Consider the following 61,516-nt stretch of genomic DNA (forward strand, 5'->3'; position numbering starts at 1 on the left):
AAAACAGACTCAAATTGGAATGTTATAAGATGGAGGTAGGGATCAAGGAAAATGCAGCAAACATGGATCATGGAATCTTAAACAGATAGATGAGAATGTTGATAAATCAAGGCTTAGGTGGATTATCTCTAGCAGCAGAGATATAGTAACGAGTTATAAAAAAAAAATGTTGGATGCTAAACGAACTGAAGAAAACAAAATTTGCAATGCAGGAAAAAGATGTTGGAATTTAGGATTCCATTGATATAGCACATAGGTAGATCACTGTTGCTATAGACAACACGATCTTACCTATGGTGCTTTCAAAAGGGGCGACGCATGAGAAGATTAATGAAATCAGAGACAACATAAAAAGAGAAAGAAAAAGGGGAAGGAAGAAAAGGAAAAAAAAAAACGATGAAAAGAGAATATTACTATCAGACGAAATTAAAATAGAGGAAACAACCGATGTTTACCTGGTTCGCTGATCGAAGCATGAGCTTTGTCTTGCTTGTGATTCTCGGCTTATGAGATCAAACTTCAGTTGACAGGGAAGAAATTTGTGGCTTATGATTCAGGATTAAGACTCCCGATTGTGAGATTTCAACTGAAGCGGGAGTGGCGTCCCTCTGTAGGCTGTAACTTTCAGGATTGGTCAACTCCTCTTAGATGCAGAGGCTCTCGATGAAAGGGGAGCTACCGAATTTCTTTTGGATAAGGTCGAAGGAATGAATGTTGGAGAAGCCCTCATCAGATCGCTTGAGATTTCTGAAGCAGAGTCGACTTCCTCCAGTTGACGGGGAAAATAAACCAAGGGAAGGAGAAGAAGCAAAAAAGACGACTGAAGGGATAGGAGATGGGTCTGCTGTCAGACTCCCTTCAAAACGAAAGAGGAAGAAGATGCGAATGAGGAGGTGAAGAAGCGGTGGATCTTAGGGTTTCCTTGAATCCCCTTTTAAGGAGGAGCAGGGAAGATTCAGGAAGAGGAGGTTAGAGATGAAGGGTGAAGATGGCGGTTTCGTGATGGAGGGTGGAGAGAGACCCAGCGGTTCCGTGATGGAGGGTGGAGAGAGACCCAACGGTTTCGTGATGGAGGGTGGAGGGAGGTCGGCCATGGAGGGCTTGGGCGACGAAGAGGGTTTCGGGAGAGGCGGCTGCGCTCTTCTCCCATCTCCTTCCTTACGAAGGGTAAAAAAAAAACCCTAAAAAAAAACCTGTTTTGCAGAAGGGGCCCCTTGTTATTTCGAAAATTTACAAAGAGGGGGCTCCTGAGGCTTTTAGCAAAATATCGATTTTTAAAAGTCTCAAACTCATTCGTTTTTCTTGAAATTTTCCCAATTTTTGGTTTTTGGTGTTATTTTTCCATTTTTTTTGTATTTTTAAGTAAAAGTCCTAAGATTTGAGAAAATAAAAGATTAAAACTAATTTTTTGTGTTTTTGCAAAAATATTTACAAAAGGGAGTTTTTCTGAGAAATTAAAAGCTATTTTGAGAAAATTTCCTCAGAAATGGGTTTTTGATCCGGATTTTGAGGAAATATGGATTTAAAGTACTGGATTCGGATCCGAAGTTGATTTTGAATATATCAATATGGAATTCAATCCAGAAAATCTGAAGAATGATTGAATTTTAGCTTTGATTTTCTCAGAAGATGGAGTCAGGGGCAAAAAAGGTCATTTTTGGATTTTTTTGGAAAATTTGGGGTGTTCACAGCTGAGAAGTAAATACTAGGTCGAGTTCTCTTCTTCCTTTCTTTGATCCAAGATCTGATCTTATCAGATCAGATTCTATTCTCCTTCTGTCCTGAAAATTGATCTTATCATATTGGGTTAAAAATCTCTTTCTTAAAAATTTTAAACATCTTTCTTCCTCTCTAAGTTTTCGATCTCTTAAAACTGAATCTGTTCACGTCAAACAGTCTGGTCACGTCAAACCAGATCTGTTTTCTTAAATCTTGATTATTTTTTTTCCTCTTTGATGCTGGATCGGATCGTTCCAGATCTAGTGTTTTCGTTCCAAGCCAGACTAAATTAGATCTGGCCATGGCATATTGATTCTTCCCTTCAGCAGCGTTAAATCAAATCTGATCGTATCAGATCAGATTTGTGTTTCCATTTAAACCTAGATCTCTCTTTTGTCTTTCAAGTCAAATCTTATTCTCCAAAACCAAATCAAAGTTTCGGTCCATACAAAAAAAAAAATTCAGATCATTAATTTGTCGTGTTCTACTGATTATTTGTTTCCCTGCAATATTATTTTCGTAGCAAAAAGAAAAAAAAACAGATTTACATTGCTGGTAAATCAAACTGCTGGTCAGAGTGTTCTTTTGTTGTCCTTTCACATGGATTCTCCCTTCCAGTTTCCTTGGACAACTCATATAACTACTTAACCTGGAAGTGACAAAGTTTTCCTTTTATTAAGAGTCTGGATCTCTCTGGATATCTTGATGGAACGATCCATGCACCACTAGAATTCATTCTGCAAGAAGAGCGAGATGATAAAGGGGAGGTTTCCAACAAATTGATTCATAATTCAAAATTTGTAACATGAAGAAGAAAAGATCAGGCAGTTGTGGCTTACATTACCTCTATGCTTTCCCATGAGATATTAGTGGCCATCCTAGATGAATGTTCAGCCAGAGAGTTGTGGCAAATATTGGCGCAGACTTATTCACAGATTTCATAAGCTAGGATTTTGCATTTAAAGAGAGAATTTCAGCTTTTAAAGAAATAGAGTTTATCAGTGACATAATACATGAACAAAATCAAGAGTATTACATATCAACTAGCCATGGTGGGTTGCGTAATTCTTAACAAAGAAAAGGTTCAACAGGCACTGAATGGTCTGGGTTCTGACTACCACATGTTAGTCACCTCTCTTCTATGCCTCCCTTCATTGCCCAGTTTTGAAGATCTACGGACTAAGCTACTACAATATGAAGTTACCATTAGGGGCGAGAAGATGACCCTGAATTCCAACAACCATGAGGTACTTGTCACATGAGTAGTATTAGGGCGAGGACATGGGGGCTTTTGAGGCGGGCGTGGACATAGAAGAGGTAATCAAGGAGGCCGTGGGCTTTTTCCCATACCCTACATGTCACCTAACTTGTATCCAGGGAACCCTATAAACATCCCGACATGTTTTCAGTGTAATAAAATGGAGCACATTAAAGCAAATTGCTGGCATAATCCGCAAAACAAAGGCAAGTTTAATAGTGCTGGGCCTTCTACTAGGGGACAAGCAGGAGACGACCGTAAAGGAGATGAAAAGAAAAATGTGAAGAATCTTTTGATTTTCGCTCTTTCAGAATTGAGCTTCAAGCAAACTGAGTAGGAGACTTGGTACATTAACTCCGGGCTGCTGCACATGTGACATGTGATATTGGTAAGATTTATTAAAACCGGAGATGGTGTTCTTCATCCTATCTCTCATGTTGGAAATATTTTCCTTCTACTCCCCAATTCCTCATTACCTTTATCTGATGTTTACCATTCTCCTAGTATTGTTAAAAACATTGTTTCTGTTTCTAAACTTGTCGATGATACTAATTCTTTTGTCGAATTTACTCTTTCTGTATGTGTCAAGGATCTTCTCACGAAGAAGACACTCGTTGAAGGAGAACGACAAGGAAACATGTATGTCTTCAAGGAGTCTCTTCTAGTTCATGATGCATCAATAAATTCACAACCAGTTCGTCCAGTGTCATTCAAAGTTTGTTTTAGTCTATCTCAATGTAATAAGCCAGAGATTTGGCATCGTCGTCTTAGTCATTGTAATCATTCATTTATTGAGAAGCTTGTGTCTAGTGGACTTGTTCCGCAGTCTAGTTTGAATGTCGAGGCTGATTTTCTTCTTTGTTTCCGTTGTCAATTATGTAAAAGTCATGTTCTTCCATTTCATTCAATAAATCAAAGAGATTTTATGCTTTTTGAAATTGTCTATTCTGATGTCTGGAGACATGCCCCACAGTCTTCTTTATTGGGCAATCATTATTACATTACTTTCATTGATAGTTACTCTAGATACACCTGTATTTATTTTATCAAATATAAATCTGAAGTTTTCAAGCTTTTCTGCTCATTCTGTGCTTTAGTTTGTAATCAATTTTCAACTAAAATTCAATATTTTCATTGTGACGGTGGATGAGAGTACTTATCAAAGGAATTTACTGAATTTCTCTAAGATAATGGAATAGGTCGTCAAATATCTTGTCCACACACACCACAACAAAATGGTGCGGCTGAAAGAAAATACTGGCACATTGTAGAGAGTGCGCTGAGTATGTTGCATAACACTCACATTCCTTTAAACTTGTGGATGAAAGTTTTTCATTCAGCTGTCTATGTCATAAATCGACTGCCAATGAAATTGTTAGCAGATCAATCCCCTTATTTTACGCTATTTACACTATTGGGGGTTCATCCTGACTATAATAAGTTGCGAGTGTTTGGCTGCATATGCTATGTTCATATTGACAGTTCTTAACGTGATAAGTTTCAGAAAAAGGCATGCAGGTGTAGGTTTGTTGGATATGTTGATCAATATAGAGGATATCACTGCTATGACTCCACTACCAGTCGCATCAGAGTTTCATGGAATGTCGTGTTTCACGAGACTCATACTGATGATTCAGGAAGTACAGAGGGACACTGTAAGGATGCTAAAAGTTATCAGCCATGGCTTGTTGCTGAGGTGCTTGATCAAATGGTGATGCATGACGTACCCTCATGTCATACACTATCTGCAGAACAAAATAGTACAGTTGTACACCCAGAAAAGGAAATGTCGACAAACACACAAGATATTACTATGCCTGTCATTTCAGATGTTACAAAGTTTTAAGGGATTACCTATGTGCAGTGAAACAAAGACAAAGTTCAACGACCTATTGTGCAACCCAGGAGGCTTGAGAGGATTCACCATCCTATTGAAAGATGGGTAAGTTATGACAACTTCTCTACAGACTTACAACTGTTCATCTCCCAGATTGAAAAGCATGATGAACCTATCAGTTTCTCACAAGCATCTATGTCAATCAAATGGGTTGAGGTCATGAATGAGGAAATGAAAGCTTTACATGAGTGTGGGACTTGGGAGATTGTTCCTAGACCATCGAACAAGAATGTTGTAGGATCTAAATAGGTCTATAAAATCAAGTATAAACTCGATGAATCCATTGAACGCTATAAGGTGAGGCTAGTAGCGAAAGGGTTCACTCAAGAATACGGGCAAGATTATGCCGAAACATTTAGTTCTGTGATCAAGATGGAAACTATTCGATTAGTTCTGTCCTTGTCAGTTCAGTATGGATGGACTCTAAGTCAACTTGATGTCAAAAATGTATTTTTTGCATGGCACTCTCAAGGAAGAGGTGTATATGGAGCAACCCTCTAGTTATACCAAACATAGCCCCAACACGCATGTTTGCAAGCTACGAAGAGCCATCTATGGGCTAAAGCAGGCCTCCCGCTCATGGTTTGATAGTTTCTCTATTGAAGTTCAGAGACATGGGTTCGATCTCATCTTGATCATTCGCTTTTTATTTTTCGAGATTGTCAGGTACGCACCTTAATTCTTATATATGTGGATGATATTATTATTACTGGGAACTCCGATGAACACATAGAAGCTACCAAGATCTTATTGAGTCGACAGTTTAAGATGAAAGATTTGGGGGTTTTGCGTTATTTCTTAGGGGTTGAGGTGGATCGACAGGATGAAACACTTCACTAACCCAACACAAATATACTTTGGATTTGTTGGATAAGGCAGGCATGAAGGATTATAAACCTCTATCCACCCCTAGTGTCCTTAATCATAAACTCGGATCCCGGGATGGGGAAGCATATGAAGATTCCAAGAAATATCGGAGTCTTGTGGGTATGTTCCAATATCTCACCTTCACTAGACTAGACATTGTGTATGCAGTGAATCAAGTTTCACAATTCATGCATGACCCACGAACAAAGCATATGAATGTTGTCAAGAGAATCCTTCGATATTTAAAAGGAACTCTTGGAGATGGTCTAGTTTATCATCAATCCAAGACTAAAGGGGAGCAACATCGACTGGATGTATACACAAATGCAGATTGGGCTGGAGTTCCAGATGACAGGCAGTCGGTTTCTGGATATTGTGCTTTTCTTGATGGGAACTTGATGGCGTAGAGTAACAAGAAACAACGTGCATTTGCACGATCTAGTATTGAAGCTGAGTATCGATCTATGGTGGCTGCTACAATAAAGGCCACATGGCTGAGACATCTTTTGACTGAAGTTGGAGAATCTATGCTACCCACCACTCTCTTGCGCGATAATCAAGGTGTCATACAAATTGCTTTTAATCCTATTCACCATAGTCGCACAAAGCATATAGAGATTGATCAATACTTCATTCGGCAAAAGATTGAAGATAGAGAAGTTGCACCTGCTTATGTTCCTACGGCTGACCAAGTGGCAGATTTGTTCACTAAGGGTCGTACCAATATGCGTTTTTGGTTCTTGAAGAACAAGTTGTCCATGTTGCAAAACCATGCACAACTTGAAGGAGGGTATTGAGAATGTAGTGTACAGGTCTAGTTCTAGACCCAAAATGATTCTTTTGTATTGTATTTACATGGTTGGTATTATCGGGTCTGGGTTGACAGACCCAATCCAACTTGTATCATATATATAACATTGAATATAGGGCACAACCTCTCATTGAGAATCGTGTCAGTCATTGCCGCCTCTCCTTCTTGCAAATCCCTTTCTCTTCTGCTGTGGATGAAGATCTGGTCGAAGGTGCTTGACTTCTAACAATTTCTACATATTCTAATTTCAAAAGAAGACATTCATTTTTAATATAACCCTTTTAAAACACCTACCATACATATGAAGATAGAAAAGCTAAAGATACATACCGGAATGCAAAATCCTCGAATCCATGCTATTCATTAATACGAATCTTTTTCAAGACCATGATGCCTTGCTCTGATACCATGTCACAAAATGGCATGGACCTCAATGCACTCTATAATGAACTCCAAGAATAAAAACACAATGCATTTGGATAAAAACATAATAACTAAAATAAAACACAATAGAATGTGAATGAATAACTTCATTAATAAAGAACATTAAAAATACAAAGAAAAATACATTTTAATCATCATTACAATACACTCAAAAACACACAAGAAGCTTAAAACTACCCATCACTCTCTTACCTTACAAAGGCACCCATATTTATAGAGAAACGGAGGAAGAAAAGAGATTAATGGAGAGAAAAAGGGAGTCCACATTAGTTTGACTAGCTGTTGGACCTAGTCCAATGGCTAGATTTCTAGCCGTTGGACCAGCAGTCCAACAACTAGTCTAAGTCAACCACAGTTGACTTAACTTTAAAGTATATAATATATATACAAGTATATATATATATGTATATATATATATCTTAACAATATTTGGGTTATATCATTTGAACATCTAAGACAAGTAGTTTGCATTGTATGCTGTATCTTAATAGCCTTTAGTTTGCAAACTTAATCTGTTGAAGTGATTATGTCACTATGAGAAATAGAGATGGTGAAAAGCCCTTCATTTTCCTTGTTAGCTTCGAATCACATCGGCTACTGCTGGATTTCTGGTTTTGACTGAATTGCCTGTTGCAATTTTACAGGTGGATTAAAGTGTTAATGCAATATTTGATACATTGTTTTTTCTTATTTTTAGGTCTTCAAAGAGAATGCACTTGCTGATTATGATTTTTTCTTTTGGTGTGACTCAACAGAAAGATACCTATTCATTCTTTGTTTTATATATTTATTTCTCTAGTAGCCAACTCTCATATCTTACTGCGAAAGCTTATCTTGCTGTTTCAGGTGCTAACAGTGTCTGCAGATAAAACTGCAAAAGTGTGGGAGATTGATGAAAATGGAAATGGTAAGGTGAAGAAGACACTTACTTCATCTGATTCTGGACTGGATGGAATGCTAGTTGGTTGCCTGTGGCAGAATAATCATCTTGTCACTGTTTCCCTTGGTGGCACTATTAGTATATATTCAGCCAATGACCTAGAAAAGATGCCAGTATCATTTTCTGGGCACATGAAGAGCGTCACTGGTTTGGCAGTCACCTCTGAAGGCAGCCAGAATATTATTCTATCTAGCAGTTATGATGGGGTGATTGTCCGATGGATGCAAGGAGTTGGATGTGCAGGAAGGTTACAGAGAAGGGAGAACTCTCAAATTAAATGTTTTGCAGTGGTGGAAGGAGAGCTCACCACATTTGCCTTTGATAACAAGGTAGCACCATTTCTTCATGTACATGTAGTAGTTGCCTTTATTTTTATATCTTGTGGTTTGTGTGCTTGCACCATCTTTTTGAAGCTGATTTTCTTGATGACTTATGATTGCAACTAGGCTGGAGAACATGATGATGTGTCTTCCTATTATCCAATATGATCACTGAAATGAATATATTTCAATTCAATCTTGCACCTTGATGGGGTAGGAAATTTACACACTAGCTAAAATTACTACTCAATGTTGAGTCAGGCATAGTAAGCCAACAAGATCTTGTGTTCTAAATAAAACATGTCTTGAGGGAAAAGACTGACTAGATGTTCATTGCAATTGAATAACAAGAAAATGAAATCTTGCGTTGATGGAGAAATGTTAGATCCCTCAATATAGAAATGGTACAAGAATGTGCTTCACAAAAATGCCCTTATGTGATATTACAGAAGTAATTTTGGCATTTTAGAGAACAATGGAGTGAAAAATATAAAATATATAAAGAATATGAAAAGTGAAGTTATTGATGACTAGTATAGTTTTGTGAACTCCATGTATAGTGAACTGTGATAGTGTTAATAATTTTCTCCGGTGGTAAAGGAGCTTGATTGTAAATTATATTTTTATCAATAAAAAATGTCACTGCCTTTAAAAGTAGAACTACAAACTGCAAAGATTTTGTCATAAAATATGACAAATATTGAGATTAGGGGTGGCAAAACCTGACACGACCTCCCAACCCGACCCGCCAACCCGCCTTTTAGGCGGGTTCAGGTTGGGCTTAAACTAACCCGTTTAATAAACGGGTCGACCCGCCTTGATAGAAATCATGGGTTCCTTTCTTCATCTACAAGCAACAACACAACATGGGGAGAGAGAACGTGGCTGTAGCAAAAATCCCTAATCAGGGTATTCATTTTTGCTTCTCTGATTAAATACACACAAATACAATAGCTAGGGTATGAAAATACCCATTACATGTTATGATAAAATTATAGCATGCCATTAATGAAACATTAATGAGCATGTGTTTAAAATGAAAGGAATTGGGTCTGGATTCTGAGTTCCAGACCTTATACTAAATGACAGTATCTTTTCACCCCCCTCCAGTTGTACATGGTTTTGGACCATGAACATCCAAAATCTGTCCTTGATAAGTCCTTTTGTAAACAAGTCAACAACTTGATCAGCAGTCCGCACGTATTCTGGTTCAATTTCCTTCTCTTCAACCTTTTGTCTTACAAAATGTTGATCAATTTCAATATGTTTGGCACGACTGTGGTAGATAGTATTGAATGACATGTTGATAGCACTTTGATTGTCACACAAGAGAATACTTTTAGAAATCGATTCTCTTCTGTCAACAGGTGTCTGATCCATGTTACTTCGGCTGTAGTAGCTGACATTGATCTATATTCATCTTCTGTGCTCGACCTGGCTATGGCTTTTTGTTTTCTACTGCTCTAGGAGACAAGATTTAGCCCAATGAAATGCAGTATCCTAAGACAGACCTACGTTCATCTGGATCTCCTGCCCAATCTACATCTGTGTAAGTAAGGAGTTCATGCATGTGATGACCAGGCATACTCTTTCTGTACAGAAGACCATCTCCAATAGTACCCTTCAAATATTGAAGAATGCATTTAACGGTTTTCATATGCCCAATATGTGGTTCATGCATGAACTGAGATACCTGATTGACAGAATAGACAATGTCAGGCCGAGTGAAGGTAAGATATTGAAGCATTCCTACTATCCTGCGATATCCTGTAGGATCCTCGTACAAATCTCCATCTTAGCAACTGAGTTTCTGATGAAGTACATTGGGTGTGCTGAGGGGCTTACAATCTGTCATACCTGCCTTGCTAAGAACATCAATGGTATACTTATGCTGAGTAAGCGTCATGCCTTAAGGAGTCCTGTCAACTTCTACTCCAAGAAAGTATCGCAGTTTACCAAGATCCTTCATCTTGAATTTATGATTCAAAAGTTCTTTAACCTGTTCAATATGTTCATTAGAGTTACCTGTAATGATAATGTCATCAACATATATCAATAACAGGGTAATTATATCTTTGCATTTAAATATGAAAAGAGAATGGTCAAGAAGAGACCGACTAAACCCATATTTTTCTACTTCAAGAGCGAAACTGTCAAACCAAGATCGAGATGCCTGCTTTAGACCATATATAGCTATCTTTAACCTGCACACGTATTCTTTAGAGTTCCCTTTTGCATACCCAGTGGGCTGCTCTATGTATACTTCTTCCTTCGGAGTTCCATGTAGAAACACATTCTTCACATCCAATTGGTTGAGAGTCCACTGGTGCTCAACAGCCAATGATACTATGATGTGGATAGTTCCCATTTTCACAACTAGAATAAAGGTCTCATCATAGTCTTGTCCTTGCTCCTGTGTGAATCCTTTGGCAACCAGCCTTGCCTTATATCGCTCAATAGCACCATCTAGCTTATACTTTATCTTATAGACCCATTTTGACCCAACCACATTCCGATTATGTGGTCTGGGAACAATATCCCAAGTGCCAGACTCATGAAGAGCCGCCATTTCGTTGTTCATAGCTTCAATTCATCTCTTAGAATTTATTGCTTGATAAAATGTTGTCGGTTGATCTTCCTTGCCCAAAGAGGTTAAGAAAAGTTGAAAATCCATCGTGAAGTTATCATAACTGACCCACCTATCAATAGGATGCCGAGGTCGGGTAGACCTTCTGTGAGCAAGTGATTGAGTGGAAACATAAGGAGAATTATGCTCCTGATTAAAGCTGGGAGGTATCTCCTTCTCACGTCGAGAGTAACCAATGCCTTTATACCTTTCGGGGGCCAATAGTGATTCAGACGTTACACTTTCTTGAGTTCTTTGCGCAACAGTAGATACGTTTCCCTAGTCTCTTTGATTACATTAAGAAGAACATACATTATCAATACTAGAAAAGAGATCTGAGTTCAACCAAGGGTGATAAACTTCAATTTCAGGAGGAGTGCTAGCATTATGACCAAAATTTGATTCGTCAAACACAACATTTCTGGATATTTTTATGCGCTTGCTCACGGGATCATAGCATTTGTAGCCTTTGTAATCATCAGCATACCCCACAAATCTACACTTTAAGGCCTTATCCTGAAACTTGTGCCGCATTGAACTGTCAACATGAACATAACATACACCCGAATACACGCAAATCGTGATAATTTGGATGCACACCATGCAAAGAGAAATAGGGTGATTTGTTCTCTAAGATGTTCATAGGCAATCAATTTATGACATAGACAGTTGTGTGAAAAGCCTCTGCCCAGAAGGTAACTGGAAGGTTACTATCATGCATCATGCTCATTGCACTCTTGACAATATGACAATGCTTCCGTTGAGTAATCCCATTCTGTTGAGGTGTGTGAGGGCAAGACACATATCTACTTATTCCATTTGTTTGGAGGAAATTTATGAAGTCATTTGAAGAGAATTCACCCCCTCCATCACATTGGAAACAAATAATATTCTGAGAGAATTGGTTTTGAACAAAAGAATGAAAATTCTGAAATAACTTGAAGGTTTTAGATTTACTTTTCATAAAGAAGATCCATGTATATCGAGAATAACTGTCAACAAATATGAGATAATATCTAGTGCCATACATGGAAGGAACTGGAGCCGGGCCCCAAACATCAGAACATATAATTTCAAATGGTCTTGAAGCTCTTTTATTAATGGAATGAAAAGGAAGAACATGACTCTTACACTGAAGACAACTAGAACACTTTTTATTATCGACACTTAAGTCTAGACTTGACTTGGGAATAAGACTACTTGAAACAAGCTTATCAATAAAGCGACTACTACAATGACCCAGATGACCATGCCAAAGATTCGACTCAATACATTCAGAAAGATTAAAAACACTCTCAGTAGAAACTGAAGATGATGATGTGAGCTTCAAGATGGAATCAACAGGTTGAACACGAGAGGAAGGATTCTCTTGGAACACGTACATATTTCCTTGACGTTTTCCTTCAGTGAATGTTTCTCTCGTTTGAAGGTCCTTAACACAAACAGAAAAAGGAGTAAACTCAACTGAAGCATTAATGCCATCTACAAGTTTAGAGATAGAAACAATATTTTTCTTGATATTAGGAGCATGAATGACATTTGAAAGTGCAAGAGAATAGTTGGACAATGGGATTACAAAATTTTCAATGTGCGAAATATGGTGGTGAGACCCATCTCCAGTGACTATACTATTTCTACCAACATAAGAAACAAGATTTAGGAGCTTACCAGCATCACCAGTGACATGAGTGGCTGCACCCGAATCAACATACCAAGTACCTTGATTATTCTGTTTGATATTCAATTCAGCCAAGGCGAATAATAGTAACTCTTTGACTTCTCCACTATTTTTCAATGTATCTATTCCCTTTCTTGTCTCCAATTGCTTTCCTCTATTTTGCGGGTTAAACCAACAATTTGCCTTTATGTGTCCCTTTTTGTTGCAGAGAAAGCAGGTAGGTATTGTCCTTTGCCTTTGCCCATTGGGAGGAACATTGGGTGTAGGTAGTATTCCACAACTTCCTTGTCCATTTCTTTCTTGACCCCATTTGTCTCGAAAATCATACCTACCACGTCCTCGCCCATAGGCAACTCCTGTGGCAAGAACATTGTGTGCTCCAACATGAGCATGAGTATCTTCAGAAAATCCTTTCAACGTCATCTCATACTGTAAAAGCTTGACACGAAGATCTTCAAATGTAGGTAAATCTGGCAAACACAATAAGGAAGTAACCATCATATGATAGTCCAACCCCAACCTACTCAAAGTTTGTCGCACCATATCTTTGTCACTAACAGGGCATCCCACAATGGCCAATTGATCTGTAATAGTCTTCATTTTGTTCAAATACTCCATAATAGTCATGGAGTCCTTTCTTAGCATTTGAAACTCTTTCTTTAAAAATAATACTCTGGCCTGAGAAACTTGAGAATATGTTTGAACCAGTCGATGCCATAATTGCATTGTTGAGCATGAAATGAAATGGGGATCTTCGAAACACGAGCTTAGATTAACAAGGGCAAGTGTCAAGAATGACACTAAAGCATAACCCTTAAAAAGGGTATAACCGGAAACAAAATAAAAACAAAAATGTATTATTTATTGATATGAAAAACCAATTGCTTAAGAAGCATTGGAATGAAATACAAGAGGGGCTGCACCCCTTTATATACACAGCTGAAAGAGGACTCAATAGAGCTGTTGGACACAGTCCAACAGCTCTATTTAGAGCTGTTGGAATGTGTCAGTCCAACAGCTCTATTAAGAGCTGTTGGAATGTGTCAGTCCAACAGCTCTATTGCTAGTCAAGTCTGGACAGGACTTGACTAGCAACAGTCATTCTAGTTCAAACTGAACTAGATGACATAAAGACAAAAAATAAAAATAAAGGAAAAAAAATACAGAAAAGAAAGAAATGAAAAATGTATTTATATATATATATATATAATAATAATATAATATTATTATATATACATATGTGTACAGTTTTACATTTTAACACTCCCCCTCAAACTTACGGTACAATGAGCGAAAGTTTGTCTAAGAGAAAGTGAAATCGGGGAGCAGCGAGAGGCTTTGTAAAGAAGTCTGTTAACTGATATTCTGAAGTGACATATGGCAGATCAATTATCCCGTGTAGATATTCCTCTCTGACGTAGTGACAATCCATTTCGATGTGTTTGGTGCGTTCGTGGAATGTTCTGTTACTGGCAATGTAGATCGCACTTTTGTTGTCACAACACATTTGTGAAGCCTTTGTTGCTTCAGCTCCCATGTCAGCAAGCAGTCGTCGGAGCCAAACTACTTTCATGGTCGTGGTTGCCATGGCTCTGTATTCAGCTTCGGTGGATGAGAGAGATACCTTCTGCTGCTTTTTACACCTCCACGAGATCAATGATTCCCCTAAAAAGACACAAAAGCCAGTGGTTGAGTGTCTGTTATTGGGATCACCTCCCCAATCAGCATCAGTATATGCAATTAAATCAAGAGAAGAGGAGGAAGATAAGAAAAGTCCTTGTGAAAGAGAGGACTTGATGTATATGATAATACGCATGACTGCTCCCATATGAACAGAAGTAGGAGCATGTTGAAATTGACTTGCTGTATGAACAGCATGTGCTATATCTGGTCTGGTAATGGATAGATAGGAAAGTGCCCCGACAAGCTGTCTATAAGGAGTAGGGTCTGCAAGAAGTTCTCCATCATCAATCTTCATTTTAACATTAACAACTTCTGGAGTGTCAACTTTCTTATCATCAGTAATACCAGACCTGAAAACAATATCAAAAGCAAATTTAGTCTGAGATAATAAATATCCTCTAGGAGAATAAGCAACTTCAATGCCTAAAAAGTATCTCAACAAGCCCAAATCAGTCATTTCAAAATGAGATTTAAGAAGTGTTTTGATTGTTTCAACTCCCTGTTTATCGCTTCCGGTGATGATCATATCATCCACATAGAGAAGAAGCACAATGATCCCTGCATCAGAATTCTTAATAAACAAAGCAGTGTCAGTTAAACAGAATTGAAAACCAATATCAATCATAACACGACTAAACCTATCATACCAAGCTTTTGGTGCTTGTTTAAGTCCGTAAAGAGTTTTTTCTAAGCGAAGGACTTTACCCTTAGGAATACTTAGACCAGGAGGGGGTTCCATGTATACTTCTTCAACTAGCTTTCCATTTAAAAAAACATTTTTGACATCCATTTGAAAAATAGACCATTTTTTGATAGAAGCTAAGGCAATTAAGGTTCGGACAGTAGTCATACGAGCCATCGGAGCAAAGGTTTCTTCATAATCAATCCCATATTCTTGGGCATAACCTTTGGCTACTAAACGGGCTTTATATCTTTCAAGAGTACCATCACTCTTGGTTTTAATTTTATAAACCCATCGACATCCTATAGTTTTCTTCCCTGAAGGAAGATCTTGAATATTCCATGTAGAAGCCTTTTCAAGTGCATCTAATTCAGCTTTCATGGCTTCTATCCATTTGATATCATTTTTTGCTTGAAAATATGTGGATGGTTCTTCATATGAGCGAATTAATGCAATAACTGCCCTATATGTGGGTGAGAAAGACTCGTATGATACAAACCAGTGGCGTAGCTAGGATTGACGTGGGGGATGGGCAAACAGGGGTGTAGCAAAAAAAAAAAATGGCGTGATAGTCGGGGGCTCGGGGGCAGCGCTTCCGAAAAAAAAAAATTGAGATAAAATAAAAAATGGCTACAATTATTAATAAAAATCTATTTTATATGGACAAATCAAACTATCTGCTGCAGTCAGGGCTGAGCTGGGCTAGGACTGGGCTTTTTAAAAAAAAAAAATTTAACTGTTTCGAGAGGCAGGACTGGGCTACAGCCCATTCCTGCCCCCGCCCCCCCCAACTCCGCCTCTGACCACCAAGATTGGCCGTAGAACCCCGAAAAAGCTTTAAGCTAAAAAATGAATACATTTTTTATGACACCGATGATGACCAACATGCACCATATGCAGAATTCAAGCAAAAAGAGTATAAAAATGCCTGTTAGACAAAAAATACAGACGCCCAAATATTAAAATCTGTCAATGGCCACAGTTACTCACTACAAGAATCCTAGACAATCGAGAACAAGCAATTCACTCACCAACTATCTGGTAGATAAAGATACGCTATCCATTGCCTTCGTTACATTGATAGACATCCATACCTTTTTTTAGCAGCAGGCACAAAAGGAGAGTCCTATGCACGCACGATGACCAAGAAAGGATAGCAAGATTGACTCTTCCAATGAGGTTGCGCCCAAAAAGGAGGAAAGAAACTAGACCCACGTTCAGTTGTGCCCCAAAAAGAAAGGATCAAGAACCAAATTGAAGGATTGGCCTGTATTGCTCCTGTAGAATGGATAACTGGATACTGTATCACCAGAGCCACTGAACATGAACAAAACCCACCCTCAAATTTAGGAGATAAGAGGGTCTTCTTCAAACTGCTAGCGATGGTTGCCGGAGATTGGCAAAGGTCCGACTGACTGCGACACCGGTGCCTCGCATCGCCGGAGATTGCAGCCGAGAGGGAGAAGCTCGGAGGGTGTTATCGTCGCGAAATTTTTCCCCCGCCTTCCCTTCCTTGCGGAAGAGAAAAAGAGAGAAACGCTTTCGCGATTCAAACTTTGACCGGATTTTGGAAATTGTTTTGAAATACTCGCCTCCGTTTTTGAAAATTGCGGGAAAATCCATGGGATGGGGCTCGACCTGTCGGTACGAGGTTCGACCGTTCCTGCCGCCTTTAACAGGGGTAATCGAACCAAGGACCAAAACTATGCTTGACTTAGTTAAATTATCAAAGTTATGTTCTATCCTAAATGCACAAAGAATTCAGGCATGTGCTATGAGATTTTGGAAAATGCAAGTTGGAAAACATGATGTATGCTTAGAAAATATTTGGAGTTAAAAAGATTCTCTCAGGAAAAAGCTGAAAGTCAATTTCTCAGGAAACTCAGATGGAAAAGATTCGAAATCTCAGGAAAGTTCATAAAGACTTGGGAAAATTATGAATGGTTGGAAATCCTGGGAAAATGGAAGTGATTCTTGAGAAAAGATGAACCTTTTGAAAAGGGAAGCACTTCTTAGGAAAACTTGGACTTTGAGAGTTTTCTTAGGAAAATGGTGGAAATTCATAGGAAAGCTCATTGGAGAAGGAAATTCAAAACTTGAGGAATCGAAATCCTGGGAATTTTACCTTTTGAAATACTTGGAAATCGATTTTGGATCTTGAAGAAAGATTGGAAAACTCTTTTGAATATCTTAAGAAAATATCATTTTCCTGGGAAAACTGTGGAAAAACTTGTCTTTGGAAAACCGATTTTGAAAAATCCTTAGAATTTCTTGAGAAATCGATTTCTTGAGAATGAAGTTTTCTTGAGAAAATCTTGAGAAAATCAATGATTTCATGATGTAAATGTCATGAGTGAATGAACGCACTTTGAAAAGATTTTCTAAGAGATTTGTCGGAAAAATATGCATTAAGTCAAGATAAATCCTTCACATATCCTGACTGTGGCCATGAATATGTTCAGAATTTAGTTGATTTGATGCACATGATTTTGAAAACTTTGGAAATATGATGTGCATTTTAAGATAGCCTAAGAGTGTAGGCTCAATGTGACTAGTAGAAAGATGACGGATCTGGGTCTCGTCCATATTCCGACTAGGGCCGTAAATATGGATCCCACCGAGTCCATCAACTCCCTAAGAGTTGGTGCACGTGCCATTCGTGAACATCCATAGTGCTTTTGAAATAAAATGCATGAATCATATAATCAGGATATTGCATAAATTCAAACTATATGACATGCATCCTAGTCTAAGCAGGAAATTAAATCTCTTATTCCAAAATTTACATTATTACATCACTAAATAAAGGAAATAAAAGAAATTTGCAGACTTCAGCTCCTTCTTTGGAATGTCCCTGCCAAGCTTGAAATAAAGTTAGCTCAAATATGTGGGTTTTTCCAAGATTTTCCAATAATATTATGAAATTATTGGACTTAATTGGATATAAACCCTATTCTCATGCTTCCTTGATATTTGAAATGATGAAAATGCAAGAAATTCAGTGGAAAACAGTTTGAAATTCGGAATTGGGGTCAAAATGACCAAAATACCCCTAAAATTAAAGTTACACCTTTAAAATCAGGGTTTTTTGGAGGAAAACTTAGTAAAATTGGGATTTCGAAATTCAAATTGAATTCAATGATGATGAAATGCAATATGACATGCTTCTAAACACATTAGGACAGTAAAATCAGAATTTGGTATTTTGCAATTTATCAAAAATAGCGATTTTCGCTTGTTTTTCGCTTGGATCTGGGTCCTGCGGGACCCTGTTTTGGTATTATGGATGATCCGAACCTCAAATGGATTCCAAATTGCACCAAATTCGGTATGAAGCATCTAAACACTCTGATAAACAGCCTAGAATGCTAAAAATCATGAAATGATATGATTTAAATGCCAAAATTCAAAGAAAGTCCTAAAATGATGGATTTTGCCTATGGATCCGAACCAAATGCAATGCCTAATATGATAATGCAAGATTTATACCATGGAAACTTCTGATATTTTGCAGACTGCTAAAAGACCCGAAATGGAACATTTTTGGTTTTTACAGCCTCGGGATTTGAGCCATGGTGAGTTCAATAACAGGGATTTAGTTCTGACAGAGGTAAAATCACCCTAATCTGATGTAAAATACCAAACAAATACAAAACAGCCATGGAAATTTATGAAATTGATCAGAGCTATGAACGACACCTACATGAACAACTTTCATGTTTATGACTTCGGCATTTGATCAACAGAAACACAGAGAAAAATATAACTATTCCTGCCTAAACTAACAGAACAGACAAATGTAGCAAAACAGAAGGCTGACAAGAAAAATCTGAAGCAGGGGTCAACACTGTTCTAAAAATTACAGGCTTTCAGATTCAAACATAGGACATCTCGGACACCACTTTCCCTTTTTACAGTTTCGGATTTGGAGCAACACACAAAGAGAAACCATAGCCCTAAGTCGATCCAAGATCTCAGAGGCCCAAATTAGGCTCTGACATGTGTACCGACATCTCGGATTTTTGTCAGACATTAAAAAAAATCAGAAAAATCGGATAAAATCATATTACAAACTAGACATTTTCCCAAGTTCCAAACATCTTTCGGATCGGAAATCGGATCTCCCATGAGGGATATCTCGATTTTACAATTCGGAAAATGATTTTCAAAACGTATCCCGGGTAAAAAAACCCGACTTGCCATTTTGAATGTTTACCGCAGTAAACAAATTCAAATGCCTCCGAATTTTTGGCAAAATTTTAGGGACACATAAGGGCGCATTCCGTGATTTTTTTGGAATTTTTAATAAAAAACAAATGCATGAAATGACGTGTGGACTGACTGACAAAAACAGAGACCTACTGAAAATAAGCAGAATTGAAATAAATGCTAAATTAATCCTAATTAATTCATGAAATATGCTAAATGAATGAAATAAAATGCAAATTAAACCTAGCTAACTATATGAATGTTAAAATCATCAAGGAAGCATAATGAAACATTTTTATATACGTCGTTTTACGAGAATAGCTCAATCCATCCCTCGGATGAGCTTTTTCTTCAAACGACTCCCGATTCGGATTATAGAGTCACATCAAGGGGAAAAGAAGTGCACCTTGTTTCATTACGCAGTGTAGGAGCTCTTGAAATGGGCAGCTATCACGAGCTTCCTTCGTCCTTCGCTCCAAGCTTCGGATGGTTCACAAAAATCGACCTCTGTTGGAATCGAATTCGCCACAGCACGAGCTCTACTCCACCTTTCTTCAATGAGCCAAAGGGGGCACGATTTCCAAAGTTCAAAATCGGATTTTAGGAAGGCTAGGTCGGATTTTGCAGGTTCACAAGAGCTAAAAAAAATCCTCCCCTAGGCTGGGCGTGAACCCTTGTTTTTATAATTTTTCTGAAAATTTTTGAAATTCAAACAGGTTCAATCTGAGCCCTCCATGTGGCGCCATCTCAGGGGGTGCCATCTGGGGGTTTGAAATTCGAATTTGGCTTTTGCAGGGAGCCCTCAGGTGGCGCCACCTCAAAAGGCTATTTTGATTTTTTGAGAAAATAAAAATGGAAATTTTGTGGGTCAGACACCTCAGCAGGGGGAATTTGGAATTTTTTTTAAAAGTTTGCTTGATTCTCTCTGCAGGGAGTTCCCAGAAGGTGCCACCTCAGAGGGTGCTCTCTTGGAGTTTGAATTTCAAATTCACTTTTTGTAGGGAGTCTTCAGGTGGCGCCACCTCATGGTGGGCTACCTTTATTAAAAATAAAATAAAAATAAAAATGGAGCCAAGTGGAGTCCTGGAATGGTGCCACCTCAAAAGGTGTTTGACACATGTCAGAAAAACAGAGCAGTGGGCTCAGAAGGCGCCACCTCAGAGGAATTTGAATTTTGTTTTTTTCTGGTGAAAGGAGATCTGGACATGTGGCAGTCCAGGATGGTTCCAAGTGTCAGCCTGCTGGAGAGGCTTTCTCAAATGGCGCCACCTCAGGGAGAAGTTTGAAATTCAAATGGAGGTTGGCCCTGGAGGAATGGAGGATGGACATGTGGCGCCACCTCAGGGTGGCTCCTACAATGCCATGTGGCAAGAGGGAGGAAAAAGAGGGCAGTGACATGTGTCTCCTACTTTTCTGAAGAAATTAGGGAGAGGACATGTGTCCTCTACTTTTTCTGAAGGAATGAGAAGGAGACATGTGTTACCTACTTTTTCTAAAGAAGCAGAAGATGACACGTGGCAGAGGGATGAGAAGGAGGTAAGGGACATGTGGCGCCCTCACAGGCCATCTGGAAAAATCAGAGCTTCGGATTTTCGCCACCTAATGCCTTGTTTGAATTTTAAATGGTTTGCTTTTTCTGAAGAAGGCCAGGAGTGACATGTGTCTCCTACTTTTCTGAAAGAGGTAGGGAGAAGACATGTGTCCTCTACTTTTTCTGAAAGAAGCAGAGAATGACACGTGGCAGAGGGGAGAGAAGGTGGGCCAAGCCATGTGGCGCCATCTCAGACGGGATGAAAAAGGTAGGAGTTCTTGATTTTCGCCACCTATGAGGAGATTTGAACTTTTGAATTCTAGTTTTTCTGAAGAAAGCAGGAAATGACACATGGCACTTGCTTTTTCTGAGGAAATGAGAGCTTGCCATGTGTCCTCTGCAGGAGACACTCCAGATGGCGCCACCTCAGAGGAGACAAGCCTACCTTTTTTGTAGGAATTTAGGAGTGACACATGTCCCCTACTTTTTTTGAGAAAAGTAGGGAGAGACATGTGTCAGGCTACTTTTCTAGAAGGAGGGAGAGGTTGACACGTGTCCCCTGCAGGAGACACACTTCAAGTGACGCCACCTCAGAGGAGACAAACTCCACTTTTTCTAGACAGGACAACCTATGACACTTGGCATCTTCTGGTAGTCTTTGAAATGACACATGGCAGATAAATGGGATGACATGTGGCGACTTCTGAAGGTAGCCCCACACTGACACTTGGCATGTGGATGAGAGGAGAGAGAAAGGACAAGTGGCACCAATCCAGGGGACAAGGCTCATATATTTTTGGGTTTTTTTCAAAATTCAAATTTTTCAAAAAAAAAAAAGCTTGTGTGACACCACCTCAGTGTGGGTCCCACATTGCTTCTTTGAAATAAGGATAAAATAACAACTTCTTTTTGGAATTTTCATAAACTCTGGACTAATGGGCAAAACAGGAATTTTGGAAAGAGTTGGCCCTTGTAGGGCGATTTTGTAAAAGAAAGATATTTGAAATTTGTCAAAAACGGCAAAATCTGAGGTGAAGTGACTGAAATCCACATTAAAAACTATCCAGATCGTTTTCCTGAGAAAATATTTTGAAATTCAGAGTCCTGGGGGTGAAATGGGAAGAATTGATAATTTTGAAGACCCAGGGTTTTGAAATCAATTTTGAAAAGAGTTGAAATTCTAATCTGGATTGAAAATTTTGAAATCAAGAGTTCTGGACCTCGAAATGACATGCTTTGCAATGCAGTGATTTGAAATGCTCATGCAATGATATGCAATGTCATGTCTTATGCAATGTAACCTTGAACCAAGACTCTGGAGATGTCTGTCTCCTGTCAGGAGTAAAATCTTGAACATCTGAGATAAAAATAGAGAAAATTTGAGAGTTTCAGATGAAATTTGGACTTTTGCAAGGTCCGGGCTCAAAAAAATGACCATTTTGCCCTCCGACGATTTCAGAGGTTGAATGATGATGTTTGGTGGAGATGTAGGGGAGGTGAGTGAAAATTTGGGGTGTTTACAGATGCCCCTCTTTGCTACTAAGCCGGCTCATGGCCGAGCTTAGTGGCAAAGAAAAACACACCAAATTTGGGCTATACATAAAAAAATGCCCCAGTTAGAAGGATCTGACTGAGTGTGAAGAAATTGGCCCGAGGAAGATGGTAGATATGAAACGAAGAATGGAGAGAAAAGATTCACTCTATGAGAGTGAAGTTCAGGTTTATGCCCTTAACCTGGATGGGACAGAAATACCTCGCATGGAACGAAGCTCAGGTTTGACCCTTAACCTGATGGGACAGAAATACCTCGCATGGAATGAAGCTCAGGTTTTGACCCTTGACCTGATTGGGGAATGGAATATCTCATCGAAATGAGACTCAGGTTTGTACCCTTAACCTGATCGGGCGGAAAATGAAATACCTCTTTGGATGAGGCTCAGGTTTGTACCCTTATCCTGATCGGGCGGAAAATGAAATACCTCTTTGAATGAGGCTCAGGTTTGTACCCTTATCCTGATCGGGCAGAAAATGAAATACCTCTTTGATTGAGGCTCAGGTTTGTACCCTTATCCTGATCGGGCGGAAAATGAAATACCTCTTTGATTGAGGCTTAGGTTTGTACCCTTATCCTGATCGGGCGGAAAAATGAAATACCTCTTTGATTGAGGCTCAGGTTTGTACCCTTATCCTGATCGGGCGAAAAATGAAATGGAATCCTCGAAGGAAGAGACCATGATGGAACCTTCGGATCTTGCACAATAAATCCGATAGGGTTTTTTTTGCAAAAGGAAGGAGAATGGGGTCCCTAAAGCTTGAAAAGGGATTGGTTTTGGGCGTCTCATTGCTGAGACTAAAATCAGCTTTTGAAATTGCCTTTTGCGAGAAAATGATTGGTGGTTCGACCTCAAACCGAAATGGGACTGTCTATGGTGGGACAGTGGGGACACAGGGAAGTGTGCAATTCTGAGAGTTCATGCTCTCAAAGAAGGGAAGGAATCAAGTCCTTAGGAGGGATTTAAAATTGGTGTCAGGATGCATCGAAGACGGATATCGAGCTCTCACTTCACGTCAGGATAGCTAGAAAATATTATCAAAATATTGAGAATTTTGTTGTTAATCCAAAGTATTTGAAAATGTTGCACATGGTTGCAGAGATATTCTTTCTTTTCTACCCAAAGCATTACCTCCAAATAAGGTTCACTTCGTAGAATCGAGATTTGAAATCCAAATTGCTCGCAATTGACCTTCTTCAAGGAAGTTATCAATTTCCTTGATATGAGCAGAAAAGAGAATTTGATATTATGAAAGCAATTGATGAAATAATATTGATAATAGAATTTCACAAGATTAAAGAGGATTCTTGATAGATTTGGCAGTTTGATATCCTGAGAGCTTCTCTCTTGACAATCTTTCTGCACTCTTTTGGCTCTCTGGGTTTTTGCTACATTCTCCTTCATTTTGGAGATGTTCTGACTTTTTCTCTTTTTTTTTTTTCTCTTTCTCTCTTTTGGGAAAAGGGTACGTCACAAACTCCTTCAACTTGGAGATGTTTCGATCCTTCTTGGATGATGGGTTTGGAGATCTTTGGGCGATAGCTGAAATTAAATATCTTTTAGGGATTGTCGAGAGGTTCATCGCATCTGCCTTCATCTCGACAGTGCTTTGGACTTTCCCTGGAAGGATTCGTCACAAACTCCGTCATCTTGGAGATGTTTCGAAACTTCTTTGGCCCCGGGGGTCTACTCGCCTAATTCGCCTTCATCTTGACGACAGGTGAGAGATCCCTTTTGCGGATACTCAATTGCAGCTTAGGTGATTTTGAGGAGACAGGGTTTGGGTAAATGCTCTCTTTTCTAGCGCTCAGGATATTTCCACTGCCTCATCTTTGCAAGAATAGCCTTTAAAGATGTGCCATCGACTGCGATCAATATCGATCATCTATGGCTTTTCAATAACATTGAATCTTCTTTTCTGGCCATATTGAGGATTTATCCTTCATCCTTTTGGTTGGCCAATAGAAAGAATTTGAGTTTGAATCCCTTTTCGCAAAAGCTTCACTCTTTTGGAAGTGATGCTGAAGGTAAATTGAGATAGAGATTAGTGCAATAAAAGATTCTGAAATCAACAATTGATTGACAAATTTGACAAAATTTTCTTGAAATCCTTGGTGAAAGTGAGTATTTGAAATCCGGCTCAACACATCCGTGACGAAAATTCTCCTCTCTTTTTCCCTAAAAAGAGAGACTCAGGCTTAGCCCTTACCTGAATGGGAAATGGGAAATACTCCTCTCTTCCCTAAAGAGGAGGTGTTTGCAAAACGAACTTTCGAAGAGAAATTAAGCTTTCGTCAAAGCTCCCTAATATTAGGCTTCTCTTATGGAAAGGGGGCCGATAATAGTGAGGTCTGAAAATTGGGTCATGAAAGGAACGAGTCCATCACACTCTCCCTGCAAAGAGGGTCTTTCATGACGAAAAATGGCCTAGTATGAAATTGGGGGGTTACAAGAAAACGAGTCTCCGTCGAGCCTCTCCCTTTGAAAGGGTTCCTCGTGTGAAATTGGAAATTGTTTTGCAAACGGTTCACAAAGACGCGAGTCCCTTCAAACTCTCCCTAAAAAGGGCTAAGTGAACGAATTGGATAGCATGCGAAAAGAACGAGCTCCCTCGAACTCTCCCTAAAAAGGGTCTCTCGCAAGAGAAAATGATTGAAATTGGATATTGAGATTGATTGACCTAAAGGTCGTAATTGAAAATTGGAAAATTGGTTGCTGAAAATTGAATGACCCGAAGGTCGAAATTGGATGACCTGATGGTCGAAATTGAGAATTGATTTGACCAAAAAGGTCAAAATTGAGAATTGATTGACCAAAAGGTCGAAATTGGGTGACCCGAAGGTCGAAATTTGGAAATTGATTTGACCAAAAAGGTCAAAATTGGAAATTGGTTGACCCGCAGGTCGAGAATTGGAAATTGATTGACCCGAAGGTCGAGAATTTGGAAATTGATTGACCCGAAGGTCGAAATTGAGATTGGTAACTGAAATTGAGAATTGAAAATTGGGTGACCCAGAGGTCGAAATTGGAGAATTGCCTGATTTGAAGATTTAAATTGGAATTTGGAGAGCAAAATATCAAATTTGAGCAATTGACAGACCCTGATGATTGAAATGACTTGGATCAATAAAAGAGAATGATGAGTTCGAGTCAGAGCTCGAATAAAATATAGAGATCACGAGTCGGAACCCGAATCAATAGAGGAAAATGGAAGGCTCGAATCAGAGCTCAAATAAGATAATGAGATCACGAGTCGGAACCCGGATCAACAAAGGAAAATGAAGGACTCGAATTAAAGCTTGGATAAGATAAAGAGATCTCGAGTCGGAACCCGGATCAACAAAAGAAAATGAAGAACTCGATTCAGGGTTCGAGTAAGGTAATGAGATCACGAGTCGGAACCCGGATCAACAAAAGAGAATGACAAGCTCGAAAAGATCTCGAGTCGGAACCCGGATCAACAAAGGAAAATGATTTGTTCGAATCAAGGCTCGAGTAAAGTAGAGAGATCACGAGTCGGAACCCGGATCAATAAAGGAAAATGAAGAGTTCGAGTCAAGGCTCGAGTAAAGTAGAGAGATCACAAGTCAGAACCCGGATCAACAAAGGAAAATGATTGGTTCGAGTCAAGGCTCGAATAAAGTAGAGAGATCACGAGTCGGAACCCGGATCAACAAAGGAAAATGAAGAAATCGAGTCAAGGCTCGAATAAAGTAGAGAGATCACGAGTCGGAACCCGGATCAACAAAGGAAAATGAAGAAATCGAGTCAAGGCTCGAATAAAGTAGAGAGATCACGAGTCGGAACCCGGATCAACAAAGGAAAATGAAGAAATCGAGTCAAGGCTCGAATAAAGTAGAGAGATCACGAGTCGGAACCCGGATCAACAAAGGAAAATGATTTGAATAAAAACCCGAGTCGGAACTCGGTTTTCCAAAAAGTTGGATCTTAGAAAAATGTACCAGCTTGAATACTGGATTTTGAAATAATACCAGTTCGAGCGCTGGGTTTTGGTTCAGTATTGGCGATGATCTTTGAATCATTAGAAATTGTGATGGGACTGTTTGTTGAAATCCCAATACTGACCGGATTGTTATTAATGCAATTGAATGCAAATGAATATGGGTTGATGCATATGAATGCACATGTGCATGAAATGAGGAATTTGTTTATCCTGCCTGCATATAGAACAAAATTTTAAAATGCCCCAGTGTAACTGGGAAAGAAAGTTGGATCATTATTTGAAGGAAACAAGAAGGATTACAAGAGGAGAATAAATGTTTCAAGTATAAAACTTTTTCAAGTGTCGAGCATTGATAGGATCTGGCAATTCTACTCCATCGGCATTGATGAGCCGATATGAGTTGCGGGGTAATGCTTCTTTGACAACATAGGGACCTTCCCAATTTGGCGACCATTTGCCGCCAGGACGATGCTTGAGATAAGCTGTGGATCGAAGTACTAAATCATTGACTTTGAATCTTCTTTTGATGATAGACTTCGCATATTGCCTGGCTACTCTCTGGCGATAGGATTGAGCATGCTCTGCTGCTTTTAGTCTTCTCTCGTCGAGTAAGTCTAGCTGCACTAGTCGCTGCTGCTGGTATTGATCAAGAGGTAATTGCAGAAGTGAAGCAAATTTCAGAGCGGGTTTCTGAACATGTAGCGGCAATACTACCTCTGTTCTATAAACCAGTTCTGATGGGGTAGCATTCGTTGGTGTACGAATGGTGGTCCGATAGGCCCACAGTGCATCGTGGATCTTCTCATGCCAGTCACGGCCTGTTTCCACAGTTCGCTCCAAAATACGAATTAAAATCTTGTTGGTGGCCTCTGCCTGACCATTCCCTTGAGGATAATATGGAGCGGAAAAATGGTGATAGATCTTGAATTTTGAGCAGAATGTCTTCATCTTTTCATTCTTGAAATGACTGCCATTGTCTGACACAATGTCATGCGGGACGCCGAAACGGCAAAGGATGTTCTTGTGAATAAAAGAGACCACATGTCGGCTCTTATGATTTGCTTGACAAGGGTTTGGTAGCCAACGTGACCACCACAAATGCCTTCGTGTGCTTCTCGCACGACTTCTTTGGCTTCGTCTTCATCTAAACATCTGGAATACTCTGAACTGAATCCGCGACGATAGAGGACATTGGCCAAAATGAAGTATCGAGTAGACATACGCTGGATTGCTCGCTGCTCTTTCTTTGAGAGTTCTGGAGAAAATTCGCCAGTTTCTATGAAAGTTTTGATGTTATAATACCAGGGCTTTTTCCTTTGCTCAGCCTGGTTTACCTGTTCCGCTGGAATGAAGGCAGGTTGGTTAAGTCTGCCAATTTCAAAAGAGCGACAAGATTCTCCATTCTTGAATGCCATAATGGAGCCTAAGCTGGCTAGGCTATCAGCCACTTGATTGAAATCTCTCTTGATATGGAAGAGCTGGAATTCTTCAAACTCGCTGATAAGAGCTGAAACAATTTTCTGATAGGGAAATAGCTTCTGATCTTTGACCTGCCATTCGGCTTGAACTTGATTAACCACGAGTAATGAGTCGCCATAGGCATGCACTCTCTTAACATTGAAGTCTAGTAGAATCTTTAGACCTTGAATCAGGGCTTCATATTCAGCCATATTGTGAGTGCATTGAAAGTCTAGCTTGAGAGAAAATGGAATCATCTCCTTTTCTGGAGTGATTAATAAAATTCCGATGCCTATTCCCGCCATATTCTTAGAACCATCGAAAAATAAATTCCAGACTGGAGATTGCTGGATGTTGCAAATTTGCTCATCAGGGAAGTCATCTTCGGCTTTCACTTCTTCGGTCAGAGGAAAATCTGCCAATTGATCTGCAATTGCTTGGCCTTTGATTGATTGTTGCGAGACGTATTCTAAGTCATACTGCATCAGTAAGACTTGCCATTTTGCGACTCGTCCGCTGAGGAAAGGTTGCTCTAAGATATACTTGAGAGGGTTGAGTTTAGACAAGATTTTGACTTCTGATGCTAGCAGGTAGTGTCTTAGCTTCTGACACATCCATACCAGAGCTAGGCAGGTCTTCTCTATTTGAGAGTATCTCTTTTCATAATCTATGAAAGTCTTGCTCACATAATGGATAGCATGCTCTATCAGGCTGCCTTCTTTGTATTGCGCCAAGAATCCACCGCATGCGACTTGATTGACTGAGATGTATAACAAAAGAGGCTTTCCCAATTCTGGCGGCTTCAGGATGGGAGGATTAAGAAGATACTTCTTGATCCGATCGAACGATTGCTGACACTCTGGTCCCCATTCGAACTTCACTCCTTTTCTGAGCAAGTGGTTGAAAGGCTCGCATCTCATTGCCAAATTGGAAATGAATCGCCGGATTGACTGCATACGTCCTTGAAGGCTACGCAGTTCTTTGAGATTCTTCGGGGGAGGCATATCAATGATAGCCTTTGCTTTGGCTGGGTCAATTTCAATTCTCTTTTTGCTTACCAGAAAACCCAACAGTTTACCTGATTCGACTCCAAAGACACACTTTTGCGGGTTAAGCCTTAACTTGTAAAGAATAAGTCTTTTAAAGACTTGATCAAGTGCTTCGAGGTGATCTTCTCCCTCTTTAGATTTCACGAGAATATCATCAACATACGCATCCATGATTTTGCGCATTTGATCGTGAAAGATAACAGCCATTGCCCGTTGATATGTTGCTCCAGCGTTCTTGAGCCCAAAAGGCATAACCGTGTAGCAGAAAGTGCCCCAAGGCGTAGTAAAGGAAGTTTTTGATTGGTCGCGGGCGGCCAACTTAATCTGATTGTAGCCGGAATATCCGTCCATGAAAGAGAACATGGCATGTCCTGTCGTGCTATCGACTAGAAGATCGATGCTTGGAAGTGGATAGTCATCCTTCGGAGTTGCCTTATTGAGGTCTCTGAAGTCTATGCAAATCCTTACTTTTCCGCTTTTCTTTGGGACAACGACGATATTGGCTAACCAATCCGGGTAGTCAATAGCTCGGATGAATCCTGCTTTGAGCAGATCTTCAAGTCCTTCCTTGACTTGCTGTTCTATTCTGGGATCCATTTTTCTCAGCTTCTGCTTGACTGGCTTAGCTTCCGGCTTTAGGACAAGACGGTGTTCGACTAATTTGGGGTCTAATCCCGGCATGTCTTCATACGTCCATGCGAACACTTCTTCATGCCGCTTGAGAAAATCTATAAGCCTTTTCTTTTCTTCTGGACTCAGACTGGTTCCGATCTGGAGAATTTTTGGATCTTCCTCTGAACCGATATTGACACCTTCAGTTGGCTCTTGTACTAGAGGAGATGGTTCGTCCTGCTTCTGAACTGCGGCGAACTCCGGTAATTCCTGAAGAGACTGATCATATTCTGCACAATCATCAGACTGCTTTGCACTCTTGTCATTTCCGGTGCTTGCTTTGATTCTGTGAATTGCTGTCGGCTTCTGAAAGGCCTTGGGATTGAGTACGAGCTTCTTGATTGTCCGAGAAGTCATTCTGAAATTTTGGAGAAGAAATCTGGTTCAGACAAATTGGCCTATAGTAAGACAAGCAATCATTTGAAGAGAACCATACATAAAATGGCATTGAATTATAAAATGATGAGACAGACAAAAAGGGAGTAGATGGCATCCGGATAGACAAAGAAGCTTGGAATTTTATTGATTGAATGAATCAATGACCTTGGTAAAATGAGACATTTATTTGGAAAAGAATAGAAAGGAAATAACAAATGGTCTTCATTGTGCCCCTTTGACAAAAACAGTCTTCCTTGATGAGCTTCCTCCGGAGAACCCCAGTCCTGCTCTGTGGGGATGATGTTTCTGAATCATTGGCTCGATGCGGCCATCTTCATTCTTGCCGAGTCCCTTGAAGGGTTGATAGCCATGCTTCAGGAGTAAATCAAATCCCTTTCTTGACTTCATGAATTGAGGAAACAAGGGATGATCCTTAATGGTGCTGTAGTCGATTCGACCTCCAACCTTGAAGAATTGAGGACCTTTCCACTGTGTCGTGGCTACTGTGTGCAGAGATGGCTCTGATGGTGCCTGAAGTATTTCTCGATTCTCCCCGAGATTGATCTCTTCACTTTCCCTGATGCTGGCAATGTCTGCATTGAATGATGGCCGAGGAATCATGGGCTGCGGGAGCCTTTCTTCTGGGTCTTCTCCCAGTATTGTGGTTATCATTCCACCCTTTGACCATTTCACACATTGATGGAGGGTAGAAGGCACTGCATTAGCATTGTGAATCCATGTCCTTCCGAGTAGCAAGTTGTAGGTTGGTGGTACGTTATCCACATGAAAAAGGACAGAGTGCACCGAATAGTTGATAAACACCTCCAAGAATATCTTGCCCTTGGCCGTTTGACCATGATTGTCAAACCCATAGATAGTGATGGGATCCGGAATATATTCTTCATCCTTGATCCCTAATGCTTTTGCGGTCATTTCGGGACATATGTTGAGGCTACTACCTCCATCGACCAGCACATGGGGAACCGTCATTCCTCTGACTCGAACGACAATATAAAGAGCATTATTGTGAAAGGAATGAGGCTTTGGAAGGTCCTCATCTGAAAAGGTGATTGGCGCATTGGTCATGGCAGAGTTCACAATCTGTGCCATGTCTTCAGGAGTGGTAGTGGGCTTAACTTTGATTTTCCTGAGTAAATCATCCAGTACTTGCTGGTGCTTGCTAGAATTCTTGGCCAAGTCAAGGATGGAGACATTGGATAAGGCAGTCAGAGGCTTCTGACTTGACTTCTCTGGCCTTGGTCTAACGATTTGCTTGAAGAAGTCAGGAGTTCCTTTTGATTTGGGAATTGACTTCACAGGTGCTTCCGCAACTTTCATTTTACCGAATGCTGAAATTAAGTCCATCTTCTTAGAATCTGGAGCTGCTTGTCGTAGCACCGTCACCTGATGTTGAACTTGGAGGTCTTGCGCAGAACATGGCTTGATATGTTCATGCGGTAGAAATGGTTGTGCAGACACTACTGCTGTGGTATGCGAAGGGAAGGGGTGGTTGAGAATGTCCATTTTCTCTTCTTCTTCTCCTTCTACCAATAGATTCTTTTCAATGAGATCTTGCACGATGTTTTTGAGAACAAAGCAGTTCTCGGTATTGTGTCCCACTGTCCTGTGGAACTTGCAGAACTGATCTTTCCATTTCCCCATGGGCACAGGAGGATCGGCCAATCTGGGCAATTTGACCATCTCTTTTGATAGCATGTACTCGAGCACGTCCTCGAGCGATTGGTCAAGGGGAGTAAACTTTCTGTCGTAACTCCATCCTTCATGTTTGGTCTTCTCACGCAGTTTCGGCCCTTGATCCTGCTGAGGAGGCTTGCTGTATTGAGGAGCAGGCTTTGCTTTCTGATCCTTGTTGTTTGAACTGCCTGAGCTGTAGCAGTAATCTTTCTGCTGCCCTTTGTGCTGATTACGGCCTTTGCTGTTGTTGTTGGTAGAATAAGTGAAGTGAGCTTTCTTCTTCTGCTCACCATGGGAGTTGTTCTTGGAAAAAGTGAAGCCTTCATAGACTCCATTTTCCACACTCAGCTCGAGCCATTCGGCTCGTTCAGTCAGCTCAATGAAGGTCCTGGACGGCGTTGTGGAAATTAATCCTCTTAATGGCTGCGAGAAATTGTTGAGGATTAAGGACAATGCATGCCTTTCCGAGATAGGATCTCTCATCTTGTTACAGGCTGATCTCCATCTGTGAATGAAGTCCCGTGCTTTTTCATTCTCATTCTGCCTCAAATTGCAGAGATGACTTAATGTAGGCAGTGCTTCTGTGTTGAACAAGAAGCGTTCAATAAAGAGATTTACAACTTTATCGAACTCCTTGAGCTCGATGGGGTTGATATGCTCAGCATACCATTTGGTGGCAACTCCTTCCAAGCTGCGGGGGAAGCATAGAAACAATGCTCGGTTATCCCTTCTGAACCTCGAGCATTCTGCGAAGAAGGTGGCGAGATGAGCTTTTGGGTCGCCAGAACCATCGAACTTGATGAATTTACGAGGGAGATTCTCCAGATCGTCATCCCCTTCTAAGCCGTCATAGAAGTCCTCACTGGTGAAGACTTTCTTGCCCTTGTCGCGGGCTTGCAGATCTTTGACAATTCGGGCCATTTCTTTAAATTGCGCTTGCAAAGGCTCTTCTTTATCTCTGCTCTTGGATCTGCGGCTTTTACTTTGGCCACGCTTCTGAAATGCCGGAGGCACCTCATATTCTTCATCTGTATCTTCAGTGGAATCTGATTCATCTGAAATCTCTTCTGGCTGGATCTGCTTCTTGGGAGCCTTCTTACCCCTGTGACCATGGAACTTTTCTCTGAATGGGTTCCTTTCTGAGCTGGTCCCGGGCTGCTCACTCATCATTTTGTTCATCATTTTTCTGAACATGGCATACATTTGAGGGTCTATGCCATCGTCTTCTTGCTGCTGCTCTTGACTCTTCTCGGATCGAGGGGAACTCATCTCTTCTTCCGAGGCTGACGAGTACTGGGATGCTGTGGTTCTTTTGCCTGATCTTGTCTCAACCATCAAATGATATGGATGCTCTCTGCAGGGCAAAAGACCTGATTAGATTTTGAGGGAATTAGCTTTTGGAGGAAATATTTGCTGAAAATATGGTAGACAATTTGGAAAAGATGTCCCATTACTAGGGACTGAGTCGTCGTGGGAATCACGGCAATTGTGTTGTCATTCCTTCTGCAAAAGAAATAAACAATGAAAATGTGCCTTGTTACCTAGGCGAGGTCGTCAAACCACAATGGAAAGAGAGAATTTTATTAAAATGAGAAGAATAAGATTTTATTGATCTTGACAAAGAGGTGGGGGACAAACAATTTGCCACCATTCACGATAGTCGGCAGACATTCTAGGACCTGAAAAGATTTTAAGAGAGACAAAGGAATCCCAGCCGTAGCGGGCAGAATGATATGCCCCGGACCATTGCGCGGAGGTGAGATCGAACTCTGCCATAGCTCCTGATAACAGTCGGGCTTCAACGTACTGCTGCCTTTGAGAGAACTGTCGAACACATCTCTCTGGTTGATAATAAGTGCAGAAGAATGGTCCCAGCAACTTGAACCGCTTGCCATAAGCGTAGGTATATCTGGGGGGAGATATTTGCCGATCAAAATAGTCCCAAACAACGTCATCCTCTTGAATGTTGTTGATCATAGACCGGTACTGCGCCACTGGAAGGAGTTCTTGACCGTTGTATCTGAAAGAGCTTGCTCGGGCTGGAACGTGCTGGAAAAACCAGGACTGAAGTGCGTAGATGCATCCTTCAACTAAAATGGACTCTCCAAGTGAGAATCGAGTTAGACCTCGATATAGGAAGGCGAGCGCTGCCATGGCTATGGAGAGGCGATTGGTTTGCCGACTTCCCCATCTTCTCATAAGTTGGATTATCCTGATGTCCATGTAGTTCTGTCCATCTGGGAAAAGGGACAGTCCTACAGTGCATAGAACCATTGCATTCTGAATCTTTTCTTTGGCTGCTCTTGAAAGCGAGCTGACTTCGACGAAGGTCCCGTACTGGCGGTACAACTCAAGTAGGTCAACATATTCATTTCCTTCTAACTGGATCAGGGGCCAAGATCGGCGGCCTGTCATACGAGCTAAGGAGTCTCGGGGGTCCAAACCCTTGACATTGATAAGGAATTGATGCTCTAATGGGTCGCTTGGTCGACCAGCTGATTCTGGCAACCCCATGATTTCTGAAAATTCATCCATTAAAACAGTCATCTCTCCCCACGGGAACCAGAAGGTACACGTTCGAGGATTCCATCGCTCCGCCATTGCATGGATCAGGTTGCCATTGATGGTCTGCTTTCCGACTGCTGATGTCAGCTCTAATCCGCACTCGCTCAAATGGTCCGGGAACATTCGAGAAAAGCTCTTTAGCCAGGAATAATACCACCGGGGAATGAAAGTTCCGGTGCTAAGGGCTCGATGTTCAGGACGACCTTGTCGCACCTCAAAGGAGATGTGACCTTCAGGAAAGATAGGATCGACTTGACTGGATGCCATCGAACTGAAAACAGAGAAAGACTCGGAATGAGACTTAGGAAAATATGAGAAATTTTGAAAGATTTTGCAGGCAGGATAAAAATGCCGCTAGAAATTCGAGATCCAGTAGAAAGGTAGAATGAAAAATCACCTGGAGTTTTGAAAGAAATGGGATATTTGAGAAAATCATCCAGGGTTTGAAAAAAACATCTTGTGGAAAATAAGGATGTTTTGAAAAAGGCCTAATGAGTTAAAACATTGGGAAATAAAGAATTGAGAAAATCATACATACAATCACATCCTGCACAAACATTTATGCACATTCAGCACTCCCTAAAAGGCTGACTCTAAATGCATCGATTTGAAAACAGCTGTAGGACCTTAATCCTAACTCTAGGTTCAGATCATCTTTGTCCAATCCAGTTATGCCGATATACCCGAATCGAAATCCGAGGTACGTGGCATAGAATTTCAACTCCGGTTCTAAGGTAAGGTTTTCCAACATCCTTGAGCGCCTACCGATATACTTCGGACTGTGGCCCGCGGTACGTGGTAGGGGGGTGTTAACCCAAATAGTTGGTCCAGTTGTGGGGCTCTGTCCCGAACTATGGTTCTGGAAGAGAGCCCAGCAACGTGAAGACCGGGTAATGATAGGTAATTGAGGGTTTTAAAAAATGATCACATGCAAGAAATAGAGGGCTCTAAGTCCTAGAGAGATAGATTTTGAAAATTTTGAAGAAGCATACATTGTTTGCATTCAGATCCTAAATTGAGGAGGGTTGTATTTAGACCTAAGTCTATGTGAGCATGAAAATATTTCCTCAATATGGTCCTACCAAACCATGCCTAAGCTATATGCAATCAATGTCAGCTAGGTCAGAATCTAGGCTCCTAGGCTCACATGATATTGAAAGTAAAAGAGCTGACATTTTATGAACATAATTTTGATAATTGAACTAAGTCAAGCATAATTTAGGTCAGACAAGGACAGGTCCCATCACGGTCGCCAAACCTGTTATCGTCGCGAAATTTTTCCCCCGCCTTCCCTTCCTTGCAGAAGAGAAAAAGAGAGAAACGCTTTCGCGATTCAAACTTTGACCGGATTTTGGAAATTGTTTTGAAATACTCGCCTCCGTTTTTGAAAATTGCGGGAAAATCCATGGGATGGGGCTCGACCTGTCGGTACGAGGTTCGACCGTTCCTGCCGCCTTTAACAGGGGTAATCGAACCAAGGACCAAAACTATGCTTGACTTAGTTAAATTATCGAAGTTATGTTCTATCCTAAATGCACAAAGAATTCAGGCATGTGCTATGAGATTTTGGAAAATGCAAGTTGGAAAACATGATGTATGCTTAGAAAATATTTGGAGTTAAAAAGATTCTCTCAGGAAAAAGCTGAAAGTTAATTTCTCAGGAAACTCAGATGGAAAAGATTTGAAATCTCAGGAAAGTTCATAAAGACTTGGGAAAATTATGAATGGTTGGTAATCCTGGGAAAATGGAAGTGATTCTTGAGAAAAGATGAACCTTTTGAAAAGGGAAGCACTTCTTAGGAAAACTTGGACTTTGAGAGTTTTCTTAGGAAAATGGTGGAAATTCATAGGAAAGCTCATTGGAGAAGGAAATTCAAAACTTGAGGAATCGAAATCCTGGGAATTTTACCTTTTGAAATACTTGGAAATCGATTTTGGATCTTGAAGAAAGATTGGAAAACTCTTTTGAATATCTTAAGAAAATATCATTTTCCTGGGAAAACTGTGGAAAAACTTGTCTTTGGAAAACCGATTTTGAAAAATCCTTAGAATTTCTTGAGAAATCGATTTCTTGAGAATGAAGTTTTCTTGAGAAAATCTTGAGAAAATCAATGATTTCATGATGTAAATGTCATGAGTGAATGAACGCACTTTGAAAAGATTTTCTAAGAGATTTGTTGGAAAAATATGCATTAAGTCAAGATAAATCCTTCACATATCCTGACTGTGGCCATGAATATGTTCAGAATTTAGTTGATTTGATGCACATGATTTTGAAAACTTTGGAAATATGATGTGCATTTTAAGATAGCCTAAGAGTGTAGGCTCAATGTGACTAGTAGAAAGATGACGGATCTGGGTCTCGTCCATATTCCGACTAGGGCCGTAAATATGGATCCCACCGAGTCCATCAACTCACTAAGAGTTGGTGCACGTGCCATTCGTGAACATCCATAGTGCTTTTGAAATAAAATGCATGAATCATATAATCAAGATATTGCATAAATTCAAACTATATGACATGCATCCTAGTCTAAGCAGGAAATTAAATCTCTTATTCCAAAATTTACATTATTACATCACTAAATAAAGGAAATAAAAGAAATTTGCAGACTTCAACTCCTTCTTTGGAATGTCCCTGCCAAGCTTGAAATAAAGTTAGCTCAAATATGTGGGTTTTTCCAAGATTTTCCAATAATATTATGAAATTATTGGACTTAATTGGATATAAACCCTATTCTCATGCTTCCTTGATATTTGAAATGATGAAAATGCAAGAAATTCAGTGGAAAACAGTTTGAAATTCGGAATTGGGGTCAAAATGACCAAAATACCCCTAAAATTAAAGTTACACCTTTAAAATCAGGGTTTTTTGGAGGAAAACTTAGTAAAATTGGGATTTCGAAATTCAAATTGAATTCAATGATGATGAAATGCAATATGACATGCTTCTAAACACATTAGGACTGTAAAATCAGAATTTGGTATTTTGCAATTTATCAAAAATAGCGATTTTAGCTTGTTTTTCGCTTGGATCTGGGTCCTGCGGGACCCTGTTTTGGTATTATGGATGATCCGAACCTCAAATGGATTCCAAATTGCACCAAATTCGGTATGAAGCATCTAAACACTCTGATAAACAGCCTAGAATGCTAAAAATCATGAAATGATATGATTTAAATGCCAAAATTCAAAGAAAGTCCTAAAATGATGGATTTTGCCTATGGATCCGAACCAAATGCAATGCCTAATATGATAATGCAAGATTTATACCATGGAAACTTCTGATATTTTGCAGACTGCTAAAATACCCGAAATGGAACATTTTTGGTTTTTACAGCCTCGGGATTTGAGCCATGGTGAGTTCAATAACAGGGATTTAGTTCTGACAGAGGTAAAAATCACACTAATCTGATGTAAAATGCTAAACAAATACAAAACGGCCATGAAAATTTATGAAATTAATCAGAGTTATGCACGACACCTACATGAACAACTTTCATGTTTATGACTTCGGCATTTGATCAACGGAAACACAAATAAAAATATAACTATTTCTGCCTAAACTAACAGAACAGACAAATGTAGCAAAACAAGGGGCTGACAAAAAAAATCCGAAGCATGGGTCAACACTGTTCTAAAAATTACAGGCTTTCAGATTCATACATAGGACATCTCGGAAACCACTTTCACTTTTTACAGTTTTGGATTTGGAGCAACACACAAAGAGAAACCATAGCCCTAAGTCGATCCAAGATCTCAGAGGCCCAAATTAGGCTCTGACACGTGTACCGACATCTCGGATTTTTGTCAGACATTAAAAAAAATCAGAAAAATCTGATAAAATCGTATTACAAACTAGACATTTTCCCGAGTTCCAAACATCTTTCGGATCGGAAATCGGATCTCCCATGAGGGATATCTCGATTTTACAAGTCGGAAAATGATTTTCAAAACGTATCCCGGGTAAAAAAACCCGACTTGCCATTTTGAATGTTTACCGCAGTAAACAAATTCAAATGCCTCCGAATTTTTGGTAAAATTTTAGGGACACATAAGGGCGCATTCCGTGATTTTTTTGGGATTTTTAATAAAAAACAAATGCATGAAATGACGTGTGGACTGACTGACAAAAACAGAGACCTACTGAAAATAAGCAGAATTGAAATAAATGCTAAATTAATCCTAATTAATTCATGAAATATGCTAAATGAATGAAATAAAATGCAAATTAAACCTAGCTAACTATATGAATGTTAAAATCATCAAGGAAGCATAATGAAACATTTTTATATACGTCGTTTTACGAGAATAGCTCAATCCATCCCTCGGATGAGCTTTTTCTTCAAACGACTCCCGATTCGGATTATAGAGTCACATCAAGGGGAAAAGAAGTGCACCTTGTTTCGTTACGCAGTGTAGAAGCTCTTGAAATGGGCAGCTATCACGAGCTTCCTTCGTCCTTCACTCCAAGCTTCGGATGGTTCACAAAAATCGACCTCTGTTGGAATCGAATTCGCCACAGCACGAGCTCTACTCCACCTTTCTTCAATGAGCCAAAGGGGGCACGATTTCCAAAGTTCAAAATCGGATTTTAGGAAGGCTAGGTCGGATTTTGCAGGTTCACAAGAGCTAAAAAAAATCCTCCCCTAGGCTGGGCGTGAACCCTTGTTTTTATAATTTTTCTGAAAATTTTTGAAATTCAAACAGGTTCAATCTAAGCCCTCCATGTGGCGCCATCTCAGGGGGTGCCATCTGGGGGTTTGAAATTCGAATTTGGCTTTTGCAAGGAGCCCTCAGGTGGCGCCACCTCAAAAGGCTATTTTGATTTTTTGAGAAAAATAAAAATGGAAATTTTGTGGGTCAGACACCTCAGCAGGGGGAATTTGGAATTTTTTTTAAAAGTTTGCTTGATTCTCTCTGCAGGGAGTTCCCAGAAGGTGCCACCTCAGAGGGTGCTCTCTTGGAGTTTGAATTTCAAATTCACTTTTTGTAGGGAGTCTTCAGGTGGCGCCACCTCATGGTGGGCTACCTTTATTAAAAATAAAATAAAAATAAAAATGGAGCCAAGTGGAGTCCTGGAATGGTGTCACCTCAAAAGGTGTTTGACACATGTCAGAAGGACAGAGCAGTGGGCTCAGAAGGCGCCACCTCAGAGGAATTTGAATTTTGTTTTTTTCTGGTGAAAGGAGATCTGGACATGTGGCAGTCCAGGATGGTTCCAAGTGTCAGCCTGCTGGAGAGGCTTTCTCAAATGGCGCCACCTCAGGGAGAAGTTTGAAATTCAAATGGAGGTTGGCCCTGGAGGAATGGAGGATGGACATGTGGCGCCACCTCAGGGTGGCTCCTACAATGCCATGTGGCAAGAGGGAGGAAAAAGAGGGCAGTGACATGTGTCTCCTACTTTTCTGAAGAAATTAGGGAGAGGACATGTGTCCTCTACTTTTTCTGAAGGAATGAGAAGGAGACATGTGTTACCTACTTTTTCTAAAGAAGCAGAAGATGACACGTGGCAGAGGGATGAGAAGGAGGTAAGGGACATGTGGCGCCCTCACAGGCCATCTGGAAAAATCAGAGCTTCGGATTTTCGCCACCTAATGCCTTGTTTGAATTTTAAATGGTTTGCTTTTTCTGAAGAAGGCCAGGAGTGACATGTGTCTCCTACTTTTCTGAAAGAGGTAGGGAGAAGACATGTGTCCTCTACTTTTTCTGAAAGAAGCAGAGAATGACACGTGGCAGAGGGGAGAGAAGGTGGGCCAAGCCATGTGGCGCCATCTCAGACGGGATGAAAAAGGTAGGAGTTCTTGATTTTCGCCACCTATGAGGAGATTTGAACTTTTGAATTCTAGTTTTTCTGAAGAAAGCAGGAAATGACACATGGCACTTGCTTTTTCTGAGGAAATGAGAGCTTGCCATGTGTCCTCTGCAGGAGACACTCCAGATGGCGCCACCTCAGAGGAGACAAGCCTACCTTTTTTGTAGGAATTTAGGAGTGACACATGTCCCCTACTTTTTTTGAGAAAAGTAGGGAGAGACATGTGTCAGGCTACTTTTCTAGAAGGAGGGAGAGGTTGACACGTGTCCCCTGCAGGAGACACACTTCAAGTGGCGCCACCTCAGAGGAGACAAACTCCACTTTTTCTAGACAGGACAACCTATGACACTTGGCATCTTCTGGTAGTCTTTGAAATGACACATGGCGCAGGATGGATAGGGTGACACATGGCAGATAAATGGGATGACATGTGGCGACTTCTGAAGGTAGCCCCACACTGACACTTGGCATGTGGATGAGAGGAGAGAGAAAGGACAAGTGGCACCAATCCAGGGGACAAGGCTCCTATATTTTTGGGTTTTTTTCAAAATTCAAATTTTTCAAAAAAAAAAAAGCTTGTGTGACACCACCTCAGTGTGGGTCCCACATTGCTTCTTTGAAATAAGGATAAAATAACAACTTCTTTTTGGAATTTTCATAAAATCTGGACTAATGGGCAAAACAGGAATTTTGGAAAGAGTTGGCCCTTGTAGGTCGATTTTGTAAAAGAAAGATATTTGAAATTTGTCAAAAACGGCAAAATCTGAGGTGAAGTGACTGAAATCCACATTAAAAACTATCCAGATCGTTTTCCTGAGAAAATATTTTAAAATTTAGAGTCCTGGGGGTGAAATGGGAAGAATTGATAATTTTGAAGACCCAGGGTTTTGAAATCAATTTTGAAAAGAGTTGAAATTCTAATCTGGATTGAAAATTTTGAAATCAAGAGTTCTGGACCTCGAAATGACATGCTTTGCAATGCAGTGATTTGAAATGCTCGTGCAATGATATGCAATGTCATGTCTTATGCAATGTAACCTTGAACCAAGACTCTGGAGATGTCTGTCTCCTGTCAGGAGTAAAATCTTGAACATCTGAGATAAAAATAGAGAAAATTTGAGAGTTTCAGATGAAATTTGGACTTTTGCAAGGTCCGGGCTCAAAAAAATGACCATTTTGCCCTCCGACGATTTCAGAGGTTGAATGATGATGTTTGGTGGAGATGTAGGGGAGGTGAGTGAAAATTTGGGGTGTTTACAGAGGGGGGCACCGCCACCGCGGGTTCACCGAAGGGAGGCCGGCGGCACTGCAGAGCACAAGGGTTGCCGGCGGCACTGCAGAGCACAAGGGTTGCCGGCGAATGGGGTTGTCGTCTTGCCTGTGACTGAAGGGGAACGCTGGAATGGAGGGGCAGAGCTTTAGAAAACTGGCTAGGGTTTTACCCCTCGCCTCTTTTGGCAGGCTCTAGACTCATCGAGAGCCCGGGTCTCGGTCGACTCGGTTTCACGAGTCCCGATTCGACTCGGTTTTCCGAGTCATGAGTCGACTCGGTTTCAATCAAGGTTAGAATATAAACTTTCCTGGAGGCCTCGAGATTCGGGATGATTGTCTAGTTGGAATGTTAGAATATTTTTCAAGTGCACATGGAGGATTAGACTCTTGTCGCCTGGAATATTGAATACTAGTATCTCTATGAACTTCTTCATTTTCAACATTAAGATCAATCATTCTTTGATCATCATCAAAGTTACAATCAAGGTCATATTCATCAGATGTTGATATTAGATCTAGCAAAAAGGAGTACTCAGTGACGTCTTTTAATTTTCTAAAATCAAAGAAGCTCTCCTTTTCAAGAAAGGAAACATTTCTAGACACATATAGTTTATTATTTTTGAAGTCAAAACATCTATAACCTTTCTGGTTTTCAGCATATCCTAAAAAGGCACAGGGAATCACACGAGGAGAAAGTTTATCATTTTTGTCAGTAAATATGAAACATTTGCACAGTTTTACATTTTAACAGAGCAGTCATCTGGAATTGCCACAAGCACTTCTTGTGACAATGTAGAAGTGATATAGGCAACCAACGCCTGATCTCACTTCATCCAGGATACATACTCAGGATTTCTAACATAGGTAATAGAAAGATCTTTCTCACCATTCTTTTCTTCTTGTGGTATGAATTCTGAAGGAACAGGAACAGAACCATCCAGATGTCCAGAAAGGTCCTGACTTCTTATGAATGGTATGATTTGTTGCTTCCAAGTTAGGAAATTGGAATTGTTCAGTTTCTCAGACACGAGTTGGCTGAGAAAGTTTGAGGAAAGACCAGACTGAGAATGAGGGAATGAGTCCATATTCTTTTGAAGCCAAAAACAAGAAGGAATAAGATCCAACCAAGAGAAGGAATAAAAAATAAGAAATGGCCTTACGACAAAGACCCAACCACAATTGAATTCTAGTATAATTCAGAACATAAATTTTAATATCAGAGAAGTCTAAAGACCAGACTAGTTTTTTTTTTTTAACTGATGAACACGAGGCAGAAAAACAGGACTGCATAGTAAAGAATCTGTTCTGAATAAAATTCAATCAGTAATAGGTACGTTATTTTGAAAATAATGTGTTTTCCTTTTAGAATAATGAGAAAACAGGCAAAACAGAGATGAAAATGAATTCGAAGATGAAATTATTTTAATCAAGATAGATCTGGGCGTGCAGATCACAATCTGATCTGACGTCAATATGCAAATGAGTTTGGAGTGATCCTTTTCAACTCTTGTAATCACACATAGATCAAAAAAATTGATCTTGCTTGATTATTTTGCTTATGGATGGGTAAGATCACGTGCAGCAATGTGAAAGAAGTAGTAGATATGACAGAAGAACAACAGGGAATGAAAGAAGGAGGAAATATGCCAACGTGACCAAATTTCAGTTTTGGATTTTGGAAATAAGAGAAACACGTTGGCTTAAATAAAAAAGGGGAATCAAAAGGAGGTACTTGAAGAAGACAATAAGCAGATTAATGATGTATTTCAAAAGAGCAAAAAGAAAGAGGAGAGTACGAAGAAGAGATTTCAGTCCAGACTGCAGATTTAAATACAAGAGAAATCGATAGGAAAAATGAGAAAACAGGTACCTTAGAAGGAGACAAATCAGTCATAGAAGGAACCGATCTTTAATATTGAACCTGCTGCTCTGATACCATGATAGAAATCATGGTTTCCTTTCTTCATCTACAAGCAACAACATAGCATGGGGAGAGAGAACGAGGCTGCAACAAAAATCCCTAATCAGGGTATTCATTTTTGCTTCTCTGATTAAATACACACAGATACAATAGCTAGGGTACGAAAATACCCATTACATGTTATGATAAAATTATAGCATGTCATTAATGAAACATTAATGAGCATGTGTTTAAAATGAAAGGAATTGGGTCTGGATCTTGAGATCCAGACTTTATACTAAATGACAGTATCTTTTCACGCCTAACCCGTTTATTAAACGGGTCGGGTTCGTGTTAGGGGTATGCCAACCCAGCTGACCCGTTTAATAAACGGGTTAGGCGGGCGGGTCAACCTGCCAATCCGTTTACCCGACCCAACCCGTTTATAAACGAGTTGGCGGGTCGTGTCGGGTTACCCGTTTAATAAACGAGTCGGGTTCGTGTTTGCCACAGCCGACCCGTTTAATAAACGGGTCGGGTTGAGGTATGCTGACCAGCCAACCCGCCGGGTCGACCTGCCAACCCGACCCGATTGCCACCCCTAATTGAGATAGGCAACAATGCTCCATCTTGAGGTGTTGCAAAGATATCTATCGAATTGATTTATGAAGTCAAGCCTTGAACTCTCTTGGAGAATTTGCAATTCTGTTCAGAAAATTTGAAGTGCTAAACATCTTGAATGCAACTCTTTCTTATTAAAGTGGCAAGTCACCAATATATGGTTGCTTCTTTTCATAGATATTATTTATCACCATAAAGCTTCCTAGAAGTTTCACCTGAATCTCTGCCTTTTGTAATATTGCTTTTACATGAATTCTTTTCAAATGGCCCAAAAGACATGGCTTTATAATTTGGCTTCAACATTTAAGCTTATGATCATTTGTCTCTTTTCTATTCAATGGTACGGAATTCACTCTCAAAGAAAATAAAACCAGAGGCGGTTCTTTTATGCACATACATGCAGGTCATCTATTTTGTACTTCAAAGGAATTGGCATAAGATTCCTTTTTGATGAGTAGCCTTTAATTTTTTGAATATTCATGGCCCATCTCAGTATCATTTCATTGTGCATGAATTGATTAATCAGGCTAATCGGATAACAGATATGTTAGTTAATTCACAAGGCTCCAAACTGACTAATAACAGTATCTTCCAACATATTCTCTCTAAAAGATAAATATACTCTTTGTTGTTCTTGTAACTTCAATCTCTAAGAGGTACGTAAATGAGACCAATTTCTTGATGTCAAATTCTTGAATTAGAAACTTAAATAGCCTTTGAAATTCTATATAATATTCCATTGAAATAGTTTGACCAAAATATGCAAGTAATATCATTTTCAATACTCCTTGAGAAGAAATAAAAAATGAATTGAGATTTGTTCACGCCCATGCTTGAAATGAGCAGTACTACATCTTTTAAGCAAGTAATTCAACTTTATGTTCATGTGGTGAAGACGAAGAATAGAGAAGAGATAACAGGAGGTACCACAGGGCTGTAAAGTGCCTCATATGGTGGGTGATGTCGCAGTCAACTCTCTTGTATGTTATGTCTAACTTTAGGTTAACCTAATTACACATATACCTTTTGAAAGGTACACCTTGCCATGTAATGATATAATATGACGAGCAGTGCTTCATTGGCCTAATCATAGCACTATGGATATTGTTTTGTTCTGACATTGTTACCGTGCCAGTTGTAATTTTGACATATAAAATGTCATGAGCAGAAATTCTCTTGATCCAATGTTCACAGCATAAGGAATTGATTTGTATGTGACAGTTGACACTATTTCTTATTCATTATGTAAGTTGTACAAGTGGAATTTGATTTTCGCACGTGCATGGTATAGTCAACCTCTCTCACGCTCTCTATAAACAGGCAACTAACTACAATTTGTATTCATACATGTGCATATATGTATTGGATAAACTGGGAGCTATGTCACATAGGTACGGGTGCAGATGCGGGGGCGGCGATGCGGCACTTTAAAAGAACTTGGGTGTGGGGGTGCGGGAGGGTATATATATATATATTTTAACACCACCCCTTTACCCTTTCTCGTGGTACCCCATTCTCAAGCCCCATCCCTATTTACCCCTTCTCGAGGTACCCCCTTATTTTTTTAATTGGGGGGGGAGGGGGGTGCTCGAGGTACCCTTACCCATTATCAAGCCCTGTCCCTTTTTTTAATGGACAAAGTTAACCAAGTCCATTTTGGACAATGATAACCTTGGGTGCGGGTTGACCGAATTGGGTGCCACACCCGCGTCGCGTCAACGTGGGTGTAGAGGCCTCTTTGGTGAGTCCCTGTGACATAGACTGGGAGCATGTCTGTGCTCGCTAGTATGTCTAATGGCAATAACATGTGAAAGATTTCCAAAGGCTATTCGGTTGGAGATTTTCTCCTCGTTTTTAAGTTATATTGTCCTAGTCCAATTTGATGATTTTATCAGGTGTTCTCCAAATATTTGGTCCTCTTCTTTGATGTTCGGATAGTAAATATCAGGGATAGTCCATATATTCTTGTCTGGAAAGCTTTCCAGCCAATTATAAAAGTTCAATACACGGTAGTATTGCTCACCAAGTCTGATGAATAGCATATTCCTTTAATAAGGAACAATTTCTTAATCTACCTGCCAAATTCCAATTGATGATATCCTGCTGTGGGGCTTATATTTTGCTGACTGTACAACAACTGTAGCTATGTACAATATGTTCAACTTGCTTTTGCTACAAGAGATGATCCTTTTCCCAAAATTTTACAGGTAAGGAGAATTCCGCTGCATGCTGATCAGTGTGGTGATGAAGAACAAATTGATATTGGTGCACAACCAAAGGACTTAAATATTGCACTTGATAAGCCCGAGCTGGCATTGCTTTCAACTGATTCAGGAGTAATCATGCTTCGTGGATCCAAAGTGTTGTCAACTCTGAATCTTGGGTTTGCTGTGACGGCATCTGCAATTTCACCTGATGGAAGTGAGGCCATTGTTGGTGGCCAAGATGGAAACTCCACGTCTATTCTGTCAATGGGGACACTCTCACTGAAGAGTCAGTCCTTGAGAAGCATCGTGGTGCTATTAACGTCATTCGTTTCTCCCCAGATGCCTCTATGTTTATTTCTGGTGATCTCAATCGAGAAGCTGTTGTATGGGACCATGTCACTCGAGAGGTACCATCTCTCTCTCTCTCTCTCTCTCTATATATATATATATATATATATATATATATGTGTGTGTGTGTGTGTGTGTGTGTGTGTATCAATCCTTGAACACAAGCACACACACATAACAAAAAGAAAACAAGAATTGGTGTATGTACAGAGTCTACAGACAGTATGCGAGGGAGATGCACATTATAACACTTTGCAAACCATGTAAATCCTTTTTTTTTTGTCTAAGAGAAATAATTTAAGCCAGGGGATAAGAAATCTTTCAACAAGCTTACAGAATAGATCAAATTAAGATTCTTAACCACCAGTCCTATTCCGACCAATCCAAGCTAAATCCCCATCTGGCCATTTTATTGGCACAATCCAAAGCTTGTTTGAACAACCACTGAAATGCTGGATAAAACCAAAACAAATGCTCAATTGTTTCGTTCTCATCGAAACAGAAGTAGCAAGTACTTGCAAGCTGGAAACTTTTGTCTTTCAATTTGCACTGGTTATTAACCTTATCAAGTGCTAAGAGCCACACAAATATCTTGGCTGTAGGAGAGGGATGGAAACCCTGGACGGTGTCATTTGGAAAGTGGTCTACATCTTTACAGCCAAAAGCATGGCTAAATGAAGCTATAGAGAACATAACACATCCGTCACATTTCCATATAAGGAATTCTCGCTGTCAGAAATTTTCCATGGGCCTAAAAATCCAATAGCCATAACCAAAACCAATCTTCTACCTCTTGCTCCTTGAAATTCCTTCTGAATTCAGTGAACTAACTAGCTCTTCCTTTCCAACATTCACTTACAAGTATGTTGTTATCTCTGTTTATGTGAAAAAACGGTGGATATCTTTCAGCAAGAGTTACATCCCTGGACCATAAGTCAGTCTGGAACCTCAGCTTGACCCCTTTGCAAGCTTGATTTGAACCATAAACTTAATTACCAATTCAATCACCCCCCTTTGCAAGGTCGTACTCCCTTGAAGATTTGATTATTTGGTTCCAGCCAACCACACCACCAGCTGAGATAGAGCTACCATTTGCACGTACCAATCCATTTATCCCCTTCACCCAAGCCTATGGGACCAAAAAACAAGTTAGATTCCAGATTTGTTCAAAGCTAACAGTCAGATCTGCCTATGATTCCAGTAAGTGTTTTAAAATTTAACATTCAAAACAAAGAAATCTTCTGAAAAATATTAAATCCATAGAGAAGAAAGAGGTTAGAAGATTAGAGGAAAAAGCATGAAGATGAGATTAATAGATCACTTCGTCATGGCTGCTCTAATTCTGTGTCAATTTTTGTCATTTCAATTTGACTCAATGAAATAGGAAAGAGAAAATGAATATTCCAACTACAACAGGTTGATGTCCCAACTCATTAATCACATGGGATGATCTCTCATAATAGATTAATCCTCACTAGGATTGAGTTAATTTTTTTTTATTAGTCAAGCTAGGTTTGCCTGAATATGGCCCGGTTGAGATAGTGTGACTCCAACTGGTACTACAAATCAATTACCCGAGCCATTGATGACAATGATACAATACTAATGCATGTTACGTAAAGCAAAAATAAAAACACATATTGAAGAAATGCCACGTATCCTTACATCTTATCCTTAAGAGTTAATTAAACAGAAAGATGAGCATTGTCAGGGATAGAATGGGCATGTTACAAGCTGTCTGAAATTACAGAACACAAAAAATTTGACATGAAGCAAGTTGAAGGAACTGGGAAAAGGAGGAGCCCAGTAAAGATTGGAGATCAGCAATAAGCAGGAATATTACTATTGGGGACCATAAGTTTAGCATTAAGCAACAATGGGATTACAAAGCAAATTGTGGTGCATAAGACAAATACCAGTTTTGATAATAATGGTGTACTTTGCTATTAATTGCATGTTCTGGATTTTCATGAGAAGGTGACAAAGCAATCAAGACCTAGAATGAATTGATTCGGCGCAATATCCCTGTTATGAAAAATGTAGTAGACATTCATTCTATTGTATGTCAATGGCATTCTAGATCCAAAAACCTTGAAAATTCTTAAGCATTTATGGCCTTGTGTGCGGTATTATAATTACCCTTGTTTTCCTAGACTACAAAATGCCTATGTCACACGGACTCGACTAGGGAGGTGCCGCACCCGAGTCAACACGCCCTGACACGGGTGCGGCTTCGGACTCGGCCCGGACTCGGTCAACGCCGAGTCGGACTCGGTCAACGAGTCCAGGCCGCATCCGTCCACATTTTGGACTCGGTCAACTTTGATCGAGTCCAAAAATGTCCATTTTTAAGACAAAAAACAAAAAAAAACAATTTTTATATATCTTTTTTTTTTAATATATAACCAGACTGTGCAATGCATGCAGTTGCACAGTCACAGACTGTGCAACTGCAACTGCACAGTCATTGCACACAGTCTGTGTGACTGTGCACAGTCTGCACAGTCACAGACTGCATTGCACAGACTGTGTGCACAGTCTGTGTGACTGTTTCACAAGTCACAACTTATGTAAAAATATGTATAAAACACGATAAAAGGTAACCCAACCATTTGAGATAGCTAAATAAATGCTTTTCCAGTTTAAAAAAATACTAGTTTCACAAGTATTAGAAAAGCTAGCTTAAGAACTACCATAAAGAAATGGGAATGCCAAATTGAAACTTTCGAAAAAATTAAGGTCATAGTTTTGGCTACTTAATTTTAATTGTTTACTAGAATTATATATATATATAGCCGAGTCCCCGTGTCCAAAATTTTTGAAATTGCGCCGCACCCGTGTCGCACCCGCACCCATGTGACATAGCAAAATGCCATGGTTCAATTTATCAGGCACAATGTAAATCCTATATGGTTTTTTAATTTTCTTTTTGTTTCCTAAATTCTTTTTACACACATTAAAGTAGTGGAAGGCTGTCATGCTTCATCCATGTTTTTTTTTTCTTTATTTTTGATAGATTTTGTCACTATATTTAAGTTGTTCATACTTCTAACTTTTTGGTTCCCATTTGCATAGTCCATCTCTCTTTCTTCCTTTCCCTTCCGCATTAATCCTTTTTAGAAATGTAATGTTAATTACCAAGGTTTGATTTTTAACTTCCTGAACATTTGTCTCACTAACCAGTTGACTATCTTCTGCAGGTTAAGCTTAAGAACATGTTGTACCATACTGCTCGTATAAATTGTGTGGCTTGGTCTCCTGATAGCACAATGGTTGCTACGGGATCTCTAGACACAAGCATAATTATATATGAAGTTGATAAGCCAGCTTCAAGTCGTATAACCATAAAGGGTGCTCACTTGGGAGGTGTTTATGGATTAGTTTTCAATGATGATTGCACTGTTGTAAGCTCTGGTGAAGATGCATGCATTCGTGTGTGGAGATTAGTGCAGCAGTAACGGGATCGTAACTGCAATTGATGGTTGATTTGGTTTTGGAAGCAAGTTGTGTGGCCTTACATTTCTTGTTCTGTGCAGTCTTCGTCAAAAGAATTCTCTGTTTTGTTTGTAGGAAAACCCTTTCCAGTTTGTCTTTGATTGAAGACTAGAAGAACATAGCAAAATGGCTCGTGTTTTGATATGATTTTGCTGATGTGAGTTTTTCGCCTTTTTGGGTTATATTGGGTGTTTTTTTTTTTCCTTCTCCTTTTGTCGGTCTGATCAGCCATGCATACACCTAAATATTTTCCATGATCATATTTGTGTATGCAATGTTCATTGCTGGAATTGTGATGAAATAATAGAATGCTTAATCCCTTGCTAAATCCAGTTTTCAATGCAAATACAAAGGCCGTCTCACCTCCTTTCTCAAATGCATAAAGTGCCTTAACATCATTCTCTGGCACAACTGCCACTCAGTGAATCATATTTTTTATTCTATATCCGACCAAATTTGATTGTTCAGTTGCATTTGATAAGCTAAAACTATTCGAGTATAATTCGATTCTGATTTTGCTTTCAAATCTGATAAATATCCAAATTTGAAGGATATCTGAATCTGTTTATATGTAACATATAGCGATTACGTAATGATTTATTGTGATAGGTATTATTATGTACAGTGATTACTGTGATAGCGATTACTATGCATAGTGATTATTGTGACCTATGTATAACGATTAGTACGTATAGCGATTACTTTGATATTGATTATTGTGTATATGATTACAGTGATAGCAAGTGTGCAACGATTATTATATATAGGAATTACTGTGTATAGCGACATGTAAAAGTACAAATGAGAGTAATTTTGATTTGATACAAATAATATGTTATTTTGTGCTACACAGAGGTCAAAAGATAAGTAGAGCGCCAGGTGAAAAGCTCAAAGGGCGGTGTCAGTGGCCTGCAGTTCTGTCGTAATATGGACATCTGAGTGAATATCAGAATGATCAATTATGAAATATGCACTTCAGTGGCTTTCTCGTGTTGGAACACTATGACCCACCCGGTCAATAAGTGAAATCATAAGATGAACACATTCCAGTTTGATTCTTTTGAGATCACCATGACCCTAGAAGATGTGCCACAAATTACGGGTCTTAAGTGCCATAGAATTGTTGTCCTAGCATGAGATTCAAACTATAATGCAAGGGACAAGTGCACGACCCTTCTAGGAATGTCGATGGAGGATTGGGGTCAATGTATTTTTGGTGAAAGCAATTTCACATTAATGAAAGTTTCTTCTTTTCGTAATAAATGGGAAGGCCGGTCTGCTACATGTGCATCTGAAAGAGCTGACCAAGAGTTGCGCAACTTCCTTCTTTATTTTTTTGGACTTACTCTATTTTCGGATTTGTCTGGTTCGAGGTTAAGTTACCTGTGGCTGCAGTTCTTGAAAGACTTTGATGAAGTAGACAACTATGCATGGGGTGCTACTATTCTTGCATTCTTATGCAGTCAACTTTACCGTGTGAGTAAGGGTACAAAAACCGTCGAAGGGTTTTAGCCATTTGTTAAGGTAATTATTTATTACATATTTGGTAGTTATAGACTAATGTTGTTGAAGGTTATAGTCTTACTAATATATTATTTTTGTAGGCCTGAGCATGAGAGCATATTGTCGCCTTTTGTCCAAAGTGTGGCCCTGCGATTTATGGTTTTTCCAAGATCGACCGATAGGCTACAATAAATGTCAAGGAGGATAATGCTAAGGTAAATGGTTTAAAATCGTTTATAATCGTTTCAGCATTTATCATTCATTAGTATAAATTGTTGAAATGTTTAGCATTCTTAAGTAATCATCGCTGCAAGAATTTGTCTTCGTTAGTACAAATCATTATCGCATTAGCATTTAGCATTCATATATTTGGAAGAAAATTTATATATTTAGAAGGAAATTTGTATATTTAAGAGAAAAATATCATATATATAAGAGGAAATTCATATGTTTAGAAGGAAATTTACATATTTAGGATGAAATTCGCATATTCACATATTTTTTGTAGAATAATTTTTGTTCTCAAATCTTTATTTCTCATATCCGAAGTTGAAAACCTATATTTTTATAATAGTTGGAAAGCGGAAACACAAGACTGTAACTTTTATGTTTTAAGTCAGAACCGAAAAGCCCTTTAGGGTTCCCCTTTCTCAGTTTCAAAATCAGAACAGAAATATATTCTGCAGACTGAAACAACCAAACAATCTATCTTCTAGTGGATATTTTTCTCCAACCTTTCATCAGATTAAGGTGATCTTGGTGGTGTTGGAAAGCTAAGGCCTCAATCTGTCTCTTTTCTTTTTATTATTTTTTTGGATTTTTGATGCAGGTGGGCAGAAAATAATATAGAATAATCTGGATAAACACAATCACACCTATTCATCTCTTATTTTAGGAATCGTGTCAGGGTTGTTTCTCAATGCTTGTTCATTGTTTTTTAGCGAATTAGGAATCGTTCAAAATGTGTTTTGTCAAGTTTCTTTGGTTTTTTATGTATTTTTCAAAAATCCTTCATTTTCTAAGTAAAAAATTAATGGCAAATTCTAACACATATCTTAAATGCAATACTTTGACACATATTTAGAAAAAAAATCACATATGTAGGAGAAAATCACATATTTAGGAGGAAATTCATATATTTGAGAGAAAATTCACATATTTTAAATAAAATTTGCATATTTTTTGCATGACAGTCTTTGTTCTCTGATATGTATCTCTCTGATATGATGTTGAAAATTTACATTTTTATAGTTGTTGAAAATGAGATACATGCATGTAACTTTCTTGTTTTGTGTAACAACTAAAACCCCTTTAGGATTCTCGTTTTTGAGTTCTAAAACTGAAACAAAAACATGCTCTGCAGACTAGAATAACCAAACAGTCTATCTTTCAAAGGATATTTCTCCCCAACCACTCATTAGATTAAGGTGATCTTTATGGTATTGGAAAGTTAATGCCTCGATTTGTCTTTGTCCCTTTTGTTGTTTTTTCAGATTTCTACTGCAGGTGGTCATTAGCATAGAATAATAAGGATAACCACAGTCGTGCCTTTTCATCTCCTGTTTAGAAATGTTGTAAGGGTTGTATCTCAACATTTGTTCACAATTTTTCAGCGAATTAGGTATCGTTGAAATGGTATTTATGTCTAATTTCTTTGTTCTTTTGTGTGTGTTTTTGAAATCATTTATTTTTTAGGTAAAAAATCAGTGATAAGGTCTGTCATAAATCTTTGATGCAATACTTGGGAACATATTTGGGGGAAAATTTGCATATCTGAAAGAAAACCACTCATGCAAAGGTTAAAATGGTCTTTTTAATGACAGATATTTGCAATTTTGGACATCAAACAAATTTTTGAAAATTATAAGGTTTTTCGTGAAATGCATCATTTTTGTCGTACAATACTTATGATAATTTTTCATACTTTTATTATCTCCCTTTCTGCCCCTCTTAAAACATATTGGCATCAATGCACTCTTAAAAAGTGTTTGCCATGTAGAACATTTGTCGGTCGAACAAGCAAAGCGACAAATGTTCTGGATATAAGAATCTTGAGTGAGAGACAAATGTTTTGGACTTTTGCATCCCCTCAATTAAATTGAGCACATAACACACATGATAGGTGAATCAAATGCGGGACAACACCTCAGCAGGGAGTGTGGTGTCCCTCCAAGAGATTCTTCGGTGAATCAAACACCCCCTTAACATGATTGCACATCCACAAAATCATTTTTCGAGTTGCTGGTCCATAATAATTCTACATCCACACACAAGGGCTAGTACCAAGATCTAATCAGTCACCAGCAAGGCACAATCTAATCGGTCAAACCCACCATTAGGTGTAAAAAAACTAATAAAAATATGTAAGTGTGCACAAGTCTCTTTGAGTTTGAGATTAAAGGAGCAACTAACAACCATGACTATATGACACTAGCCAATCACACGACAGCATTGCATGGCGCCCACAACTACAAAGTTTAGACCCCACGTGAAATGTTGTCATGTGTTTGCCTGTGTCAAATAGCCATGGCACTTAGCCATTCTTTGAAATACTGCTCTAACATCTTATGAAATTGGGATCCTCAAAGGATTTTTAGCTTGACCCCCTTGCCAAAAAGCCTTGCATTTTTGGCAGTTTTGAAGATTTTAGATCCACGGATTTGAGATCTCTCATTTTAGTAATTGGAGGATTTGGCATGAGTTACCAATGGGGCTCGGCGTGGTTGGTAAGAGCTATCAGTGTACGTCTCCTTGTGGTGGGATGTTGCAGGTTAAAAAACCTTAGTGGTACATTGAACAATAACTGGTGGGGTTATGCCTAACCCCATCTTGACTTTCTAAAAAAAAGGATTTGGCATCTGTCGAATTTGACTTCAATCCAGAGATCTGTAACAAACCAAACTCATCCCTATTGAAAAGTGGATTTTTTTTTTATAATTGTGGAAACTCTACCCAGAGATCCGGAGCCTTACAGATATAACACAATCCAAACCACAAGGGATCTTACATTAACCCAACAATCGACTAATTAACTTTATTCATCAATAATTAAAGTTTAAGAACATAATCAAATAAATGTCCTTAATTATAGAGCCACACTGTCCCAAACAAAATATCAGAAAGTAGTCATGAAGCCTCATAAGCCCCATATAGTACATGTCCTCATCATTGGGCTTCAGGACCTATGAAAAACATAAAGAGCACAGGGTCAAAATTAAAGATCCTGTGTACGAATTTTTCTAAAGATACAAATAGGCAAGAGAAGTATAAATCAATTCATATAACATTTTTAGAGGAACATGACTACAACTATCTCATAATCCAAACAACCAATCATGCATTTAATAACAATTAGCATGCAACAACAATATCTCACATGAAATGAAAATAGGTAAAGGTGCATAAACTAATTTCAGAATAGTAAATATGCATGATATCAATGCACATGCATGAATAGCTTACTAAATTCTTGTCAGAGTTTTCTTTTGTATGCATGTCGCTATTAAATGTACACAATTTTAGTTTCACTTTTCATTAAAACCTGCGGATATGAAAAAATGGGCACAACAATTCCCGAAGTTCAAGATATCCTAATTATAGCTTAACACATAATTTGTGTTTTATTAATGGGTTTCAGATTTGGCCCTCGACCGATATCAAAAATCAATGTCATACATCAGAACATTAGAAATCAACATTTAATGTCGGAACACCAGGAAAATCAACATCTACAGATATCACTTTCTTGGTATACCAATAATAACTATGTCTGCACACCACCCTCAGGCAAAGTGACAGAAACTCCCTAAATCGTGGCTGAGAGGTGAACCACCATATCATATTTAGGAGCACAATCGCACACAGAGTTTTAGTATCCTTACGGTTCTCCAAAACCGCCATCTAGGATTCCCATAATGTAAAAGGAACATTCAAGAAGAAACATTAATTACACTATTTTATCTTTTTTATCTTTTATCAAAAGACATTCTTTTCAAAAGATTTATTTTACAAATCAACATGCAAAATACAACATGTGACCTTGGCCCGTTACAAAATTTAACAGTGCAATTAATTCGGAAATCAATAGTTTCAAATGGATTTTTGCAATGCATAGAATAAACTTAGAGCAACACCTGCTCATGGTCCACATGGCCTATAGTGGATCACATCTGACCACTGGTGCATCTTATGCAAAGTGAACATGTGATCACATAATTATCCAAACATGTTCACAAATGCACATTCATTCACACACAATACGAATGTGCATGAATAAACAATTTACATATGCATATGAACACATGCTTTCAATATACATTTTTATTTTCATGATTCATCTCATGCATAATATACAGACGTACACATGATCATGCTGATGCAACAACAATGTAATTTCAGAATTCACGTGTTCACTATATGCATATTTAAGCCAACACAAAACTCAAGTTCATGAGCATATGTAAACAACCACATCTTTACCAAATTCGAGTATGCTCGGGTTACCAATCAAAACATACTGAGCCTGAAGGTATGTTAATCATACACGGCATAACACTAAGACCTCATTGGCAATCGGTTAGGCTTAGGCAAAACCATCACAGCCTCAACCGATAACCATATGCAGTCTCATATTAATTTCTCCACGTATGTGGTGTCTCTTTACGACACAACCATATAAAAATTTTGTGACATTTTTTGATACAAGAACAGTCACATAAAAACATGCATAATCAGTCACATAACATATTTTTAGTAATATTCATAAGGCATGACAATCCTGTAAAAGTGTGCATAACAGTCATATAGAAGCACACATTATGTAACGTTTTATAAAGCATGAACAGTCTTATCATGACATACATGAACAGTCACATGATTATGTATTTAACCAGTCCGATAATTTGTCATGTAACCAGCTGAAAATCAACTATATGACAGGCTGAAATTTTTGTTATGAAACAAGCCATAAACTGACTATATAATAGGTTGAAATTTTTATTATGTAACAGGCCATAAATGAGCTATATGACAGGCTGAAAATATGTCATATATCAGGCCAAGAATTCGGTAATGTACATGCAAAAAATCAACTATATAATAGGCCAAAAAAAATCAGACTTACTACAGTTCATGTGGCAGCAACAAAACAAGCCATATTCAATCTAACAGTGGCAGCATACCTGATCTTAACTTAGAGTTCAAGATGAAACTTTAAAGGTTGTTTTGATGCTGGCCTAAATGGCAGCATCAAACAAAGTTGGATATGGGTCCTAGACGATGATAATCGACTGGGCTAAAACCCACTGACATCAGCTCCATTTCATCATTTTTTTTGTTTGAGTCTATCCCAGCTGACTGCAGTCAGCTGGAGTGCAACACATGAGATCTGCTCAGCTGACTACAGTCCGTTGGGCTTGACAGGCTTAGAAACTGCTCAGCCGACTACAGTTGGCTGGGCATAACAGATTATAAAATATGATCAGCCAACTGTAGTTGGTTGGGCACAGAAGTTTTTGAATTATACTTAGTCGACAACAGTTGGTTGGGCATATTAGTGTCTCGTATTATTTTTTGAACCCTGCTCAGCTAACAACACTTGGATGGGCCTGTGTACTAGAGAAACTGCTCAGCCGACTTTTGTCAGCTAGGTTGTTCACAGTTCATAAAAAAAATGAAATAAATTTGAAAATCAATACTAAAACCATAATTTACGAAATTTGGGTTTTGGTGACATAATGTAAAACATGAACAGTCTTATATAATGCATTAAACAATTATATTAGTATGTTATATAACCAGTCTGAACACTTATCATGCCACAGGCCGAGAACTGATCATGTACAGACCAAGAACCAGCCATATAATAGACCAATATCTTAATCATGTAACAGACCAAAAATCTAGTTATGTAACATGCTGAAAATCTATCGCATAACAAGCCAAAAAAAAAAAACAATCATTGACATCCGTAGATCCGGACCAAATTTGCACGTTTATGAGGCTTGTCAGATCTGTCCACCATTACAATAGGCAGATCTATCCACATTTGTCCATACACATGGTAGGACAGATTTATCCTTGTGAACAGTGGAACAAATCTAACTATATGCACCGAAAATCGAAACAGCATGCATAGGCTAAAAGAATAAAATTTATGAATGGTTATATATATATATATATATATATATATATATATATATATATATATATATATATATTATAACCATATATATATATATAAAAAACTAATGTAATGTTATCTATCAATCTCTCTCTCTATATATATACCTAGTAAAATCATATTCTCATTTTTTTCTTCTTTTTTCATTCCACCAAAAACATTACATAAACCTCATCTGTGCTATTTCTCTGCATTTGAATCAAGAAGGAAGCTTGTACCTTTTTTTGAAGCTCAAAAGAGACCAGAAGAAAGATCGAATGATCGGAGAGAAAAAGAGCCTTCTTCTCCTTCTTCTTTTCTTCTTATTTTTTCTTCTCTTTCTTTCTCTCCCACGGTTTCTCTCTCTCTCTCTCTTTGTTTCTTCTTTCTTTCTTTTTCAAGTTTTATATCAGAGGGGGCCTCTAGAGGGTGACGCCCCTCTAGGGCTTCCTCACATGGACAGGGGATAGAATTTTCCATATGGGATTCTATCTCCAACCTCCTTTCCTAATCTTTCTAGATTTTTTTTGTTGACTTTTCCAACTCCTTCCTCTTTCTAATTACTTACTTTTTTTTTAAAGCAACCAAAGGGGCTCTTATAGAGACTCCACTATTTGGTAACTACCATATCTAACTGAAATTTCAAATTAATTAATTTTTAATAGTTAATTAATTAATTAATAATTAATTAATAATTAATTAATTAATTAATAATTAATAATTAATAATTAATAATTATTCAAAAAATCTAGAGGGTGTCTTATCCCTCTAGGAGTCTTTTTAACCTTAAATTTTCTTAAATTAAACCTTTATACTAAATTTAAAGCTTTGATTTCGTTGGACCTAGATTTTGGATCTGAATTTGGATCCAAGATCCAAATCCATATTCAATATTCATATGGATCTTGAATTGAATCAGATCCTAATTAATATAGGTCTTCGACTGAGTCTAGATCTATATTAACTTGGATCATGCGGATCGGATCTAGTCTGATCCAACCCGAACCCGATCCTATCGAGATGGGCACTTTTTTAAAAAATGTAATTTTTGGGCGAACTATAGTTCGAATTCAGGAAAATAAAATATCATTGAATTCAATATTTCAAGGTGCATCCAATGATGCATAACTTGAATTTTGCCTCCAATTTTCACATGAATTTAACTCAATTTTTGCTTAAATTTTACTTGATTTTAAAGGTAAAAAATAAAAGTTTTTATCATATCTTGTTTAGCTCATTCAGGTCTTGTCAATGAGACTTGAGCCAAACCCAAACTCAATTGACACCACCTAAAATTGAGGATTTATCAATTTTTCTGCAACACAACCAAAATCTTTGAATTTGACTGTGTAAAAACACACGATATTACATCCCTACCTTCTTAAAAGAATTTCATTCACAAAATTAGAACGTACTGAATAGGTGTGGGTAGTGCTCATGCATATCAACCTTGGGCTCCCAAGTGCACTCGTCCAATCTGTGATGTTGCCAACACACCTTCACAAATAGAATCATCCTACTGTGCAGTGTCCTCTCCTGGCGATCCACAATTTTCATCAGCTTCTCCTATGTCATCAAGTCAGGTTGTACATCAACCGCCTCATAGTGGATCACATGTGAGGGGTCAGTCACATACTTCTTCAAGATCGAGACGTGAAAGACATTATGAATCTAAGAAAACTAAGGGAGAAGTGTCACACGGTATGCGGTCTACCCAACACTCTCAAGGATCTCTAAGGGTCCAACATATTGAGGACTCAACTTCCCCTTCTTCCCGAACCGGAAGACACTCTTCGTGGGCGAGATCTGTACAAACACGTGGTCACCCATGGCAAAGTTGAGCTTCCTACGCCGCTGATTGGCATAGCTCTTTTGCCTGCTTTGTGCTGCGACCAACCTCTGTCGGATCAACCGTATCTGGTCTGAGTAGTGCTTGATGGCCTCTGGTGACTCCACTGCTCTCACTCCAACCTTATTTCAGCACACTGGGGATCTACATGGTCTGCCATACAGAGCTTCGTATGAGGCCATACCAATGCTGGCAGGGTAACTATTGTTGTATGAAAACTCTACAAGCTTTACAGCCTATCTCACTCTCCTACCCAATCTAACGCGCATGCTCTAAGCATATCCTCTAGTATTTGTATCATGCGCTTTGTCTGACCATCAGTTTGTGGGTGAAAAGTCATGTTGAACTTCAATGTGGCACCAAGGGCCTTCTACAACTGGTGCCAAAAACGAGACATAAAATGAGGGTATCGATCTGACATGATCAAATGTGGCACCCCGTGAAGCCAGACTATCTCATCCACATAGAGGTCTGCTAGACTCTCCAAGCTTTGACTGATCCTGATCGGTAGAAAGTGGGCACTCTTCGTTAACATGTTCACTATCACCTAGATGGCATCGTGTTGACAATGGGTCCACGGCAACCCTATGATGAAGTCCATTAAGTTGTCATCCCACTTTCACTCTGGAATGTTTAATGACTGAGGAAGTCCACCAGGTCTCTAATGCTTGATCTTCACCTACTGGTAGGTAGACACCGAGACACAAACTCTGCTACGTCCTGCTTTATCTTGTTCCACCAATACATCCGTTGGAGGTCCTTGAACATCTTAGTAGAACTTGGGTGAACAAAATACCTCGACCGGTATGCCTCACTCATCAGCTCCTCCTGCAGTGCCTTTGGAACCCACCATCTGTCTTTGAACATGATGGTTTCATCCTCCTCACGACAAAACTATGCATCATGCTTATGGGCACTCATGCACAACCTCTCAAACTCTAGATCGATTGACTGAAGCTCCTCAATGTGGTCTATAATCTTAGGTTACGCCTGCATCCCCGCATAAAGGATGCATCCAGAATCATCTGCAAATGGTTGTCATCTCACAAACTCTTTGATCATATCCCAAATATGCCCTATTAAGCTAAGTATCATGACTAAAGCCTTCTGCTAAGCGTGTCTGCCACTACATTTGCCTTACCAGGGTGGTAGGTGATGGAGAACTTGTAGTCCTTCAGGAACTCCAAACACTTGTGTTGCCTCAAATTAAAATCACATTGTGTGAATATGTACTTGAGGCTCTTATGATCAGAGAGGATCTCAAACTATTTCGCATACATGTAGTGACACAAGATCTTCAGTGCAAAGACAATTGCCGCTAACTCCAAGTCATACATGGGGTAATTCTTCTCATGCACCTTTAGTTGTCAAGAAGCGTACGTGATCACCTTTCTGTGCTGCATCAAGACACAGTCCAGTCCGGTCCCTGAAGCATCATTGTACACAATGAATCTACCTGTCCCAAAAGGTAAAGTTAATATTGGGGCCGTGGTCAACCTCCTCTTCAGCTTCTGAAAGCTCTCCTCACATCGAGGTGACCAAACCAACTTTATCTTCTTCTATAAAAGTCGAGTCATTGGAGCCACTATACGAGAGAAGTTCTCAATGAATTGACAGTAGTAGCTCACCAATCCCAAGAAACTCTTGATCTCTAAAATTGTCTTCGGTTGCTTCCAAGACAACATTGCCTCCACCTTGGCTGGATCGACCTCAATGCCCTTCTTAGAGATCACGTGGCTGAGAAACATCACCCTGTGGAGCCAAAACTCACACTTCAAGAACTTAACATAAAGTTGATGTTCTCTCAGTGTCTGCAACACAATCCACAGATGCTCTCAGTGCTCCTCCACGCTCTCAGAGTAGATAAGAATGCCATCGGTGAATATAATGACAAAAGAATCCAACCATAAACTGAAGACCCGATTCATCAGGTCCATGAATGTTGTAGGGGCATTGGTAAGTCTAAAAGACATCACCAAAAACTTATAGTCCCCGTATCTGGACCTGAATGTGGTCTTTAGAACATCCTCTGCCCTGATTCACAACTGATGGTACCCGAAACAAAGATCTATCTTACAGAACCAACTCCTTCTTCAACTCAACCAGCTCTGCAAGTGCCATGTGATACGGTATTCAGGAAACTGGTGTCATGCCAGGCATTAGCTCGATTGAGAACTTGATCTTCCTGTGAGGTAGCAAACCTGACAAGTCCTCGGGAAAGACGTTCAAAAACTCATGAACCGCGTTCAACTGCTCCAAATGTGTCACCTAACTGTCTGTCGCAGACACACTGGCCAAGAACACCATACAACCTTGCTTATGGTACTTGGAGATCTTCAATGTCGAG

General features: G+C 39.2%; 1 protein-coding gene across 1 annotated transcript; it reads left to right on the forward strand.

The window, feature by feature from the left end:
- Positions 1-3,000: 3,000 nt before the first annotated feature.
- Positions 3,001-49,620, forward strand: LOC149829679 (actin-interacting protein 1-2-like). The gene is made up of 6 exons (XM_090015242.1): positions 3,001-3,036; positions 6,149-6,415; positions 7,843-8,265; positions 45,815-46,100; positions 46,154-46,221; positions 49,363-49,620. Exons 1-6 carry the CDS (start codon positions 3,001-3,003, stop codon positions 49,618-49,620), a joined length of 1,338 nt encoding a protein of 445 aa, XP_089871368.1.
- Positions 49,621-61,516: the final 11,896 nt, after the last annotated feature.

The sequence above is a fragment of the Nuphar pumila genome, chromosome 8 (assembly GCF_984573655.1).
Source record: "Nuphar pumila chromosome 8, dmNupPumi1.hap1.1, whole genome shotgun sequence".
Lineage (NCBI taxonomy): Eukaryota > Viridiplantae > Streptophyta > Magnoliopsida > Nymphaeales > Nymphaeaceae > Nuphar > Nuphar pumila.

Excerpts from the sequence above, each read along its gene's own strand:
- LOC149829679 (XM_090015242.1), top strand. The coding sequence starts at position 3,001 with ATGGGGGCTTTTGAGGCGGGCGTGGACATAGAAGAG. Across the intron at positions 6,416-7,842 it reads GAGAAGTTGCACCTGCTTAT|GTGCTAACAGTGTCTGCAGA; the intron begins GTTCCTACGGCT and ends TTGCTGTTTCAG. Across the intron at positions 8,266-45,814 it reads CATTTGCCTTTGATAACAAG|GTAAGGAGAATTCCGCTGCA; the intron begins GTAGCACCATTT and ends AAAATTTTACAG.